The following is a 72,089-nucleotide window of genomic DNA, read 5'->3' as shown; positions in this document are numbered from 1 at the left end:
AGACTCATCAAGAAAAAAAGGGAGAACACTCAAATCAATAGAATTTGAAATGAAAAAGGAGAAGTAACAACTGACACTGCAGAAATACAAAGGATCATGAGCGATTACTACAAGCAACACTATGCCAATAAAATGGACAACCTGGAAGAAAAGGACAAATTCTTACAAATGCACAACCTTCCAAGACTGAATCAGGAAGAAATAGAAAATATGAACAGACCAATCACAAGCACTGCAATTAAAAGTGTGATTTAAAATCTTCCAACAAACAAAAGCCCAGGACCAGATGGCTTCACAGGCGAATTCTATCAAACATTTAGAGAAGAGCTAACACCTATCCTTCTCAAACTCTTCCAAAATATAGCAGAGGGAGGAACAGTCCCAAACTCATTCTATGATGTCACCATCACCCTGATACCAAAACCAGACAAAATTGTCACAAAGAAAGAAAACTACAGGCCACTATCACTGATGAACATAGATGCAAAAATCCTCAACAAAATACGAGTGAACAGAATCCAACAGCACATTAAAAGGATCATACACCATGATCAAGTGGGGTTTATCCCAGGAATGCAAGGATTCTTCAATATACACAAATCAATCACTGTGATAAACCATATTAACCAATTGAAGGAGAAAAAGCACATGATCATCTCAATAGATGCAGAAAAAGCTTTCGACAAAATTCAACACCCATTTATGATAAAAAAAACACCCTCCAGAAAGTAGACATAGAGGGAACTTACCTCAACATAATAAACGCCATGTATGACAAACCCACAGCCGACATCTTTCTCAATGCTGAAAAACTGAAAGCATTTCCTCTAAGAACAGGAACAAGATAAGGTTGTCCACTCTCACCACTATTAGTCAACATTGTTTTGGAAGTTTTAGCCACAGTAATCACAGAAGAAAAAGAAATAAAACGAATCCAAATTGGAAAAGAAGAAGTAAAGCTGTCACTGTTTGCAGATGACATGATACTATACAGAGAGAATCCTAAAGATGCTACCAGAAACCTACTAGAGCTAATCAACGAATTTGGTAAAGTAGCAGGATACAAAATTAATGCACAGAAATCTCTTGTATTCCTATACACTAATGATGAAAAATCTGAAAGAGAAATTAAGGAAACACTCCCATTTACCATTGCAACATAAAGAATAAAATATCTAGGAATAAACCTACCTAAGGAGACAAAAGACATTTATGCAGAAAATTATAAGACATTGATGAAAGAAATTAAAGATGATACAAACAGATGGAGAGATATATCCTTGGATTGGAAGAATCAACATTTTGAAAATGACTATACTACCCAAAGCAATCTACAGATTCAATGCAATCCCGATGAAACTACCACTGGCATTTTTCACAGAACTAGAACAAAAAATTTCACAGTTTGTATGGAAACACAAAAGACCCCGAATATCCAAAGTAATCTTCAGAGAGAAAAATGGAGCTGGAGGAATCAGGCTCCCTGTCTTCAGACTATATTACAAAGCTACAGTAAACAAGACAGTATGGCACTGGCACAAAAACAGAAATATAGATCAATGGAACAGGATAGAAAGCCCAGAGATAAACTCACACACATATGGTCACCTTATCTTTGATAAAGGAAGCAAGAATATACAGTGGAGAAAAGACAGCCTCTTCAATATGTGGTGCTGGGAAAACTGGACGGCTACATGTAAAAGAATGAAATTATAACACTCCCTAACACCATACACAAAAATAGACTCAAAATGGATTAAAGACCTAAATGTAAGGCCAGACACTATAAAACTCTTAGAGGAAAACATAGGCAGAACACTCCATGATATAAATCACAGCAAGATCCTTTTTGACCCACCTTCTAGAGAAATAAAACAAAAATAAACAATGGGACCTAATGAAACTTTAAAGCTTTTGCACAGAAAAGGAAACCATAAACAAGACAAAAAGACAACCCTCAGAATGGGAGAAAATATTTGCAAGTGAAGCAACTGATAAAGGATTAATCTCCAAAATTTACAAGCAGCTCATGCAGCTCAATATCAAAAAAAAACAAACAACCCAATCCAAAAATGGGCAAAAGACCTAAATAGACATTTCTCCAAAGATGATATACAGATTGGCAACAAACACATGAAAGAATGCTCAATATCATTAATCATTAGAGAAATGCAAATCAAAACCACAATGAGGTATCACCTCACACCAGTCAGAATGGCCATCATCAAAAATTCTACAAACAATAAATGCTGGAGAGGGTGTGGAGAAAAGGGAACCCTCTTGCACTGTTCCTGGGAATGTAAATTGATACAGCCACTATGGAGAACAGTATGGAGGTTCCTTAAAAATCTAAAAATAGAACTACCATACGACCCAGCAATCCACTACTCAGCATATACCCTGAGAAAACCATAATTCAAAAAGAGTCATGTACCAAAATGTTCATTTCAGCTCTATTTACAATAGCCAGGACATGGAAGCAACCTAAGTGTCCATCAACAGATGAATGGATAAAGAAGATGTGGCACATATATACAATGGAATATTATTCAGCCACAAAAAGAAATGAAATTGAGTTATTTGTAGTGAGATGGATGGACCTAGATAGAGTCTGTCATACAGAGCGAAATAAGTCAGAAAGAGAAAAACAAATACCATATGCTAACATATATATATGGAATCTTAAAAAAAAAAAATGGTCCTGAAGAACCTAGGGGCATGATGGGAATAAAGACACAGACCTACTAGAGAATGGACTTGAGGATATGGGGAGGGGGAAGGGTAAACTGGGACAAAGTGAGAGAGTGGCATGGACATATATACACTACCAAATGTAAAATAGATAGCTAGTGGGAAGCAGCCGCATAGCACAGGGAGATCAGCTCCATGCTTTTTGACCACCTAGAGGGGTGGGATAGGGAGGGTGAGAGGGAGGGAGACACAAGAGGGAAGAGATATGGGTACATATGTATATGTATAACTGATGAACTTTGTTATAAAGCAGAAAGTAACACACGATTGTAAAGCAATTATACTCCAATAAAGGTGTTTTAAAAAAAAGAAATTAATGATTCTGGAAATCCAGAGGACAGAGCTTAATTTTTGTTGTCGTTGTTGTTGTTTTTACATGTTTGCTTTTGTATTAAATTCTAACATTTTTACATTTAAAAAAAAAGATAAGTCAATATGTTTCTCTCCACAGAATATTTGAGCTCCAAGCCTTATATCATTATGCAAGAAAAAGTGGTATTCCTTCTTCAAGAAGTTTAATCGTCTGCAAATAGATATCCTGCAAGTCAGCAGGAAAACTTCCAGGAGACTTCAGCTTACATCATAAAGGTGGCCAGCCTATATGCATGGTGAACTTGTGACAAAGTCCAGGTTGGATGCAAATTGGAGGAAAATAGTTCAGGGAGTTGCTTTGAGCCTCAATAATTTTAATGACTTTACATCAGTTTTCTATTTCCACTGTAACAAATAACCCCAAACTATGTGCTTAAAACACATAGTGCTATGTGCTTAAAAAACATAAAGTCAAGATATCATCTGGGCAGTTTCCACTAGATGCTAGGGGAGAATCTACTCCTTGCACTCTCCAGATTCTAGAGATTGCCCACATTGCTTGGCTGATGACTGCCTCACTTCAACCTCTACTTCTACCCTCACATCTCCTTCTCTGAGTGACTCCTCTGCTTCCTTCCCTTTTACTCTTACCAGGACCCTTGTGATTAAATTTGGTCTGTTTGGATAATCTAAAATAATCTCCCAGGGATTTCCCTGATGGTGCAGTGGTTAAGAATCTGCCTGCCAATGCAGGGGACACGGGTTTGAACCTTGGTCTGGGAAGATCTCACATGCCATGGAGCAGCTAAGCCCGCGTGCCATAACTACCAAGCCTGCACACTGCAGCTGCTGAAGCCTGCTCGCCTAGAGTCCATGCTCCACAACAAGAGAAGCCACTGCAATGGAAGTCCACACACAGCAACGAAGAATAGCCCCCACTTGCAGCAACTAGAGAAAGCCCATGCGTAACAACGAAGACCCAACACAGCCAAAAATAAATAAATAAATTTATTTAAAAAATAAGATAATCTCCCCATCTCAAGGTCCTTAATTTTGTCACATCTACAAAGTCCCTTTTGTCATGTACACTAACATTCACAGATTCTAGGGATTAAGATATGGACATTTTGGGGGGTCACTATTTTTCTTACTATTTACTTAAAGATCCAAATATAGGACAATCAAGGACAGAAAAGAAGGATGGAAAATGTTAGTTAGGACACTTTCAAATGATGGTGACAGAAAGTCAATTAAAATTAGCTTAAGCCACAGAGGGTAATTTGTGGGCACACATAAGCAAACCTCCAAAAGAGAGGGAGGAAAATTAGCCTCCAGATTAACTGGATATAGGATTCCAATACTAACAACTCACTGTCTCTTGTCTTTTTTCTCATTTTTCTGCATCTTGTTTTTGGGCAGCTGCTCCTCAATGTTGGACCATCAACAAAAGCAAATCAAAATCAAAGTTTGCACCCTTCAGCTTCATGAACAGGGTTAAATATAGTCCTTCCCCACTAGTTCCATAAAGGAAAATTCTCAGGAGGTTTTCTCAATGGCAAGGATTGGATCGTATGCCCATCACTGAGCCAATCAATGAAATTATGGCAATGAAATATTATGATTGACCCAGCTCAGGTCTTCTGACACCCTATGGTCATTGTAACTGACAGCTCCACAGATCTCACCAGAACTAGTGTTAGGGACAAGAGTTCCTCACATGAAAAAAGGACTTCGGTTCAAGGCAGACAAAACAGTAAATGTCCACTTAAAAAAAAAAAAAGGATAGTGGGTGTTGTTCACATTTCTACAGAGTTAATCCCTGTCAAATGGGGAATGAAATCAAAATTAGTAAGAAAAAGGGATAATCTGAAACTTCTGGGAACTTTTGCTACAGATAAAAGAATTTAAGATGAAATATGTATACACTGAAAACTACAAAACAGTGATGAAATGAATTAAAGAAGACACAAATAAATGGCAAGGTATCATATGTTCATGCATTGGAAGAGTGAATATTGTTCAAATGTCCATACAACCCAAAGCAATCTACTAATTCAGTGTAATCCCTATCAAAACTCCAATGGTATTTTTCACAGAAATACCATTGGAAAAATTATTTTTCAAAGAAAAACAATGCTAAAATTTATATGGAACCACAAAATGTCTCAAATAGCCAAAACAATCTTGTGCAAGAAGAGCGAAGCTGGAGACCTCACACTTCCTGATTTCAAATTATATTACAAAGGTATAGTAATCAAAGCAGTATGATACTGGCATAAAGACAGACACATAGACCAATGAAACAGAATCAAGAGCCCAGAAATAATCTACAATCAACTAGTCTTCAACAAGGTTGCCAAGAACACACAATGAGGAAAGGATGGGGTCTGCAATAAATGACAGTGGGGATATGTGATATCCACATGCAAAAGAACGAAATTGGACCCTAATCCTACACCAGACACAAAAGTCAACTCACAGTAGATTAAAGACTTAAAGGTAAAACCTGAAATCATAAAACTCCTAGAAGAAAACACAGGGGACAAGTTTATGGGCATTTAGTCTTGGCTATGGTTTTTTGAATATGACACCACGAGCACAGGCAACAAAAGCAAAAATAAACAAGTGGAATAACATCAAACTAAAAAGCTTCTGCAAAGGAAACAATCACAGAATGAAAAGGCAACCTACAGAATGGAAGAAATATTTTCAAACTATATATCTGATAAAGGGTTAATAGCCAAAGTATGTAAGGAACTCGTGCAACTTAATAACAACAAAAACAACAAAATCTGCTTGAAAAATGGGCAAAGGACTTGAATAGACTTTTCTCCAAGGAAGACATAAAATGGCCAACAGGTATATGAAAATGTGCTCAATATCACTAATCACTGGGGAAATACAAATCAAAACCACAATGAGATATCACTTCACACCTGCTAAAATAATTATTATTTTAAAAACAAAAGATTAGCGTTGGCAAGAATGAGCAGAAAAGGGAACCCTTGTACACTGTTGGTGGGAATGTAAATTGGTACAGATGTTACTGAAAACAGCATGGAGATTCCTCAAGAAGTTAAAAATAGAACTACCATATGATCAAGCAATCCAACTTCTGGGTATATATATGAAAGAATTGAAATCAGAATCTTAAAGACATATGTGCAACCCCATGTTCATTGCAGCATCATTCACAATAGCCAAGATATGGAAACAACCTAAATGCCCATTTACAAATGAATGGATAAAGAAAATGTGGTATATGGATATAATGGAATATTACTCCATCTTAAAAAAAACAAAAAAAAGGAAATTCTGCCATTTGTGACAATGTGGATGAACCTAGAGGACACGTATAACTGATTCACTTTGCTGTACACCTGAAACTAACACAACGTTGTAAATCAACTATATTCCAATAAAAAAAGTAAAATTAGATTAAAAATTAAAAATAAAATAAGGGACTTCCCTGGTGGTCCAGTGGGTTAGACTCTGCGCTCCCAATTCAGGGGGCCCAGGTTCGATCCCTGGTTGGGGAACTAGATACCCCATGCACGTCACAATAAGAGTTCACATGCCACAGCTAAAAAAAGTCCGCGTGCCCCAATGAAGATCCTGCGTGCCTCAACTAAGATCCGGTGCAGCCAAAAATAAATAAATAAATATTTTAAAAAATAAAAATAAAATAAAATAGAAAGCATCACTAAAATGGGATAGATAAATAGATAAATAAATAAATAAATAAATAAACAATAAACAAGCCAGACAGAGAAAGACAAATACTGTAAGATCTTGTTTACATGTGGAATCTAAAATAGTCAAACTCAAAGAAGCAGAGTAGAATGGTAGTTACCAAGTTTGGGCAGAGAGGAAAATGAGGAGGAAATGTTAAATGGTACAAAGTTTCATTTATGCAAAATAAATAGGAACCGGAGATCTACTATATAGTGTAGTACCTATGGCTGACAATACTATATTGTACTTAAAATTTGCTAAGAGAGTAGATCTTATGTTAAGTTTTCTTTCCACACATTATCCTCCTCATCATCATCATAAGGGAGGGAAGAAATTTGGGGAGGTGATGGATATGCTTATGATGTTGATGGTGCTGATGAGTTCATGGGTATATACTTATCCCCAAACTCATCAAGTTGTTTACATTAGGGACTTCCCTGGTGGTCTAGTGGTAAAGAATCCACCTTCCAATGCAGGGGACAGGGGTTCAATCCCTGGTGGGGGAAATAAGATCCCACGTGCCGCGGGGCAACTAAGCCTGCTTGTCACAACTTCTGAACTTGTGCCTCAATGAGAGAGCCCACGTGCCACAAACTACAGAGCCCATGCGCTCTGGAACCTGTGTGCCACAACTAGAGAAGACAAAACCCGCACACCACAACTAGAGAAAATCCCGCGTGCCTCAACTAGAGAGAAGCCCATGCCCTGCAACTAGAGAGAAACCCGAACAGACCACTCACCATAACGAAAAGATCCAGCATGCCTCAACAAAGATTTATGTTAAGGAAAATAAATAAATAAAATAAATATTTTTCAAAAAGGTTGTTTACATTAAATATGTAAAGCTTTTTACATGTCAATCATAACTCAATAAAGTAGTTTAATACAAAACATTTAAGTATAGTGTTGCCGTTCTAGTCAACTTCTTTGTACTCTGGGGGAACTAAAGGAATTATTACATGACTTTTCCCACATAGCTCTAACCCGAGTCCTGTTTTCCTGATAGCTACTTTACTCTGCCCAAGAATTAGTAGACACTCTGCTAAATTTTTTCAGTCAACAATCTTTCAATTTCTCTGGATTTCCCATTTGTGAAATGAGGGCATTGGATTGGGTGATCTTGGCAGCTCCTCTCAGTTCATAAGTCCATGATACAGTGATTCCTGACTATCCAGTTGGCTGTACATTTTAGATGCATGTTCTTAGATCTTAGGCGATCATTTGTTGTGTTGTTGTTTAGTTCTTTAAAATTAATAACAAATGAATTGCTTGATTTTTCTTTTTATATCCTGTATATGAAGTTGCCAGGAATTTCTCAGAGTTTTCACCTTCTAGCAGAGCAGGGAATGCTGTGACCAGAGTGATTAAGTCATAAAGAACCTTAAGATAAATTCCCAGTTTTTAATTTCCAATGAAATACTGAAGCCAGTATTTTATGACTGTTTTGTAAATATTAGGCAAGCAGCTCCCAAATCGACCTCTTGAGGCATTTTCTCAGTGAACAGCATAAAACATGACTCTTCACTTCTGTATTACTGAGAGCTGCTCTTTGACCCACATATTTATAACAGCTACTGGTCTATTTCCCATCTACATGAACTTTAAAATGTAAAGAAAATTAAAGTACCTAATTTTTAAACCCACCTTGCAAATTAGTCATTTTTCAGATGGCAACAATGGCGTACACTGATGTGAAGTTAAGCCTGGAGGGAAGGAATTCTTTTCTTCCCATCTTTAGCTTTCCTTTGGGACAAAATAGCAGCTAAAACCTTTGCCAATATTAAATCCTAAAAGTTATTTGCCAAGAAGTTCAATCTAGAAAGGAGAGGACATTTTGATCCTATGTCTCCTGAAGTACTTCTGCATGGTTTTCTTTTTACTTATGCATGTCTTGGTCCATCAATTGGCAGGAACTGCATTATGCACTCCTTTTTGTAATGTGTGTTTTTCTTTTTTTTTTTTTTTTTTAACATCTTTATTGAAGTTTAATTGCCTTACAATAGTGTGTTAGCTTCTGCTTTATAACAAAGTGAATCAGTTATACATATACAATATGTTCCCATTTCTCTCCCCTCTTGCATCTCCCTCCCTCCCACCCTCCCCATCCCACCCCTCTAGGTGGTCACAAAGCACCGAGCTGATCTCCCTGTGCTGTGCGGCTGCTTCCCACTAGTTATCTATTTTACATTTGGTAGTGTATATATGTCCATGACACTCTCTCACCCTGTCACATCTCACCCCACCCCCTCCCCATATCCTCAAGTCCATTCTCTAGTAGGTCTGTGTCTTTATTCCCGTCTTGCCACTAGGTTCTTCATGGCCTTTTTTTTTTTTTTTTCCCTTAGATTCCATATATATGTGTTAGCATACTGTATTTGTTTTTCTCTTTCTGACTTACTTCACTCTGTATGACAGGCTCTAACTCCATCCACCTCATTACAAATACCTCCATTTCATTTCTTTTTATGGCTGAGTAATATTCCATTGTATATATGTGCCACATCTTCTTCATCCATTCATCTGTCGATGGACATTTAGGTTGCTTCCATGTCCTGGCTATTGTAAATAGAGCTGCAATGAACATTTTGGTACATGACTCTTTTTGACCTATGGTTTTCTCAGGGTATATGCCCAGTAGTGGGATTGCTGGGTCGTATGGTAGTTCTATTTGTAGTTTTTTAAGGAACCTCCATACTGTTCTCCATAGTGGCTGTATCAATTTACATTCCCACCAACAGTGCAAGAGTGTTCCCTTTCCTCCACACCCTCTCCAGCATTTATTGTTTCTAGATTTTTTGATGATGGCCATTCTGACCGGTGTGAGATGATATCTCATTGTAGTTTTGATTTGCATTTCTCTAATGATTAATGATGTTGAGCATTCTTTCATGTGTCTGTAGGCCATCTGTATATCTTCTTTGGAGAAATGTCTATTTAGATCTTCTGCCCATTTTTGGATTGGGTTGTTCGTTTTTTTGTTATTGAGCTGCATGAGCTGCTTGTAAATCTTGGAGATTAATCCTTTGTCAGTTGCTTCATTTGCAAATATTTTCTCCCATTCTGAGGGTTGTCTTTTGGTCTTGTTTATGGTTTCCTTTGCTGTGCAAAAGCTTTTCAGTTTCATTAGGTCCCATTTGTTTATTTGTGTTCTTATTTCCATTTCTCTGGGAGCTGGGTCAAAAAGAATCTTGCTGTGATGTATGTCATAGAGTGTTCTGCCTAGGTTTTCCTCTAAGAGTTTGATAGTGTCTGCCCTTACACTTAGGTCTTTAATCCATTTTGAGTTTATTTTTGAGCATGGTGTCAGGGAGTGTTCTAATTTCATACTTTTACATGTTCCTGTCCAATTTTCCCAGCACCACTTATTGAAGAGGCTGTCTTTTCTCCACTGTATATGCTTGCCTCCTTTATCAAAGATAAGTTGACCATATGTGTGTGGGTTTATCTCTGGGCTTTCTATCCTGTTCCATTGATCTATATTTCTGTTTTTGTGCCAGTACCAAACTGTCTTGATTACTGAAGCTTTGTAATATAGTCTGAAGTCAGGGAGCCTGATTCCCCCAGCTCCATTTTTCGTTCTCAAGATGGCTTTGGCTATTCGGGGTCTTTTGTGTTTCCATACAAATTGTGAAATTTTTTGTTCTAGTTCTGTGAAAAATGCCAGTGGTAGTTTGATAGGGATTGCATTGAATCTGTAGATTGCTTTGGGAAGTAGAGTCATTTTCACAATGTTGATTCTTCCAATCCAGGAACATGGTATATCTCTCCATCTATTTGTATCATCTTTAATTTCTTTCATCAGTGTCTTATAATTTTCTGCATACAGGTCTTTTGTCTCCTTAGGTAGCTTTATTCCTAGATATTTTATTCTTTTTGTTGCAATGGTAAATGGGAGTGTTTTCTTAATTTCACTTTCAGATTTTTCGTCATTAGTGTATAGAAATGCAAGAGATTTCTGTGCATTAATTTTGTATCCTGCTACTTTACCAAATTCATTGATTAGCTCTAGTAGTTTTCTGGTAGCATCTTTAGGATTCTCTATGTATAGTATCATGTCATCTGCAAATAGTGACAGCTTTACTTCTTCTTTTCCGATTTGGATTCCTTTTATTTCTTTGCCTTCTCTGATTGCTGTGGCTAGGACTTCCAGAACTATGTTGAATAATAGTGGTGAGAGTGGGCAACCTTGTCTTGTTCCTGATCTTAGTGGAAATGGTTTCAGTTTTTCACCATTGAGGACAATGTTGGCTGTGGGTTTGTCATATATGGCCTTTATTATGTTGAGGAAAGTTCCCTCTATGCCTACTTTCTGCAGGGCTTGTATCATAAATGGGTGTTGAATTTTGTCGAAAGCTTTCTCTGCATCTATTGAGATGATCATATGGTTTTTCTCCTTCAATTTGTTAATATGGTGTATCACATTGATTGATTTGCGTATATTGAAGAATCCTTGCATTCCTGGGATAAACCCCATTTGATCATGGTGTATGATCCTTTTAATGTGCTGTTGGATTCTGTTTGCTAGTATTTTGTTGAGGATTTTTGCATCTATGTTCATCAGTGATATTGGCCTGTAGTTTTCTTTCTTTGTGACATCTTTGTCTGGTTTTGGTATCAGGGTGATGGTGGCCTCGTAGAATGAGTTTGGGAGTGTTCCTCCCTCTGCAATATTTTGGAAGAGTTTGAGAAGGATAGGTGTTAGCTCTTCTCTAAATGTTTGATAGAATTCACCTGTGAAGCCATCTGGTCGTGGGCTTTTGTTTGTTGGAAGGTTTTTAATCACAGTTTCAATTTCAGTGCTTGTGATTGGTCTGTTCATATTTTCTATTTCTTCCTGGTTCAGTCTTGGCAGTTTGTGCATTTCTAAGAATCTGTCCATTTCTTCCAGGTTGTCCATTTTATTGGCATAGAGTTGCTTGTAGTAATCTCTCATGATCTTTTGTATTTCTGCAGTGTCAGTGGTTACTTCTCCTTTTTCATTTCTAATTCTATTGATCTGGGTCTTCTCCCTTTTTTTCTTGATGAGTCTGGCTAATGGTTTATCAATTTTGTTTATCTTCTCAAAGAACCAGCTTTTAGTTTCATTGATTTTTGCTATTGTTTCCTTCATTTCTTTTTCATTTATTTCTGACCTGATCTTTATAATTTCTTTCCTTCTGCTGGCTTTGGGGTTTTTTTGTTCTTCTTTCTCTAATTGCTTTAGGTGCAAGGTTAGGTTGTTTATTCGAGATATTTCCTGTTTCTTGAGGTAGGCTTGTATTGCTATAAACTTCCCTCTTAGCACTGCTTTTGCTGTGTCCCATAGGTTTTGGGTCGTCGTGTCTCCGTTGTCATTTGTTTCTAGGTATTTTTTGATTTCCCCTTTGATTTCTTCAGTAATCACTTCGTTATTAAGTAATGTATTGTGTAGCCTCCATGTGTTTGTATTTTTTACAGATCTTTTCCTGTAATTGATATCTAGTCTCATAGCGTTGTGGTCGGAAAAGATACTTGATACGATTTCAATTTTCTTAAATTTACCAAGGCTTGATTTGTGACCCAAGATATGATCTATCCTGGAGAATGTTCCATGAGCACTTGAGAAAAATGTGTATTCTGTTGTTTTTGGGTGGAATGTCCTATAAATATCAATTAAGTCCATATTGTTTAATGTATCATTTAAAGCTTGTGTTTCCTTATTTATTTTCATTTTGGATGATCTGTCCATTGGTGAAAGTGGGGTGTTAAAGTCCCCTACTATGATTGTGTTGCTGTCAATTTCCCCTTTTATGGCTGTTAGTATTTGCCTTATGTATTGAGGTGCTCCTATGTTGTGTGCATAAATATTTACAATTGTTATACCTTCCTCTTGGATCGATCCCTTGATCATTATATAGTGTCCTTCTTTGTCTCTTGTAATAGTCTTTATTTTAAAGTCTATTTTGTCTGATATGAGAATTGCTACTCCAGCTTTCTTTTGATTTCCATTTGCATGGAATATCTTTTTCCATCCCCTCACTTTCAATCTGTATGTGTCTCTAGGTCTGAAGTGGGTCTCTTGTAGACAGCATATATATGGGTCTTGTTTTTGTATCCATTCAGCCAGCCTGTGTCTTTTGGTGGGAGCATTTAATCCATTTACATTCAAGGTAATTATCGATATGTATGTTCCTATTCCCATTTTCTTAAATGTATTGGGTTTGTTATTGTAGGTGTTTTCCTTCTCTTGTGTTTCTTGCCCAGAGAAGTTCCTTTAGCATTTGTTGTAAAGCTGGTTTGGTGGTGCTGAACTCTCTCAGCTTTTGCTTGTCTGTAAAGGTTTTAATTTCTCCATCGAATCTGAATGAGATCCTTGCTGGGTAGAGTAATCTTGGTTGTAGGTTTTTCTCCTTCATGACTTTAAGTATATCCTGCCACTCCCTTCTGGCTTGCAGAGTTTCTGCTGAGAGATCAGATGTTAACCTTATGGGGATTCCCTTGTGTGTTATTTGTTTTTTTTCCCTTGCTGCCTTTAATATGTTTTCCTTATATTTAATTTTTGACAGTTTGATTAATATGTGTCTTGGCGTGTTCCTCCTTGGGTTTATCCTGTATGGGACTCTCTGTGCTTCCAGGACTTGATTAACTATTTCCTTTCCCATATTAGGGAAGTTTTCAACTATAATCTCTTCAAAAATTTTCTCAGTCCCTTTCTTTTTCTCTTCTTCTTCTGGTACCCCTATAATTCGAATGTTGGCACGTTTAATGTTGTCCCAGAGGTCCCTGAGACTGTCCTCAGTTCTTTTCATTCTTTTTTCTTTATCCTGCTCTGTAGTAGTTATTTCCACCATTTTATCTTCCAGGTCACTTATCCTTTCTTCTGCCTCAGTTATTCTACTATTGATCCCATCTAGAGTATTTTTAATTTCATTTATTGTGTTCTTCATCATTGCTTGGTTCCTCTTTAGTTCTTCTACATCCTTGTTAAATGTTTCTTGCATTTTGTCTATTCTATTTCCAAGATTTTGGATCATCCTTACTATCATTATTCTGAATTCTTTTTCAGGTAGACTACCTATTTCCTCTTCATTTGTTTAGTCCAGTGTGTTTTGAGCCTGCTCCTTCATCTGCTGTGTGTTTTTCTGTCGTCTCATTTTGCCTATCTTACTGTGTTTGGGGTCTCCTTTTCACAGGCTGCAGGTTCGTAGTTCCCGTTGTTTTTGGTATCTGTCCCCAGTGGCTAAGGTTGGTTCAGTGGGTTGTGTAGGCTTCCTGGTGGAGGGAACTAGTGCCTGAGTTCTGGTGGATGAGGCTAGATCTTGTCTTTCTGGTGGGCACGTCCACGTCTGGTGGTGTATTTTGTGGTGTCTGTGGCCTTATTATGATTTTAGGCAGCCTCTCTGCCAATGGATGGGGTTGTGTTCCTGTCTAGCTAGTTGTTTGGCATAGGATGTCCAGCACTGTAGCTTGCTGGTCGTTGAGTGAAGCTGGGTCTTGATGTTGAGATGGAGATCTCTGGGAGATTTTTGCCGTTTGGTATTACGTGGAGCTGGGAGGTCTCTTGTGGACCAGTGTTCTGAAGTTGGCTCTCCCACCTCAGAGGCACGGCCCTGATGCCTGGCTGGAGCACCAAGAGCCTTTCGTCCACACGGCTCAGAGTAAAAGGGAGAAAAAATAGAAAGAAAGAAAGAGGCTATAATATAGTGAAGTAAAATAAAGCTATTGTAAAGCAAAGCTATACAGACAAAATCTCACCCAGACGCATATACATATACACTCACAAAAAAAAGGAAAAGGGGAAAAATTAATATCTCCTGCTCCCAGAGTCCACCTCCTGGATTTGGGCTGATTCGTTGTCTATTCAGGTATTCAACAGATGCAGGCACATCAAGTTGTTTGTGGAGCTTTAATCCGCTGCTCCTGAGGCTGCTGGGAGAGATTTCCCCTTCTCTTCCCTGTTCGCACAGCTCCTGGGGTTCAGCTTTGGATTTGGACCCGCCTCTGCGTGTAGGTCGCCTGAGGGCGTCTGTTCCCCGCCCAGACAGGACGGGGTTAAAGGAGCAGCTGCTTCGGGGGCTCTGGCTCACCCAGGCCGCGGGGAGGGAGCGGTACGGAGGAGGCGAGGCGAGCCTGCGGCGGCAGAGGCCGGCGTGACGTTGCACCAGCTCGAGGCGCGCAGTGCGTTCTCCCGGGGATGTTGTCCCCGGATCCCGGGACCCTGGCAGTGGCGGGCTGCACAGGCTACCGGGAGGGGCGGTGTGGAGAGTGACCTGTGCTCACACACAGGCTTTTTGGAGGCGGCAGCAGCAGCCCCAGCGTCTCACGCCCGTCTCTGGGGTCCGCGCTGATCGCCGTGGCTTGCGCCCTTCTCTGGAGTTCGTTTAGGCGGCGCTCTGAATCCCCTCTCCTTGCGCGCAGCGAAACAAAGAGGCAAGAAAAAGTCTCTTGCCTCTAGAGCAGCTGCAGACCTTTTCCCGGTCTCCCTCCCGGCTAGCTGTGGTGCGCCAACCCCTTCAGGCTGTGTTCTCGCCGCCAGCCCCGGTCCTCTCCCTGCGATCCGACCGCAGCCCGAGCCTCAGCTCCCAGCCCTGCCCGCCCCAGCGGGGGAGCAGACAAGCCTCTCGGGCTGGTGAGCGCCGCTCGGCGCCGAGCCTCTGTGCGGGAGTCTCTCCGATTTTCCCTCTGCGCCCCTGTTGCTGTGGGATCCGCGCTGATAGCCGCGGCTCGCGCCCTTCTCTGGAGTTCGTTTAGGCGGCGCTCTGAATCCCCTCTCCTTGCCCGCCGCGAATCAAAGAGGCAAGAAAAAGTCTCTTGCCTCTTCGGCAGCTGTAGACTTTTTCCCGGACTTCTTCCGGGCTAGCTGTGGTGCACTAAACCCTTCAGGCTGTGTTCACGCCGCCAGCCCCAGTCCTCTCCCTGCGATCCGATCGCAGCCCGAGCCTCAGCTCCCAGCCCCGCCCGCCCCAGCGGCTAAGCAGACAAGCCTCTCGGGCTGGTGAGTGCTGCTCGGCGCCGAGCCTCTGTGCGGGAATCTCTCCGCTTTGCCCTCCGCACCTCTGTGGCTGCGCTCTCCTCCGTGGCTCTAAAGCTTCCCCCCTCCGCCCCCCGCAGTCTCCGCCCGCGAAGGGGCTCCTAGTGCGTGGAAACCTTTCCTCCTTCACGGCTCCCTCCCACTGGTGCAGGTGCCGTCCCTATTCTTTTGTCTCTGTTATTTCTTTTTTCTTTTGCCCTACCCAAGTACGGGGGGAGTTTCTTGCCTTTTTGGAGGTCGGACGTTTTCTGCCAGCGTTCAGTGGGTGTTCTGTAGGAGCAGTTCCACGTGTAGGTGTATTTCTACTGTATCTGTGGGAAGGAATGTGATCTCTGCGTGTTACTCTTCCGCCATCTTCTCTCCCCCCCCTCTTTTTTCTTTTGCTCTACCCAAGTACGGGGGGAGTTTCTTGCCTTTTTGGAGGTCGGACGTTTTCTGCCAGCGTTCAGTGGGTGTTCTGTAGGAGCTGTTCCACGTGTAGATGTATTTCTACTGTATCTGTGGGAAGGAAGGTGATCTCCGCGTCTTACTCTTCCGCCATCTTCTCCCTCCGCCCGTAATGTGTGTTTTTCAAGGCCACACCAAAGGGAAGGGAAAGGAAGGGGGTTAAAAAAAAAAGTGAGGTTGCATTCACAAAAGAAAGCAAAAACAAAAACCAGCATTTCTCTGCTTCTGCCTTTCTCCCATTTGGAAGAAACAAAACTTTCTTCCAAATAATTCTGGGACTCCTGGAGGATGTCTTGCTTGAGCTCTCACCATGTGTCCATCTGTGTCCATCACATTTCTCCTCTCCTTCTCTGCCTATGAGGCCCTACAAGTGAGCTGTCATCTCCTGCATATTTCTGTCTCTCCATTCTCTCTCTCTCTCTCTCTCTCTGTCTCTCCATTCTCTCTCTCTCTCCAGCCTTTGGCTTCTCTGGCTTCCTGTCTAGGTCAATATCTCTACTCAACATCAACATGTATTTTAGCAGTGTCACTCCAAGTAGTACAATTACATTCTTACCACTACTAGGGTCTCTTTTAGCTAGAAAATGACTCTGAAAGTCTCACATAGATTCCACTAAACTATCTCTAATTACTTACCCCATAATTATTATAGCCCTTTCTCCCAGGACTTTCCCCCAGTCAGCTCATGAGGACTGGGTCAGGCAATTCTCAGAATAATAAGCATTATATTGGGTGGGCCAAAATGTTCATTAGTCTTTTCTGTAAGATGGCTCTAATAGCACTTAGTTGTCTTTAACTTCGTTTGAAACAATTTTGTTAGATTGTATGTGACAGCTGTCATATCAGTGTGCATTTAAAAGAAGACTTATCAAAATTGGTGAATTTTTGTGTAGCCATTTTAATATTGAAGACGGAAGAAAAAAGCAACACTTTCAGCATATTATGCTTTATTATTTCAAGAAAGGTAAAAATGCAACTGAAACACACAAAAAGATTTGAGCAGTTTATGGATAAGGTGCTGTGACTGGTCGAACATGCCAGAAGTGGTTTGCAAAGTTTCGTGCTGGAGATTTCTTGCTGGATGAAGCTCCACAGTCGGGTAGACCAGTTAAAGTTGACAGCGATCAAATCAAGACATTAACTAAGAACAGTCAATGTTATACCACGAAGGAGATAGCCAAAATACTCAAAATATCCAAATCAAGCACTGAAAATCATTTGCACTGACCTGGTTATGTGAATCCCTTTGATGTTTTGGTTCCACATAAGTTAAGCAAAAAAAACCTTCACCATATTTCCGCATGTGATTCTCTACTGAAACGTAATGAAAACTTTCCGTTTTGAAAACAAATTGTGATGGGCGATGAAAAGTGGATACTGTACAACAATGTGGAACAGAAGAGATCATGGGGCAAGAGAAATTAACCACCACCAACCACACCAAAGGCCGGTCTTCATCCAAAGAAGGTGATGTTGTGTATATGGTGGGATTGGAAGGGAGTCCTCTATTATGAGCTCCTTCTGGAAAACCAATGATTAATTCCAACAAGTATGGCTCCCAATTAGACCAACTGAAAGTGGCACTTGAGGAAAAGAGTTCAGAATTAGTCAACAGAAAGCATATAATCTTCCATCAGGATAACGCAAGACCACATGTTTCTTTGATGACCAGGCAAAAACTGTTACAGCTTGGCTGGGAAGTTTTGATTCATCCGCCACATTCACCAGACATTGCACTTTTGGATTTCCATTTATTTCGGTCTTTACAAAATTCTCTTAATGGAAAAAATTTCAATTCCCTGGAAGACTGTAAACAGCACCTGGAACAGTTCTTTGCTCAAAAAGTAAAAAGTTTTGGGAAGATGGACTTATGAAGTTGCCTGAAAAATGGCAGAAGGTAGTGGAACGAAAAGGTGAATATGTTGTTCAATAAAGTTCTTGGTGAAAATGAAAAATGTGTCTTTTATTTTTACTTAAAAAACAGAGGGCACATTTTGGCCCAACCAATACCACACTCAAAATCACTCTTCCCCTCTGACTTGCCCAGTTTTCCTCAAAATAAATTTGTAATTCTTCTTTGAAATACCTAGTGTCTTTTCCAGGAATACCTAGTGTCTGTTTATCTGGTATTCTAAACATACCCAGGTAGGTCTGAATCTTAGGGAGAACACAGCAAACACAGGCTGAGAAATCAATACTCCTGGTGCATGACTATTTCTCAAAATTCCTGGAATTTGTTGTTTCATAAAGAACATAAAAATCCCCAGTATTTAGGGGATTTTTATGTATAGAAATCACCCTCTATACAATATATAGAAAGGACCTTTGAGGTGCCAGATACTGAACAAGACAATAAACCATGACTTCACTAAACAAATTACAGTCTATTAGAAGAGACAGACCAGATTTATAAACAATTAATTGTAGTGTAGGAGGGTTCCTTTTTCTCCACACCCTCTCCAGCATTTATTATTTGTAGAGTTCTTGATGGTGACCATTCTGACTAGTGTGAGGTGATACCTCATTGTAGTTTTCATCTGCATTTATCTAATAATTAGTGATGTTGAGCATCTTTTCATGTACATTTTGGCCATCTGTATGTCTTCTTTGGAGAAATGTCTATTTACATCTTCTGGCCATTTTCTGATTGGGTTGTTTGTTTGTTTGATATTGAGCTGTATGAGCTGTTTGTATATTTTGGAGATTAATTCCTTGTTGGTTGCATTGATTGCAAATATTTTCTCCCATTCTATAGGTTGTCTTTTTGTTTTGTTTATGGTTCCCTTTGCTGTGCAAAAGCTTTTAAGTTTACTTAGGTCCCATTTGTGTATTTTTGTTTTTATTTCCATTATTGCAAAAAAAATTGCTGTGATTTATGTCAAAGAGCGTTCTATGTTTTCCTCTAAGAGTTTATAGTATCCGGTTTTGGTGGGAATGTAAATTGGTACAACCATTACAAAAAACGGTATGGAGGTTCCTTAAAAAACTAAAAATAGAGCTACCATATGATCCTTCAATCCCACTCCTGGACATGTATCCAGAGAAAACCATAATTTGAAAAGATACTTGCATTCCAATGTTCCCAGCAGTACTTTTTACAATAGCTAAGACATGGAATCAACCTAGGTGTCCATCGATGGATGAATGGATAAAGAAGATGTGGTATATATACACAATGTAATATTACTCAGCTATAAAGAAGAATGAAATAATGCCATTTGCAGCAACATGGATGGACCTAGAGATTATCATACTAAGTGAAGTAAATCAGACAGGGAAAGACAAATATCATGGTATCACTTGATATGTGGAATCTAAAAAAAATGGTACAGGGACTTCCCTGGTGGCACAGTGGTTAAGAATCCACCTGCCAATGCAGGGGACGGGTTTCAAGCCCTGGTGCAGGAAGATCCCACATGCCGCGGAGCAACTAAGCCTGTGTGCCACAACTGCTGAGCCTGCACTCTAGAGCCTGTGAGCCACAACTATTGAGCCTGTGTGCCACAACTACTGAAGCCTGCATGCCTAGATCCCATGCTCTGCAACAAGAGAAGCCAATGCAATGAGAACCCCACACACCACAAAGAAGAGTAGCCCTCGCTTGCCACAACTAGAGAAAGCCAGTGTGCAGCAACAAAGACCCAACACAGCCTAAATAAATAAATAAATAAATTTTTAAAAATAAATGAATAAATGGTACAAATGAACTTATTTATGAAACAGAAATAGACCCACAGACATAGAAAACAAATCTATGGTTACCAAAGTGGAATTGTGGAGGAGGGATAAATTAGGAGTTTTGGATTAAAATATACACACTACTATAAATTTAAAAAGTAGATAAACAAGACAACTCCAAACATTTACACAACATTGTAAATCAACTACATTTCAACATTTTTTTAAAAAATATTAAGCAATTACTGATAATGAAAAAGCAATAATTGCAAAGTATAATCAATTATATACAAATTTATGTTCTAGATACAACAGTAGCCCCAAGCCTGGAGAGCAACTGTGCTTGGGGGTAGAGAATCAGAAGGAAAATTGTGAAGAACTTCAAATGTAGTCTGCAGAATCACTAGGTAGTCAGGAGATATGAGTGGAGTAAATGCCATCGGCAAAATCAAGCAGGCAAAGCCCAACAAAGGTTGTTCAGGGGTAGGTATGAACTTATACCTCAAGTATGGGGCATGAAAATTATGGAGTTGAAGACCAATCTAAAGAGGTAGGCAGAGGGCACTCAGCCTGAGGAGTTGAGCTTCATCTTTTCAGCAATGAAGAACCATTGAAATGGTTCTGTCCTCCATTTAAGAAGCACAGAAGTGATGTGGCTGATGGGCTGGAGGCTAGCTTTCATAGAAGGTTCCATGGAGGCAAGAGTATGATAGGCAAGTTGGGCTGTAACTAAGATTGATGTAAACATGTGGCAGTGTCCAAAAACAAATCCTTAAGTCCATGTGCTAAATTGTACACAACTTATTCTCCAGTACTGCATCCCATCACTTTGGGTTCCACACTAGCTCTGTCCTTAAAGATCCTTCGCTTGGTTATTTTGTGACACGTATAAAACTGACCCTCAGAGAGAAGAGTTTTGCCAGGGCCCTTTATAAAATGACCGGTTACTATGGGCCTCTGCCCTGTGCTTGCCTGGCACCAACATGGAAAAGTCGATGTGGAGCAATGCTTGTATTATATCACTTATTTTGTCTTCATCATTATATTTTTCCCTCACTGCTGACCTCCGCCCACATGAAGAAGAAAGAAAATTGGTGCCAGATGGTGTTGTTATATACATGGTTCTCAGTGTCCCAGGAAGGATTCCAGAATTCTTTTTTCAGCTTATTTGTAGGTCTTTGGTAACCCACGCACCAGGTCACTCACAGCTCTACCTGCCAACACCAGCAGGTAGCAACTGAAAGGCAACCACACTTACTGCAGCAATCTTTCAACACTCGGTAAAACTCACCCAATATCTACAAGATACTGAAGGACCAGACCTTAAAAAGTGATCCAACATATAGGGTGGCAGTCAAAGCTTATCAGTCTTCTGAGATTGCAGTTGCTTTTCACGTGAAACATAAAATCTCAGAGTTGAATTTCTAGCTTAAATTTTGTCTAGTCCACTGGGTCTAAAACATGGCTGTCCTAGAATCACAATGTGAAAAATATATAGATTCTTTGCCTCTACCTTCAGATGCTCTGATTTGGCCGGTCTTGGGGTAGAACCCAGATATTTGTATTTTCAACAGCTCAATAGATGATTTTGATGTGCAGTCAAGTTTGGGAGCTTCTGGTCACCCTCACAGTGTTTGAATTCCACCCCAAATATCCCTTCCAATTTGATGAGCAACGTCCCCTAAAACACTTCCAGCACCAAAGATTTCACTTCCTCCCTCTGTGGTCCACTTCTTATTTAAACAACTTAAACCATTAGGAAGTGCTTTTTCATGTAACCAGAGTATGGCAGGGTCCAATTTCTGTCCCTCGGTGAGGAGGAGGTTATCAGGAGAATCCAGGAAATCCACCCTACAGTCTGCAGTGCCCAGAAAGACATGATGATCAGTGGTCTTCTCCATACAGGTGACTCCAAGAGGAAGGTCTGTGCTCCCCCTTCCACTTGCCATGCCTCTCCCAGAGCACATGGTTCCACATGCTGTCTGGAAGAGCTTCATTTGTGAATAATCCCACACCCTCCTCCTTGAAGAAAGAACTCTAAAAGAAGTGTAAGAAGTTCTTCTACTAATGATTTGCGCAAGCACCCAGGCCATAGAGACAGGAGGTGATGACTTTGTCGGAATCATTCATACTTTTCAAGGAGGTGTCGAAGAGCTCACAGTAGGGAAATTTGTTGGTTCTTCATGTAAATGTGCTCTTGCTCCTCATCTCCCTTCTCAGTGACCCTCTTACTGCTCCCTGTTCTTGTCCTCCTCCTGCAGTCACACCTCAAGAATCCCTGTATGGAGGTGTCGCCACCACATTCCTGTGTGAAACTCTGACCCTCTTTATTTAAGAAAGGAATTCAAGCCTCCTAGGGCTTTCCTCATATGCCAGTGGAGGCTTCCTTCTGCCCAGGCTTCACAAGCTCACAGGCAGAGGGGAAGGCGTGGACCCTGAGATTGGTTTAAAGAAGATGGGAACTCCTATTCCATTTCATTCTCTCTTCTAGTAAGGGTTGTAGCCAGTGTGAAGTGGAATTTGCTAAGAGCAAACACGCCTCTCCTTAGCAACTATTCATTTTCTTCCTAAAACAACATGTTCTAGTTACATAAGTCTCGTATTAACAGAATTTTGACTAAACCCCTTGTAAAATATAACATTGTGGGCATTATTGAACCAAGGAGCATTTTAGCATCTTTCCTGCATCTGTTTACATAACAAGAGCTGCCACATTGGCTAAGATCTGAGTGGCCTATAGGGGATACGCAGCAACATTCCCAAAGTTTTTTTGTTTTTTTGTTTTTTCTGTTGTCCGAATTGTTCTCCTGATAGAAAGCAGTGGTATTAGCTCATTCACACCTGTGTTAACTTGAAATATCTCTCCCGGTGTTTTCTGTTTTTTGTTTAGTCAGGAGATCAATAAAGCACCATCCACCATAGAGATACAAATAATTTATCAAAGGCATGCTCCTTTGAGGAAATAGTGTAATAATGGTCAACTTCTATACCCTCCTTTGGCACAACTACCATTCTTAGAGACAGAATACAAAACTGTATAGACAACTATTTTCAATGCAAAAATTTTTCATATGCTACCCTCCCCTAAATAGCCCTAGGCTTTATTTTTTAGATCCATGTTTTTGAGACTTTTTCCATTACACCAAGAGCTTCTTGAGAGCAGGAATACTCTCTTTTTTATAACAGTATGCCCTGGGTCATAGAGAGGCCAGCACATATGAGGGGCTCATGGGATATTTACTGGGAGGGAATGGATGGAAGTAAGCAGAAATATAGATGAATGAATGGATGGGTGGATGGATGGGTGGATACCATGAACCAAATGGGGCTCCAGCATTGCAAATATCCCATACACTTATTCTGCAGCTTTGAAATTGTGCTTTCCCAGCAAAGATTAGAAGTGAAGAGTGGGCCCTTGTTCTTACCTTAGGAGATGTGATTGCCGTGTGCTGTCGATTTTAGCTATTTCCCAAGCCAAGCAAAAGCAGATCCTGCTCATAAACATGATTATGCCAGATGGGAAACTGATTAAACAGGACGACTGACAATATCTGTTCATCTTAATTAGGGCATAGCTTGAAGATGACTGCCTGAAATTCAACCTGATCACAACCAGAAACAATGGAAATTGCCAAATGTACTGTTTCCTCCCTAAGAACGTGAGTCTGGGATGACTGTAATTTCTTCAAAAAAAAAAAAAACATTTCAGAGGAAAATTGATCTCATTTGTTAAGGCATCATTTAAGGGAGGTCCAAATTACAGGAGATAAATATGGAAAATGACAAAATCTATCAAAAGTTGATGATAAATATAAAAACTAGAGTCCACCCTTCATTTCTACAGAATTTTTTAAAAGAGAAATGAGAGCCTACATAACTATTATGTTTTATTTCTTCCCCCAGGATGCCAAAATCCATGATTTTCTAAAATAAACAGTAGATTTTTACGTGGTCCTGAACAAACTCTGCTACTTATTAACTGAGTGTGACCTAGGGCAGAACAATTAATCACTTTGAAACTCAATTTTTCGATGTACATAAAAAATAAAATTTAAACAGCACAGCCTATCTAACCTATGTGCACATTAAAGAGGTATGCAAACCATCGGTGCCTGGTGCTGTTCTAAGTCATCTGCATATAGTAATTTCTCTAACATGCTTGGAGTGGATGCTATTATGCAAGAGGACATGGCAGCATTAAGAAGTTAAATCACCTCATCAAGATCACACAGCTAGAAACAGAACATCTGTGATTGAAAATTAGGGAGACTCACCCCAGAGCCCTCTGCTTCACATTATTGGTTTCCAAGAAGTGTTGTTGATGAATAGATGAGAAGGAGAAAGGGAGAGAGGAAAGGGCAGAAGGCCTAACTGAGGACATCTCTTAAAGTCAGTTCAGTAATTCCCTACTTTTTCTGATTCAAGCTTACCAACAACCTTAAAGTTATAATTTGACTTTCTCAGTAGATCAGACGATGAGGGGAAAACTTATGTAATTAGGCCAATCCATATGGTAAATTCCACCTGAAGTAAGAATGCTCATGACAAATTAGCAAATTCTGATCAATGTTAATTCATCGGTCTCTAAACTTGGTAATGTGAGTCAGTCCATGAGAGATAGTCCACATCCTTAGGGTGATCAGCCAGCTTTAAGAGCCTGAAGGTCAGACTGTGGACCACGGAGAAGCTACCTAGGAAATGTCAACCTGGGGATCCTCTGCAGAGATGGCCAGTCAGCCTCAGGCAAGAAAGACAACCTGAGGGCAGACAAGATTTCTTCCCACTCTCTCTAGGACCAGTGGCCTATTTCTGTATTTCCCAACCTCTGCTGCAATGAACACTAGTCTTGTGAGATTCTCTGTGAAGAGATATATAGCCAAATCATGCACATTAAATAATCAAAAGTTTTTTTTAATCCTATTTTTAAAAAAACTTAGTCTCCAGTTTTCCCTCCAGGGAGGACCTTATTAAGGTCCTGTTAGCTAGCAGCTTCATGTCCATTTACACAGGACTGAAATCAATGGAATACAAAGGGCAGAAGTGGGTGGACGGAGGCTTCACCAACAGCCTGCCCATCCAGCCTGTAGGCCGGATGGTGAGCGTCTCACCATTCAGTGGACAGTTGGACATCTCTCCATAAGATAAAGGGCAGCTGGATCTGTATGTTAACATCGCCAACCAGGGCATACTGTTGTTCATGGCAAACTTGAGGTTTAACCAAGCCCTTTCCCACCAAGCAAGAGGATAATGGAATCACTATATCATCGTGGCTTGATGACTCCATCAAGGAAGTTGGTTTGAATAGAATGCTTAAAACTTTATAATGCAAAACACATTTCAGACAGTTCTTGATGGATGTTTCTAATTAAATCCTTATTTTAAAGCCTTAAAAAATGTATTTAGATACAACTTGATGTTTCCCAATCTTCTTGTCAATGGAGTCCATTATTTTCCCACATAGATCTCATTAATTTTCTAGAATAGTAACTCCACTGGTCTAATTCCATTCAGTAAGCAAACAAAAGTTGAGACTATACTTCATACCAGGGACTGTTCTATGTTCTGGGGAAGTCTCAAGGATAAATCTGGGAAAAGGGAATTACCATTTTGAACGCCCAATGTTTGTCATTTACTTTGGTCTTATAGAATGTAATCCTCACCAAAAAGTCTCTGAAGGATACATTATTAGCCTTATTTTACAATAAGGAAACTGAGATTCAGAGAACTCAAGTCCTTTACTTACTGCCACCCAGATATTAACTGGCATTGTCTGAGTTTGAAGCCATGTTCCTCTCACTGCAGACTTGATACTCTTACAGTTCTATAACATGGATATTTTCTTAAGTAACTTACAATTGTGCAGAATAGGCATGTATGCGGCTGTATAATAAACGAGAGAAAGCTCAGTGTCCTCAGAGAGGGACAGAAAGTGTCCTATTGGGCATTCAAAGGAACTTGATACTATTTTCATCAAGGAAGATTCAAGGGAGGTTTTGTTTTTGATGTGGAATTTGAGTAGAACATAAATGGGAAGAAGTCATTACATATGGTGGAAATAGGGAAACAAATTTGGAAAATCTGGACCTGAATAGAGAGAATTATCAATAACCTATATAAGGGCAAATGTTCTCTTCTTTAAAAAGCAATTAAATCTTTGAGGACCTAATATGTGCAGGGCATGATGAAGATATTAAGGTGGACAAAACGTCCCTGACTTCATGGCAGTTTGATGCATAGTAGGGCAACCTTCCCTGAATACAACCATTGGAAACACAAGTGCTGTGGGAAAGCAGAGGAAGTCTAGATTGGTTTCAAGTGAAGAGTTTTCTGGAAGAGCTAGAATTTAGTTTGGAGATATATTTGAACAAGAAGTGCTAGAGAAGAAAGGCATGCCAAGAAAAAATATCCAATTGAGCAAGAAGACAGTAAAATGTAATAAGAAAGATGACACATTTAGAATGTCCAGAGTAGTCTGGGGTTTAGAAGAGCTGCCTCTGTGGCCAAGGCACAAAGAATATAAGGCAGCCAAGCTCTGCTTCCCCCACCATTTCTTTCTTTTTAATTTTTAAATATTATTTTATTTATTTTTTTATACAACAGTTCCTTATTAGTCATCAATTTTATACTCATCACTGTATACATGTCAATCGCAATCGCCCAATTCATCACACCACCACCCCTACCGCCTGCCACTTTCCCCCCTTGGTGTCCATACGTTTGTTCTCTAAATCTGTGTCTCAATTTCTGCTCTGCAAACCGGTTCATCTGTACCATTTTTCTAGGTTCCACATATATGTGTTAATATACGATATTTCTTTTTCTCTTTCTGGCTTACTTCACTATGTATGACACTCTCTAGAACCATCCACGTCTCAACAAATGACCCAATTTTGTTCCTTTTTATGGCTGAGTAATATTCCATGGTATATATGTACCACATCTTCTTTATCCATTCATCTGTCGATGGGCATTTAGGTTGCTTCCATGACCTGGCTATTGTAAATAAAGCTGCAATGAATATTGGGGTGCATGTGTCTTTTTGAATTATGGTTTTATCTGGGTATATGCTCAGTAGTGGGATTGCTGGGTCATATGGCAATTCTATTTTTAGTTTTTTAAGGAACCTACATACTGTTCTCCATAGTGGCTGTATCAATTTACATTCCCACCAACAGTGCAAGAGGGTTCCCTTTTCTCCACACCCTCTCCAGCATTTGTTGTTTGTAGATTTTCTGATGATGCCCATTCTAACTGGTGTGAGGTGATACCTCATTGTAGTTTTGATTTGCATTTCTCTAATAATTAGTGATGTTGAGCATCTTTTCATGTGCTTCTTGGCCATCTGTATGTCTTCTTTGGAGAAATGTCTTTTTAGGTCTTCTGCCCATTTTTGGATTGGGTTGTTTGTTTCTTTAATATTGAGCTGAATGAGCTGTTTATATATTTTGGAGATTAATCCTATGTCTGTTGATTCGTTTGCAAATAATTTCTCCCATTCTGAGGGTTGTCTTTTCGTCTTGTTTATGGTTTCCTTTGTTGTGCAAAAGCTTTGAAGTTTCATTAGGTCCCATTTCTTTATTTTTGTTTTTATTTCCATTACTCTAGGAGGTGGATCAAAAAAGATTTTGCTGTGATTTATGTCATCGAGTGTTCTTCCTATGTTTTCCACTAAGAGTTTTATAGTGTCCAGTCTTACATTTAGGTCTCGAATCCATTTTGAGTTTATTTTTGTGTATGGTGTAAGGGACTGTTCTAATTTCATTCTTTTACATGTAGCTGTCCAGTTGTCCTAGCACCACTTATTGAAGAGACTGTCTTTTCTCCATTGTATATCTTTGCTTCCTTTGTCATAGATTAGTTGACCATAGGTGCGTGGGTTTATCTCTGGGCTTTCTATCCTGTTCCACTGATCTATGTTTCTGTTTTTGTGCCAGTACCATATTGTCTTGATTACTGTAGCTTTGTAGTATAGTCTGAAGTCAGGGAGTCTGATTCCTCCAGCTCCGTTTTTTTCCCTCAAGACTGCTTTGGCTATTCAGGGTCTTTCGTGTCTCCATACCAATTTTAAGATTTTTTGTTCCAGTTCCATAAAAAATGCCATCGGTAATTTGCTAGGGATTGCATTGAATCTGTAGATTGCTTTGGGTAGTAGACTCATTTTAACAATATTGATTCTTCTAATCCAAGAACATGGTATATCTCTCCACATGTTGGTATCGTCTTTAATTTCTTTCATCAATGTCTTATACTTTTCTGCATACAAGTCTTTTGTCTCCCAAGGTAGGTTTATTCCTAGGTATTTTATTCTTTTTGTTGCAATGGTAAATGGGAGTGTTTCCATAATTTCTCTTTCAGATTTTTCATCATTGGTATATAGGAATGCAAGAGATTTCTGTGCATTAATTTTGTATCCTGCAAATTTACCAAATTCATTTATTAGCTCTGGTAGTTTTCTGGTGGCATTTTTAGGATTCTCTATGTATAGTATCATGTCATCTGCAAACAGTGACAGTTTTACTTCTTCTTTTCCAATTTGTATTCCTTTTATTTCTTTTCCTTCTCTGATTGCCATGGCTAGGACTTCCAAATCTATGTTGAATAATAGTGGTGAGAGTGGACATCCTTGTCTCGTTCCTGATCTTAGAGGAAATGCTTCCAGTTTTTCACCATTGAGAATGATGTTTGCTGTGGGTTTGTCGTATATGGCCTTTATTATGTTGAGGAAAGATCCCTCTATGCCCACTTTCTGGAGAGTTTTTATCATAAATGGGTGTTGAATTTTGTCAAAAGCTTTTTCTGCATCTACTGAGATGATCATATGGTTTTTATTCTTCAATTTGTTAATATGGTGTATCACATTGATTGATTTGTGTATATTGAAGAATCCTTGCATCCCTGGGATAAATCCCACTTGATCATGGTGTATAATCCTTTTAATGTATTGTTGGATTCTTTTTGCCAGTATTTTGTTGAGGATTTTTGCATCTATATTCATCAATGATATTGGTCTGTAATTTTCTTTTTTTGTAGTATCTTTGTCTGGTTTTGGTATCAGGGTGATGGTGGCCTCGTAGAATGAGTTTGGGAGTGTTCCTTCCTCTGCAATTTTTTGGAAGAGTTTGTGAAGGATGAGTGTTAGCTCTTCTCTAAATGTTTGATAGAATTCACTTGTGAAGCCATCTGGTCCTGGACTTTTGTTTGTTGGAAGATTTTTAATCACAGTTTCAATTTCATTACTTGTGATTGGTCTGTTTATATTTTCTGTTTCTTCCTGGTTCAGTCTTGGAAGGTTATACCTTTCTAAGAATTTGTCCATTTCTTCCAGGTTGTCTATTTTATTGGCATAGAGTTGCTTGAAGTAGTCTCTTAGGATGCTTTGTATTTCTGCGGTGTCTGTTGTAACTTCTCCCTTTTCATTTCTAATTTTATTGATTTGAGTCCTCTCCCTCTTTTTCTTGATGAGTCTGGCTAATGGCTTATCAATTTTGTTTATCTTCTCAAAGAACCAGGTTTTAGTTTTATTGATCTTTGCTATTGTTTTCTTTGTTTCTATTTCATTTATTTCCACTCTGATCTTTATGATTTCTTTCCTTCTGCTAACTTTGGGTTTTGTTTGTTCTTGTTTCTCTAGTTCCTTTAGGTGTAAGGTTAGGTTGTTTACTTGAGATTTTTCTTGTTTCTTTAGGTATGCTTGTATAGCTATAAACTTCCCTCTTAGAACTGCTTTTGCTGCATCCCATAGGTTTTGGATCATCGTGTGTTCATTGTCATTTGCCTCTAGGTATTTTTTGATTTCCTCTTTGATTTCTTCAGTGATCTCTTGGTTATTTAGTAATGTATTGTTTAGCGTCCATGTGTTTGTGTTTTTTACGTTTTTTTCCCGGTAATTGATTTCTAATCTCATAGCGTTGTGGTCAGAAAAGATGCTTGATATGATTTCAATTTTCTTCAATTTACTGAGGCTTGATTTGTGACCCAAGATGTGATCTATCCTGGAGAATGTTCCATGCGCACTTGAGAAGAAAGTGTAATCTGCTGGTTTTGGATGGAATGTCCTATAAAAATCAATTAAATCTATCTGGTCTACTGTGCCATTTAAAGCTTCTGTTTCCTTATTTATTTTCATTTGGATGATCTGTCCATTGGTGTAAGTGAGGTGTTAAAGTCACCCACTATTACTGTATTACTGTCGATTTCCTCTTTTATAGCTGTTAGCAGTTGCCTTATGTATTGAGGTGCTCCTATGTTGGGTGTATATATATTTATAATTGTCATATCTTCTTCTTGGATTGATCTTTTGATCATTATGTAGTGTCCTTCCTTGTCTCTTGTAACATTCTTTATTTAAAGTCTATTTTATCTGTTATGAGTATTGCTGCTCCAGCTTTCTTTTGATTTCCATTTGCATGGAATATCTTTTTCCATCCATCACTTTCAATCTGTATGTTTCCCTAGATCTGAAGTGGGTCTCTTGTAGACAGCATATAGATGGGTCTTGTTTTTGTATCCATTCAGCAAGCCTGTGTCTTTTGGTTGGAGCATTTAATCCATTCACTTTTAAGGTAATTATTGATATGTATGTTCCTATTACCATTTTCTTAATTGTTCTGGGTTTGTTTTTGTAGGTCCTTTTCTTCTCTTCCCACTTAAGGAAGTTCCTTTAACATTTTTTGTATAGCTGTTTTGGTGGTGCTGAATTCTCTTAGCTTTTCCTTGTCTGTAAAGCTTTGATTTCTCCATCGAATCTGAATGAGATCCTGCCGGGTAGAGTAATCTTGGTTGTAGGTTCTTCCCTTTCATCACTTTAAGTATATCATGCCACTCCCTTCTGGCTTGTAGAGTTTCCACTGAGAAATCAGCTTTTTACCTTATGGGAGTTCCCTTGTATGTAATTTGTTGTTTTTTCCTTGCTGCTTTCAATAGTTTTTCTTTGTCTTTAATTTTTGCCAATTTGATTACTATGTGTCTTGGTGTGTTTTTCCTTGGGTTTATCCTGTATGGGACTCTCTGCGCTTCCTGGACTTGGGTGGCTATTTCCTTTCCCATGTTAGGGAAGTTTTCACCTATAATCTCTTCAAATATTTTCTCGGGTCCTTTCTCTCTCTCTTCTCCTTCTGGGACCCCTATAATTCAAATGTTGTTGCGTTTAATGTTGTCCCAGAGGTCTCTTAGGATCTTTTCATTTCTTTCCATTCTTTTTTCTTTATTCTGTTCTGCAGCAGTGAATTCCACCATTCTGTCTTCCAGGTCACTTATCCGTTCTTCTGCCTCATTTATTCTGCTATTGATTCCTTCTATTGTAGTTTTCTTTTCAGTTATTGTATTTTTCATCTCTGTTTGTTTGTTAATTCTTCTAGGTCTTTGTTAATCACTTCTTGCATCTTCTCGATATTTGCCTCCATTCTTTTTCTGAGGTCCTGGATCATCTTCACTATCATTATTCTGAATTCTCTTTCTGGAAGGTTGCCTGTCTCCACTTCATTTAGTTGTTTTTCTGGGGTTTTATCTTGTCCCTTCATCCGCTACGTAACCCTCTGCCATTTCATCTTGTCAATCTTTCTGTGAATGTGGTTTTTGTTCCACAGGCTGCAGGATTATAGTTCTTCTTGCTTCTGCTGTCTGCCCTCTGGTGGATGAGGCTATCTAAGTGGCTTGTGCAAGTTTCCCAATGGGAGGGACTGGTGGTGGGTAGAGCTGACTGTTGCTCTGGTGGGCAGAGCTCAGTAAAACTTTAATCTGCTTGACTGCTGATGGGTGGGGCTGTGTTCCCTCCCTGTTGGTTTGGCTTGAGGCAACTCAACACTGGAGCCTACCTGTGCTCTTTGGTGGGGCTAATGGCGGACTCTGGGAGGGCTCACACCAAGGAGTACTTCCTAGAATTTCTGCTGCCAGTGTCCTTGTCCCCACGGTGAGCCACAGCCACCCCCTGTCTCTGCAGGAGACCTGCCAACACTAGCATGTAGGTGTGGTTCAGACTCCCCTGTTGTCACTGCTCCTTCCCCTGGGTCCTGATGCACACACTACTTTGTGTGTGCCCTCCAAGAGTGGAGTCTCTGTTTCCCCCAGTCCTGTCGAAGTCCTGCAATCAATTCCCACTAGCCTTCAAAGGCTGATTCTTTAGGAATTCCTCCTCCCATTGCCAGACCCCCAAGTTGGGAAGCCTGATGTGGGGCTCAGAACTTTCACTCCAGTGGGTGGACTTCTGTGGTATAAGTGTTCTCCAGTCTGTGAATCACCCACCCACCCGTTTTGGGATTTGATTTTACTCTGATTGCACCCCTCCTATCATCTCATTGTGACTTCTCCTTTGTCTTTGGATGTGGGGTATCTTTTTTAGTGAGTTCCAGTGTCTTCCTGTCGATGAATGTCCAGCAGCTAGTTGTGATTCTGGTGTTCTCTCAAGAGGGAGTGAGAGCACGTCCTTCTACTCTGCCATCTTGGTTCCTAATCTAATACCCCCCACCATTTCTAACCAGACAGTTCTGCCTTTATCTGTGCCCTATCTTACAGCTCTACATAATGTTTTGTTTTACTTAAAAGGATTGCTTTGCTTAACAAATGAACAACTTGAAGCTGGGGCAGATAGGGGTTGGGTGTAATGGTAGACAAGATTGGAAAAGAAGAACAGGATTAGTTGTCCAATGGATTAATTCCGTTCCATGAATTCTAAGTTAATTTAGTAGGTGGTTGGTAGTATTTTTTTAATGAGAATGTAAAATTGAGAAAAATTCCTCACAGTTGGCCATATCCCATACTCTACTCCTGGAGAGTATTCTAATGGTTCTGAGTTATAGAATCACTCTGTTACTATCTTCACTTGTCACTGCCATGATAGTTGAGTGGCAGCAACATAAGAATGAAGTCAGGCCAGAGTATTCCACCTGTCCTTCCACTGTCAGATAACAGACACTCTCAAAAGAAGGTCACTTCACAGCCATTATTGCTCCAGCAAAGAAATAGGGGACCAATGTTACAAGTTAGGAAGAATATCTGGTTAACCTGCGATCATCTCAAGAATATATTATGATTAAAAAATTACCCTCTTAATGTCTCTCTTTTGTCTTTGATTCCTTGGGTTGAAGTGGAGAACTGGTGTCTTTAAAAAGAAAATAAGATATATAACCTAAGTTGAATGTTTCTCTCAGAGAAAAGTGTTTGCTGGGGACTAAGAGAAAATCTCTCTGTTTGGGTCAAATATTAGTGTAGGAGCTCCTCATTAATAGGAATTTTATCTTGTCTGTTCTAGTAACCCCAATACCTAATTCAGGGTGTTTGATAAATGACCATTATTGAAAGGGCAACAGCAATGGAAAAATCCAATGTTATTTGGCCCTAGTCACATTTTAAGAATTGTTACCAAATAACTGAGATATTGCAAGTAGGAATATAAATTGCCATTTCAGTTTCAAGCATGTTCTTTGCAGCATGAGAAAATGCCATAATGAGTAGCAGCAGAAGATCCCAGCAGGGATCCAGAATGCTAAGATTTCAACCAGTGTGCACCAATGCCAATATTCAAAAACTCACCAATATGGAACATTTCTCCGCTCGTTTGAAAGATCACATTCAAAGTTTAACAAAGAGCTGAATTAGAGGACAAATGAACCAGATTTCAGAACTCAGAAATATAAATTTTCAAGTAAAGTGAATTAGATTCACTCAAACATGAATTTTCAAGTGAGGTAAATAAGATGAACTCAATAGGATAGCTTTTCTATTAAACATACACATTTTACAGACAGGCAGCATGGGGCAGCCTTGTCATACCACTTTCCCACTATATGGGTGTCCTGGATGTCTGCCTGTCATCTATCCAACCCATACCCACCCTTCTCCATTCCTTTCTGCAGGGCTGGGAGTCTGCAGGCTCCACTTCCCAGACTCCCTCACCTGCTGATTTTCTGTTCAGTTCTTCTTGCAGCAGACACTGGCAAGAGATCAGAAGGCAAGAAGATGAGAAAGGTCTGCTCTGACTCCAACAGAGTTGCAGTTGCTGGAGATGGCTAAGTGTTTTCAGCTGGATTATTCCAGAATCTGGCAGCTCTAGCTGATTACAGACCTAGTTGCAGTGGCACCTCTTCAGTGGATTCAGAACTGACTTCTGTAGCGTTTTCAGCAGCTCAGCTCAAGTTAAGGGGCTAATGCAAGTTCTCATTTGAGTATCACCTCTTTTTTCTTTTTGCTCTTCTGATGACCCCTGACTGATTCAGTTGCTATCCAACCTCTCTGAGTTTTAATTTCCTCACTTCTAAACTTGAGCTAATAATATCTGCTGGAGCAGAGGGTGTGAAATTAAGACTTTTAGAAATCCTAGGCTCTAAAAAGGTAATAGTGACCCCGTTTGTGTAATTCAAACTTTTTAAATAATAATAAACAAATAATTGTAAATAAATTCACAAATTCTTATTTCTAGCATAGGACTTTAATAATATTTTTTAAATAATATTTTTAATATAAAAATATGGGTGCCTCTGCATTTCTGGTATCCTAATTACAAACCTTGTCCACTATGGTGTATCTAGCACTTATAATTCCCTCCTTTTAGGGTTGTTTTGATGATCAGCAATAAGGTATGTGAAACACCTAGCACAGTGCCTGGCCTGTACTAGGTACTACATGGCAGCTATGATTTTTTGCATTGCAACCATTTTAATAGCAGCCATATTTTCTTAATACTTCCTGTATTTTCTAATATCATTACTACTATGATATCTCAAATTATATCCTCACTATGCCTCCCCACAGCTAAGACTGATTATCTCAGGAAGCCTCAAGTAGAGACTGTGCAGAAAATAAAAACTGAAATCTCTGTTGATTCTTCTGAATGTGTTACAAGCCATAAACAGGAAAGTTGACACTGTTCCCAATAAAATATATTTACATAATCTACTTAATCCTAAAGGGAAATAAACTAACATTTATTGTTGCCTATTATACATCAGGCAATTTGTTAGGTACATTTATCTTGATTCTCTCATGTAGTCTGGTTTAACTAGTTAGAAGATGATTTACTTTATTAATTGGTTGACAGACAAAGACAATGGATACCCTCTATCTTAATTAACAAGTGAGTACATATTATGTATGTTAGGAAGAGACTCATTCATGTAACCAAGATTTATTGCACACTTGCTGAGTGCCAGGAACTGTACTAGAAACTAAGGAAACAGAAATTAAAATAAAAAGACACACTGGAAATGACCCCCAGCCCCAGCTACTTGAGTAGTGGCTGCCAAGGGCACACAGGTGGCCTCAGTCAAAAGGAGCAGCCTCTGGAATTCCCTGGTGGTCCAGTGGTTAGGATGCTACCCTCTCACTGATGAGGGCCTGGGTTCAATCACTGTCCAGGGAAATAAAATCCCACAAGCCACGAGGCTCAGCCAAAAAAAGAAAAAGAAAGAAAAGAAAAAAAAGAGGAGCAGCCTCATCCAGAAAAGCCGGAAAGGATCTGCCTCTCCCCAGGGCAGCCTCTGCCAATGACTGATATGCAGGTACAAGAAGCCCAGCGCCTTGCCCTATGGTAGAACAACTCTGTGATGCTAGTCACACTCCAGAGCTCCCCACAGACAAGCGTGAGGCTAGAATCCAGTGCAGCCACATCATCTTTGCTTAGCTTCTACCTGTCCTGCATCCCTCCCAGTCTCTCAGGTTTTTTCCGGGAGCGTTCCTTCAATAACTCCCTTGAATAGAATCCCCATCCCAGGCTTTGTTTCCAGGGAGCCTTCTCTCATCCTGTCCTCAGGGAGCTTTTTGCCTAGTAGAGAAACATACCTATAAACATGCAAACCAAAAATAAATCATAACATACAATCATGAATGCAAATGTACCAAAGACTGTGGGTGCACAAAGATAAATAAGCATGGCAGAATCCATGCTTATCTTCATTCAGATGGTATTTGGGTGAAAGCAAGATAAAATCCACCCAGAATTCAAGTACAGTAAGGCATATGCTCTAGAGCAGGATCAGCAAACTTTTTCTTAAAGAACCAGATAGGAAATATTGTAAGCTTTTTTGAACCAAGAGGAGAAGTTGTGTATATTATATAGGCACTTATATAACCATGTAAAATGTGATCATGGGCAGCTGACTAGATTTGGTCTGAAGGCATGTCTAGAACAGAGCTTTTCAAACGTTAATGTGCATGGTAACTACCAGAGGCTCTTGTGAGAACACAGATTCTGATCCAGTAGGTCTAAGGGTGGTGCCTGAGAATCTTCATTACTAAGTTGCTTCTAGGTGATGTTGATGCTGCTGGTCCACAGATCACTTTGATTAACAGTATTCTAGAGAGACAAGGAGGGTAAAAGGAAAAAATTTGTTTAACTCTGTAGCAGTTAGGTACAGAGGAAGAAATGGAGGGGGCTCCAGGCTCAGGTCAGAGGGAGTACAGATAATTTAATTAACAGATATTTATTGTCAACTCATTGCAAATCACTGCTCTAAGCACTGTGAAGGAAGAGGTCAAGCTTTTGCAATCATCACCATACATTGTCAAAGAATCAGCTGAAAGATAATGCAGCAGAGAAAGAAGACCTGTGTAAAACTCTTAGAGGAAAATATAGGCAGAACACTCTATGACGTAAATCACAGCAAGATCCTTTTTGACCCACCTCCTAGAGAAATGGAAATAAAAATTAAAAAATGGGACCTAATGAAACTTCAAAGCTTTGTACAGCAAAGGAAACCATAAAAAAGACGAAAAGACAACCCTTAGAATGGGAGAAAGTATTTGCAAATGATGCAACTGACAAAGGATTAATCTCCAAAATTTACAAACAGCTCATGCAGCTCAATATCAAAAAAAAAAAAAAACCCAATCCAAAAATGAGCAGAAGACCTAAATAGACATTTCTCCAAATACGATATACAGATTGCCAACAAACAAATGAAAGAATGCTCAACATCATTAATCATTAGAGAAATGCAAGTCAAAACTACAATGAGATATCATCTCACACCAGTCAGAATGGCCATCATCAAAAAATCTACAAACAATAAATGCTGGAGAGTGTGTGGAGAAAAGGGAACTCTCTTGCACTGTTGGTGGGAATGTAAATTGATACAGCCACTATGGAGAACAGTATGGAGGTTCCTTAAAAAACTAAAAATAGAACTACTATACGACCCAGCAATCCCACTACTGGGCATATACCCTGAGAAAACCATAATTCAAAAAGAGTCACGTACCTCAGTGTTCATTTCAGCTCTATTTACAATAGGCAGGACATAGAAGCAACCTAAGTGTCCATCGAAAGATGAATGGATAAAGAAGATGTGGCACATATATACAATGGAATATTACTCAGCCATAGAAAGAAATGGAATTGAGTTATTTGTAGTGAGGTGGATGGACCTAGAGTCTGTCATACAGAGTGAAGTAAGTCAGAAAGAGAAAAACAAATACCGTATGCTAACACATATATATGGAATTTTAAAAAAAATGGTCATGAATAACCTAGGGGCAGGACAGGAATAAAGATGCAGACCTACTAGAGAATGGACTTGAGATCATGGGGAGGGGGAAGGGTAAGCTGTGACAAAGTGAGAGAATGGCATGGACATATATACACTACCAAATGTAAAACCGATAGCTAGTGGGAAGCAGCCACATAGCACAGGGAGATCAGCTCGGTGCTTTGTGACCACCTAAATGGGTGGGATAGGGAAGGTGGGAAGGAGGGAGATGCAAGAGGGAAGAGATATGGGGATATATGTATATGTATAGCTGATTCACTTTGTTATAAAGGAGAAACTAACACACCATTGTAAAACAATTATACTCCAAAAAAAAAAAAAAGAAGAAGAACTGTGTAGTCAGTTGTGGCAGAAAGAGTCAACAGTCTGACAGAAGTGTAGTAGATCAAAAGTTGGCATAAACAAGGCCACAGAAGCTCAAAAGTAGATGTTTCAGAGGCAAGCCAACCGACACAGGGCTTTAAACTCCAGCTGAATCCTTTACTAGCTCTGTGGTCTAATATGTGCCATCTAACTACTCTGAGCCTCAGATTTTCGACCTGAACATGCAGTCATTGTGAGGATTAAATGAGACAGTGTATATGGAGGCACCTGGCACAGAGCCGTTGAGTGAGGATTAACTGCCCTTTTCTTCCCCTGGTAAAGATGTTGGCATGCTCACCTGTTTGTGAAATGTGCAAAGATGGAACGAGTGATTTTAAGAAAGGATTGCAAGTCATGCATATTTTTGTTTATGAATACATAAACTCTCTCTAGAAGAATCTCCAGTAAGTTGATAACTGATGGCATCTGGGATGGGGACAAGGGTGAGGGACAAGGATGAGAGGTAAATTTTTGTACATATGGACTCTGTTCCATGTAAGTGTATTTCTCATTTAAAAATGGAATCTCTTTTAATAGGTGAAACACAGGGAATTTTTAGGACAATAAAAATATTCTGTATGGTACTTTAATGGTAGATACATGTCATTATACATTTTTCAAAACCCATACACACAGTGATGTCAATTATAGACTTCGAGTGATAATAACATGTCAATGCCGGTTAATTGATTGTAACAAATGTACTGCTGTGGTGCACAATGGTGATGGTGGTAAGGTTAGGGGTGGGGAGCACAGGGGTGTATGGGGACTCTGTACATTCTGCTCACTTTTACTGTGAACCTAAAAACGCTCTAAAAAGATAAAAGTTTTAATTTTTTAAGTCAAATAAATAAAGAAATAAAATGGAATCTCTCTCTCTCTCTCTCTTTCTCTCTCTCTCTCTCTCTCTCTCTCTCTCTCACACACACACACACACACACACACACACACACACTGATTTGCTGAGTGAATCAGTGATACATATTTGCGAATGAAGTCTATTGGCAACAGGTATGAGTGAGGACAGGCTTCAGTGTGTGATCGAATTTCTGTCCAGGAAACCAGAAGACTGTACTGGGGAGCCTACTTTACCTTTTATTTCTAAGCATTATTATAACCAAGAAAATTCATTAAGATTTTTCTGGAATGCTATGGAAGATACAGTTCATTGGTTCACTCAGCACTCATTCCTACCCTATTCTTCCTTATTTTTTTTTTGCTTAAAAGAATTAATTTTCCAGCCTTTCTTATAGCTAGAGGAGGCCATGCAACAGAGTTCTGGCCAATGAGACATAAGTAGAAAGCTGTTGATGTTGCCTCTTCCTTTTCAGCCTTCTCCTGTCTGTTATGCTGGCTTGATGCCTAGAGATCCTGCAGTCATTTTATAACCACAGGGATGAGAGCCACATGCTAAGGACAATGCAGCAGAAAGACAGGAAGGGCCTGGGCTTCAATGGTATTGGTGAGCTGCCACCTGAGCAGTACCTTTGTATCAATACTTCTTCCATAAGAAAACTAATTCTCTACTTGTTTGTGCTATTTTGTATTAGTTACAGCTAAAATCAATTCTTAATAATATAAAGAAGAGCCAAGTTCAAAGAACTGTTGTTTCAGAGAAGAAAGTGGTCCATGAGAAATGTGGAAGATAAGGTAAGATAAGATATATATCCATAGTATATCTCCCTCTTATTTCTGTGACATGTGAACACAGCCCTCTAAACAAATATATGCATTTTCATCAGCCTTCTCAGTTCAACTTAAAGATTAGACTCCCTGCCCTACTTTTTCCTATTTTTTAATAATTTCAAGCAAAGGATGTATTGCAAAGGTTTAGGAGTGATCATAGAATAAAGGAAGAACTGAATGATTGTTTTGTGAAGACGAAAAAAAAGAAGTTCCAGGACCTCCAGCAGCTAGACATTGAAGACATGCTTTCTACAGCATTGCTAAGCATTATGCAACTCTAACCTCCTTCTTTTTTCATGTGTCTCAATTCAGGTTTTCAAATTGTTAGGAGAGCAAATCTAATTGACCCAACTTGAGTCAGGTATCTCTATTCTTGGAACAAATAGCCATGCCCAGGGGACAGAATATATCTTGCAGGCATGGCATTGGGGAAATCATTAGGAGCTGGGCAACCATCCCAGTTTGTGTCTCTGACATTCTGGCATCCCTGGCTGCCTGGGATGTGTGTGTGTGTGTGTATGCACCTACATATACACATCCCTACACCCAACACACAAGTCCTTTTTTCCACATATCTATATCCTCCATATAACTAGAAGTAATTATTCCATATGTAATAACTAACACTCACTCTCTTCTCCAATGGGAAACATCCCAAATTTATATCCAGCTACTAAGCAAGGGACAATGTCATGACGCCACATTTTACTGATTCCAGATTCTCCAGGTGATATCCATTTGTTATGATTTATAATAATTCTATCTTTATATTCCGCAAATACACAGCCTGTGAAAGGAAAGAAAGCTCATGGTTATTATATATTAAAGGTTAACATAGAAATAGACATATTGTAAACAAAGAAATGCAAGTAGAGGCTTTTTCCTTTGTTGCTGAAGCTGACATTCTAGCTGGCATTTCTGACTTTCTTGCAGACTCTTGACTCCTCTTGACTCTTGCCTTTAGCCAGGAATTCAACTAATCAGGATTCTTTGCCCAGGAAGTTGTCCATTATTTTATTCTTGAATGGTCTAGGCCCTTAGTGTTTCACCTTTCATGGTGTTGCAAGAACTTCTATTAACCTTTGCTATGGAGCATGGCAGCTAAGATGGTTTTTTCTCTCTAGAAGATTGTCATCTGTATAACTCAGCTCTACTAGCCTTGATCTTCCCTCACAGGTTTTGAATGCTTGTGAAAAATAATATTTTTTTTTTTTTTTTTTTTTTAAATTGAGGATCTTGAATCAGATGCGTATGTTTGATTGATTGATTGATTGATTGATTTTGGCTGTGTTGGGTCTTCGTTTCTGTGCGAGGGCTTTCTCCAGTTGTGGCAAGCGGGGGCCACTCTTCATCGCGATGCGCGGGCCTCTCACCGTCGCGGCCTCTCTCGTTGCGGAGCACAGGCTCCAGACGCGCAGGCTCAGCAGTTGTGGCTCACGGGCCCAGCCGCTCTGCGGCATGTGGGATCTTCCCAGGCCAGGGCTCGAACCCGTGTCCCCTGCATTAGCAGGCAGATTCTCAACCACTGCGCCACCTGGGAAGCCCAAAAATAATATTTTGAGGTTAGGTATCTTTATTCATTGCATCAATTGTCCATGGCCAGAGGCCTAGGATAAAGTGGACATTCACCTCAGGAATGGTTGTGAAATGGGTCACCACCCCAGATTTTCCTAAGCAAATAAATTCTTTCGTTATCAGTAGCTATTTCCAAGATTGTACATGAAGAATGTGAGCATTTTTTTATACAATGAAATTTTGTCAGCATTAATATTATTCTCACATACATTTTTAAAAACATTTACAGAATATTCTGATTGTTGGTCATGTGTCAGCTATTTTAACTTAACGTTTTTTCCTCTAAGTATTTCTAAATGACATATTCCTACTCGTTTGATTAGATTGTCTGACAGATAAATCTAATAGGTGGTGAAAGAGCCCAAACAAATAGGGTAATTCTTTCTGTGATCAACTTTGTAACAAAACTGAAAGAGCAGAAGTTTGGGACTTAGTTGATGTGGGTTTTATGTCTGGTACTTACTTGCAATCTGACCTTGGGCAATTTATTAATTGCTTTCAGTCTCATTTTCTTCATCTATAAAATGATCACCATAATATCGAATTCATATGCAGATTGAAAAATGTAATTAAATGACTTATATAAAGTTTCCAGCACAGTTTCTGGAAAATAATAGACATCCAGCCAGTGATAACCAAAATAATCAGACCTTATTCTTCACACTGGCTGGGATAAAATTTAGTAGGAAATACAACATGGAGAAGTATACAAATAGAAATTCACAGACATCCCAGTTACTTTATACCCAGCTGAAAATTTTCCCGTTATTATGTCATCCATTGTCTGCAACACAATCTTTCCCAAATTCCTCCTCAGGCTTCTCCCAAGGTAAGGTACATTGGATCATAAATGACTCTGCCTCCTCTGGCTATTTTTGCCAGATTTTTCTCATTTGAGGATCTTTAGCAGAAGGTGGGACTGTTATCAAGGTAAAGAGGACTGGTGCCCTCTTAGTTCAGTTTCAGCTGGAACTTCTGCTCAATCTGGTCAAACTCCAGCTGTGCTTTTGGCTTTCTTCATTCTTGTCTTTCCAAGAATGTAAACATTCCACCATTTCCTCCTCCTTATTTTGCCTTTCTCCACAAGGTCTCATTGAACTATACATTTTTCCTTAAATCTTCTCAACTCTATTTCTTCTAAATAACCTTGTTCCCTTTTCCTTCTTTAAGGCAATAGAATTTTCTCATCAATACTGCCCACTAAACAATGTGTGGGATGGAGAGGTGGCCAGGATGGCAGAGTAGAAAGACGCTGAGCTCACCTCCTCCTATGGGCACACCAAAGTTACAACTATCTATGAGAATGACCTGAAGACTAGCAGAAAAGATTTTCCACAACTAAAGACATAAAGAAGGAACCACAACAAGACAGGTGAGATGGGGGGTATAGATAAGAAATCTGGAGTCTCTTCTCTGCCTGCTGGTTCAGTGACATGCGAAGCCAAAAATACTGTATGTAGGTGAAATTTTCAACTTCCAATGTAATGGAACCAATATATTCCTTTCTGATAGAAGCATCTCTCCTTTGGGAATTAGGACCTCTGAACCACAGTTGCTGATACAGGAAGAAAAAATGTTCTAAATGGGCTATTAAATGTAATACTGAGAAGTACTCCCATTTTCACCCTTAATTCCCAGATCCATGTGTTTTGCCTCAAGCAAAAAGAACACTGTAGTTCTATTACTGTTCAAAGCACATCCCTTATCCTGGAGGCAGTGGGGTGATGTAGTAAGACACTGAAATCTATGCTGAGCCTGAGGGCAACTACTCTCACTACAAAATGAATTCCTTGGTCAGGAAACGATTAAATGGGATACAATGATGGTGATTATGGCATTTTATAGAAACTCTGGAGGCAGGGAAGACAAAGCAATTTCCAGGAAAAACCCACTTCATTTGAAAGGAGTTCAGCTTAATCAACTCGATATCATATTGCACAGCCCTGACCCTACAGCTGCAGCTTGGGCACTCAGCAGTGACAGAGCCAGATTAGCCTTGGTGAAGGGAAGTCCATCTAGTTGAGCTTATGAATGACCTTTATTACTGCTGCTATGGCCACTTTGTACATGAGACCATTGAGCAATCTTAGAGGTAGTTTGGGAAGAGGCCAAATTATGTCCACAGAATGGGTTACCTTGTTCTCCTAGTTATTGAGGGCCTCCACTTCCATGGGTACCCTTGGGGACCATATTCGTGAAATGAGTATATTCACACTCTGTGCCCTTTCCATGAAGTCCAACCACATTCCTCTTCTCCAGACTTCTTTGTCACGAATCTTCCATTCTGATTCATCCCCACTCCCTGACTAACCAGTCTATGCCACTATCATGAATCAATGTAGAAACATACTTGTGGCCATATCTCCTTCCTTGCAAAGTAGGTAACCAGATATATTGTCAGAGGTTCTACACACTCAGAGGATTTCCTTCATCACTCCTAAATGGAGCTGTAAAGCCGAAGCAGTCCACTTTCAACTGTTGTCAGCCTATCATGCAGACCCATCAATTCATAACGTCCAAGTTTTTCTTCCTCCATCAACTAGCCATAGGACACACTCCATTAGGAATAGCTTGGAGTAACGATGGCAAAGCTGCAGAAGCAGATGCCTGTGGATCTGAGTTACTTGCTCATATACTATACTTTTGTCTTCTTTAAGTTCTAGAGCCTGATCTCACGTTTACCATTTACACTTGATGATGTAGTGTTGTTGCACATGGGCAAGCTTCTAGCTTGGTAGGTCAGATAGCATCCAGTTCACAATTGACCAGTCAAGCCACATGGTCATTTGATTTTCAAGGATTAAACAACTTGTGTTTACTTGTTACTATATCTCAGAGTAAAAATAATTATGTAAGAGAGCTGTAAAACCCTAAGGTTCTAAGTGTTATTCCCCTATTGAGTCTTGCCAGAGACTCCATGCAACATTTAATAATGAGAACTGGTAATAAAGGTGTTAAAAGATAACAGCAAAAAGCAAACAAAAGACAATGAGCAAGAAAATTCTATCCCTAGGTATGGAGAGAAAAAGTGGTGTCACCAGAGGCCAGAAGACTGAGCCACTTTGTGGGAAGTGAAACCACAGTGGGGCTGCCTGTGGGAGCTGGGACCATGGGGTCATGGTTTTTAGTAGATCTGAAACCAGTGAGGAGACACAGTCACTGTTGGAGATACCACCTAAAGTCCAGAGATGAGGGTAGGAGGGATGGATGAGAAACAGGCTTCTCCACTCCTCCCACTATTGATTTCCTCCCATTGTTGAAACCTAACCAGGAACCAGTTGGCAAAGGAGCCTGAGAAATGCTGTTTGCAGCAGAGCAGGGGAAGGTCAGAGAATGGGTCAGGGCTGCACACTTCTTCACTGTCGTTTTCCAAATTCCAGGACAGTGTCTGGGATATCATGGACCCTCAGTAAAATTTTATTGAGTGACTGATGATCCATTCATTCTCATCAGGTTCTACTATGGACCCAAATGGCAGCAGCCGATAAATAGTGGAGTTTTTGCCTTGAGCAAATTTTGTCTTACTGTTAGCAGTTTCAAAGCAATAAAGGAGTTTAGAGATGAGTCCTATTTTATGCTTTTGAGCTCTGTTGCCCACTGCATGGACAAGCTGAGGGTGCTGCTTGTGAGAGAGCTTCCTAGCAGGGCTTGGAGGGAGAGCAGTGTCAGCCACAAACCAGAGCACCCATGTCCTAACCCTCCCTAGGCTCAATCATTCCTTGCTCTGCAGTTGGACATACTCCAAGGGTATTATTTCAGACCTAAGTATTTCAAGAGCCTATTTTCTATTGGAGAGCTGTTACTGAGATTATGTGAAAAGCTTGCATGTTTAGTTTTAGAATTTTTTCTTTCTTCAAAATACAGAATAATGTCACATGTCTAATGATAAAACAGGCAGTTTAGGAGGGAAGGTAATTAAGATAGTAATATTAATGTAACTTTAATAATAATATAGCTTTTAAGAACAAATAAATGAATCTCATACTCAAATAAGTAATTCCTTTTCAAACCAGGTAGACCAGAAATGTGTCCCAGGGAGGCTGTTTTTATCAAAAATATTCTCAGAGATGGTTTTAGAGTAGATTATAAAACACAAAGGAAAATGAGTTTCTTGGTTACAGCAGAAACCCCTGAATGCCCCCCAAAATCAATTCTCCCCTCTTCCATAAAAAGAGAGTTTTTAACTGGACACATCACCTCCTCCTGGCTTGGTGTGGCCATGTGACTAAATTCTGGCCAATGGAATGGTAAGGGGAAAGTCATGTGGCAGTTTCTGGGACCTTTCCTTGAGGTACATTTGGGACATGCCCTGGACTCTCACCTTATTCATCTCTTCCTTCTTGTTACAAATGAAGAAACTGCTGAAAAATGCAGGTTACATTTAGAAAGAGTAGAGTGGTGAGCTACACAAGTCTGGGCCTCTGAGGACTTGGGCACAAATCTGTCAAACAGTGGGCTGCTTATTACCAGGCTTTGTCTACACCTGAAAGAAAATACAGTTCTATGTGGTGTGAATCCACTCATGTCACATTTGTATGTTACTTTCAGCCAAATCAGTTGTTCCACAGAAATGAGGTAGAGAGAACAGCATCCTGGAATTGGTAGACCCTCCTTGAGGTTCTGGAACAGACTAAAAGAGTGGATTTGGAGGATAGACTTGTCAGGGTAGGGGTTTAAGATGAGTTCATGTTTGATCAACTCAACTCTTTCTGTCAAGTAGATGGTGAAATCATTTCTAGGAGAAACTGGGCTGTTGGGGGTGGAAGAGAGGTTGGGAGGTGGACAGGAATATATCCTACCATTAAGAAACAAAAGACAAAGGGCAATAAATTTGGTCCTTGGATGAAATCAAGACCACGTCCCTTTCATAGAAATTGCACATTATGTCCTAAACAGCTGAACAATAGCTTTTACTATTACCGGCCTAATGACTAAGATAAAACAACCTAGTGTAAAAATAATTACTTATTTTCTGATTGTTAAGTCTGGGAAATCAAGACAAAGTCTTGCTAACAAACTGCCTTCTTTGGGAGAAATCAAGAAATTAGGGAAGTATATTCTTCCCTTTCTTCCAGATCCTTCTCTGTCCTAGTTGCTGTTTGCTCCCAAGACAGTTGAGTCACTGGGGTGATAAGTACTATGTAAATATATTGAGGAAAAGAAAAAAACTTGTAAATTATCTCATTTAAGGTCTAATACTGTAAGTTAATTATACTTCAAATAAAAATAATAAAAATAAAATTTTAAAAAATTTTAAGATTCTGAATTGACTTTATAACTTTACAATGTAAGAAGCACACCAGCCATAGGGACACCCACCCATCTCCTCTCACCACTGATGTCACAACCAAAGCTCTCAAACTTTAGGAGAACCAGCATTTTCTGTTTTCCACAGAATTTCAGCATCCCTAATGGTGTCAACAAATGTCCAATGACCAAATATACTTGGGAATGGAGAAAAAGGACAAATTATTATTAGTATTGTCAGAAATATTTTTAAATGCTGGAAAACTTATTACCACATGGTTCCTCACCCATAGCATATTCTGGTGGGGAAAAAAAGCCAAAAATAACTTAGAAATAACTGGGCTTTTACTGAAAGTCAGCCTTTGTCAAGAGTGAAAGGAATTTCTAAATTAAATTAAATTTAAAAATGAACAAAAAAAGGAAAAAAAAACCTCCTCACTAATCAAATCAAATGCAAGGTACATTCAACTTTTGAGATTGAACTCATAGGGTTTTACTCTAATATGAAGCTAGGAAGCTCTGCACATAATAAAGAGAATTTAAGTTGCCTAGAGAGAAAATGGAGAAGTTCTGGAACAGGGAGATGTAGAGTTTTGAGGAGAGAAGAGAAGGGTAAGCACATGAGCAGATTTATTGATCTAGTTCACTGGCTACAACAAAATCCCAGAGGAGGCTGTGTTGATAACAACCAAGTAAGTTGGTAGCTTCCAGAGTATAGAGTGAGACACAGACTGGAAGATTTTGTCTTCACTTGGAAGACTGGCATTCAGCTGGTCACCAGAGCAACATGGCACCTCAAGAACAAGTTAGACCTAGCAAGGGAGATGACTAGAGGTGAGACCAAAGCTATGTTCCAGAAGAGTAGCACAGGGATGCAAAAATCTCCACATGCCATAAGGAGGAAAAGGAGAGGTGCCAACAGGGGTAGTGATCAGCTGAGTCTTCGGCCAGGACAAAGAGATCACTCTGTAAGGACGTCAAAACCAGAGACAAATGACCAGAACTTCAGTAGTGGACAATGGCACCTCATGCCCAAAAGTACCAGATGAGGCTTATCACTCCCCACTGGACACTAGTCCAGGTTGAACAAAACCTGACCCACCCACCCTTCTAAAGCAGAGACCAGTGCAGACCAGAATACACCACACAAATCCAAAGTCTATTGTCCCCCAGTGTCAAAGATCTGCAAAGTGGGGAAGGGGAAGAATCTAAAAGACTAAGCATTGCCCCAAAAGAGGGTGAGTTGTCCAAAATAACCTCTCCAAACTGGAATAAGTGGAGATACTGTTAATCAGCAAGATCTATGTTTGCTATACTCCCTTCACCCCACCCCATGAATCTCATATACAGAAAGTTTCAAAAAGCATTACACATGTACACCCTCTGTGAAGAAAATTAAAGACACATACTGGATAATAACTAATCATAAGCTATAACCATAAAATGGGGTATTCACAGAAAAAACTTCAAGTGGGTTGGGTGGTGAGGGGGTTCTGCAAAGCTTGTTCTTGCAGAGACTACAAATGTAATTTTTCTTCTAGGTCTACTCTTTTCCCACTACCAGGAATATTTTTCTTGAGGCTTATCCTTTATCCCACTTTCATATGGAATCTCCTGTAACTTCTGATGAAGTGATGATTTGTCTTTGAAAAATAAATGGTTCTTTACTTTTAATCATGCTTGGTAAAAATAGAGGAACCATTCATGAGTCTGGGAAACTGCTGAAAATATTACTGTTTCAAACATCTTTTTTTTTTTCTATCAAAACTGAGTCCTTGCCCAGATGGGTTCACTGGTGAATTCTAAGAAATATTTAAGGTAGAAATTATACCAATTCTCTACAATCTCTTCCAGAAGATAGAAGCAGAGGGAATACTTCCCAAATCATTCTATGAAGCCAGCATTATTCTAATACCAAAACCAGACAAAGACATTACAAGAAAAGAAAATCACAGATCAGTGTCCTTCATGAATACAGATGCAAACATTCTCAACAAAATATTAGCAAATTGAATGCAACAATATATTAAAAGAATTGTAGACCACAACCAAGCACGATTTGTCCCAACTATCCACAAGACTGGTTTAACATTCAAAAATTAATTAATGTAATCCATCACATCAACAAGCTAAAAAAGAAAAACACATGATCATATCAATAGATGCAGAAAAGGACTTGATAAAATCCAACACCCATTCATGCTAAAAACTCTCAGCAACCTAGGAATAGAGAGTAACTTCCTCAACTTGATAAAGAACATCCACAAAAAAACTAAAGCTAACATCACTCTTAATGGTGAGAAACTAGAAGCTTTCCGGATAATATCAGGAACCAGGCAGGGATGTGCTCTTTCACCACTCCTTTTTCACATCAATTAATTTGCAATCCAAATCAAAATCTCAGCAAGTTATTCTGTGGATATTGAATATTTTGTGGAAGTCCTAGATGATGTAATAAGACAAGGAAAAGAAATAAAAGGTATACATATTGGGGAGGAGCAATAAAACTGACGTGGTTCACAGACGACATGATTGTCTATGTAGAAAATGAAAAAGAATCAACAACAACAAAAAACTCTCCTGGAATAATAAGCTATTATATTAAGGTTGCAGGATACAACCTTCCTAGATACCAGTAATGAACATGTATAATTTGAAATTAAAAACACAGTGCCATTTACATTTGCACCAAAAATAAAATAAAATATTTAAGTATGACTCTAACAAAATATGCACAAGATCTTCATTAGGAAAACTACAAAACTCTGTGCAAGAAATCAAAGGAGAACTAAATAAATGGAGAACTATTCATTGTTCATGGATAGGAAGACTCAATATTGTTGAGACGTCAGTTCTTCCTAAATTGATTTATAGATTCAATGCAATCCAAATTAAAAACTCAGCAATTTATTTTGTAGATATTGGCAAACTGATTCTAAACTTTACATGGAGAGGCAAAAGACCCAGAATATCCAAAACAATATTGAAGGAAAAGAGCAAAGTTTGATGAGTGATGCTACTCAACTTCAAGACTTACTGTAAAGCTACAGTGATCAAAATAATGTGATATGGTGATAGAATAGACAAATAGATCAGTGGAACAGAATAGAGATCCCAGAAAAATATCCTACACAAATACAGTCAACTAAACTTTGACAAAGGATCAAAGACAATACAATGGAGAAAAGACAGCCTCTTCAACAAATGGTGCTGGAACAACTGAACATCCACTTGCAAAAAAGAAAAAGAAAAAGAATGTAGGCACAGAACTTACATTCTTTATAAAAATTAACTCAGAATGGATCACAGACTTAAATATAAAATCCCAAACTATAGAACTCCTAGAAGATGACAGGACAAAATTTAGATGACCATGGATATGGTTATGAATTTTTAAATACAACACTAAAGGCAGGATCCTTGAAAGAAATAATTGATAAGATGGCTTCATTATAAACTTCTGCCCTGTGAAAGACACTGTCAAGAGAATGAGAAAACAAGCTACAGACTAGAAAAAAATCATTTGCAAAGGAGTGTCATCCAAAATATACCAAGGACTCTTAAAAATCAGCAATATGAAAATGAACAGTCTGACTTAAAAGTTGGCAAAAAATTTGAATAGACACCCCACTAAAGAAGATATATAGACATCAAATAAAAACATGAAAAGGTGCTCAACATCTTATGTCATTAGGGAATTACAAATTAAAATGACAATGAGTTACCACTACCCACCTAACAGAATGGCTAAAATCCAAAACACTGACAACACCAAATGCTGGTGAGGATGTGAAACAGGAACTCTCATTCTTTGCTGGTGAGGATGTAAAATAATACAGCTACTTTGGAGAAAAAAATTGGTAGTTTCCTAGAAATCTAAACATAGTCTTTACCATCCAGAAGTCACCCTCCTTGGTATTCATCTAAAAGAGTTGGAAATGTATATGTTCACACAAAAATCTGTACATGAATGTAGAAGTTTTATTCATAATTGACAAAACTTGAAAACAACTAAGATGTCCTTCAGTAGCTAAGTAGTTAAATAATTGTGGTACATCCAGACAATGGAATATTATTCAGCACTAAAAAGAAATAAGCTATCAAGCCATTGAAAAGACATGGAGGAAACTTAAATCCACATTACTAGTTTAAAAAACCAATCTGAAAAGGCTACATACTATATGATTCCAACTATATGACATTCTGGATAAGGCAAAACCTTATGGAGACAGTAAAAGACCTGTGGTTCCCAAGGGTTGGGGGAGGGGGTCAGGATAAATAGGCAGAGCAGAGAATGTTTAGGGTAGTGAAACTACTCTATATGATTTTATGATGATGGATATATGTCATTATACTTTTGTCCAAATTCATAAAATGTATAACCCCACCAGTGAAATTTAAGGTAAACTATGAGTTATTATGATATATCAATGTAGGTTCGTCAATTGTAATAAATGTACCACTCTAGTGAGGGACATTGGTAATGGGGAGATTTTACATGTGTGGGTACAGGGGGCATATGGGAAATCTCTGTACCTTCCTTTTAGTTTTTCTGTGAACCTAAAACTTCTATAAAATATAAAGTCTATTTTTTCAAACTGCTCTGTTGATAGAAGCACAATGTCTATTTTCATGCCTAGGAATTTGTCTTCAAAACCCATATTGAATAACCCATGTCTTTGGCAGCCATCTCTCTAATTGAAAAAGGCTAATATACTACTCTCTGGCCAAAAAATAACTTCACTGAATTCTTCTCTAATTCACTTTTCTGGTAGACGTTCATTTACTATACTTAAAAATCAGAATATGTAGTAGTATCTCAATACTCTAAAAATACAATAGAAAAAATGTTAAGGAAATTATTTCTGCATGGTGGGATTATGAGATGTTTTCCACAACTCCTTTACAGTTTTCAATATTTTTCAACTTCTCTGTGATGGATAGGTATATTATTATAACCAACAATAAACAGATACTATTTTAAAGATACATATTAATGGATTGCATATAAGCATATATACACATTCATATACACATCATGTCATCACTGTTATGGATTGGAGGAAGGAGAGTAAAAATAGTAATTGCATCAGAGTGAAATATACCAAAATGAGAGCAGTGATTTAATGTGGCTAGCTTTGTGTTATAAGACTAAAAGAATATTTTTAAATCTACTTTTCTGTGTTTTCCAGATGTTTTATAATGAATCTCTATTTTTATGTGGAAAAATAAACTTGGATGTATTAAATAAAAATTCAGTAACACTATATTTAGAGAAACACTTCTTAAATAAACTTGAGCATGAAGAAATTGTTATGACTGTTGTAGTGAGTGTTCTGAAAGATTAACAGAAGCAGGGATAATGTGACATTTAACGGATCTTTCAAGAGAAGCTGGACAAATAACACTTTTTTTAAAAAAAAGAAAATAGTAACTAGCGATGAAACATGGTGTTTCTCGTATGATTCAGAAGTGAGGTGTTACATTCTTCTGTGGAAATTTTCAACACTACCAAATCCCAAGAAAGCACATACTTCAAAAACAAGAATGAAAAATATCTTGATTCATTTGTTTAACACTGCTTCAGACTTTATCCCAAAAAGCCTGTTTTGGAAAGATTCTGTCTCATGTCACCTAATGCTTTGCAGTGAACTGGCCGAGTAAGAGTACCTAATAGAAGTTGAATGCCTAGCATGCTCGGAGCATGTTGCATACATCATCTCTAATCCTTACAACAACAGTGCAAGGAAAGTATTCTTAGCCCCACTTGATAGATAGGAAAACTGAGTCTCAAAGAAGTAAAGTATCTTCTCTGACATCACACAGCTAATTCACCGTAAAGGTGGGCTCCAACTGTCTGTTTGACTCTAAAGTCTGCATTCTTTCCACCCCTCTGCCCCAACCCAACACTTGGAGTCTTTACCGTAACAACCCATTCGTTCACAATGTTCTTTACATGAAGTTTTTCACTCAAACATTACCACATAGCAAGATGCCTCAGGTAATTTGCAAAATGTGACTGCAAAAAGAAAAGATTGTCATTACCAAAGCAAAAATGCAGCCACAAAGGAGGAAGTAACCTAGGCACTAAGGACACTTTCAGAAATGTCTGGAACCAGAAGAATCAATGTATCACTTGTTAAGAACTATATTTATTTGGAAGTAAAATTCTTTTTGTGCTCATTTAAAATAATAGTCTTGTTATTTTAAGCCCTAATACACAGGTAAGAAGTATGAATTATATATTTGTTTTTTATTCCCTTTGCCTACTTGCTCCAAGGATGGATTCCCTTCCAAACTTTAATTGTAATTGCAACTTATAAAAGTATAACTGGGTTTAATTCTTTAAGGGTAAAACAACACATAGGTAGGTTTATATGGATTATTCAAAATAATACCCTGAAGAAGTGAGCTCCTAGAAGGCAGCTTGAACCTTGCTTATCTCTACAGCCCAGTTGTGTGAAGCACATTAACTATGTACTACAAATTAATTAATTATGCATTCAAGAATCATAGAACAGGAAGTTAAAAAAGAAGTAGCTTTTGGACCCAGCACTACCTTAAGAAGCTTGTGTGCCTTTTGATAGCTTGCCCTTTGGAATCACAAAAAGCATCCCATAGTCTTATTCTGGGCTATAAAGACTACTCCTTGAGTCCTGGGTTTTTATTCCGACACTGCCACTAATGGGTTAAATAAGAAATCCTTCACTTCCTTCAGCTTCCGTTCATGATTTTTCAACTAAGCACAATGGGAAGCTGAGGAGAAGAGAAGGAAAGGGCAGGTAAGGGAAGGGGAGGGGAGGTGTAGGGAAGAGATGGGAGGGGAGGGGAGGAGTTAGAGAGCTCTCCTGTCTGTCTCTACAATACCATGATCTGGACAAACACCAGGGTTTGGCCAACCACAGCCAATGGGCCAAATCCAGCCTAAGGCCTAAGAATGCTTTTTACATTTTTAAAAGGTTGGAAAAATTCAAAAGAATAATAATATTTCATGGCATGTAAAAATTAAATACAATTGTATTTTCAGTGTCCATAAATAAAATTATATTGGAACTCAGCCACACTCATTCATGTATGTACTTCAATGGCTGCTTTCACACTGCAACAGTGCAGTTGAATAGTTGCAACAGAGACCATATGGACAACCAAGCCTTAAATATTAACTATCTGGCTCTTTACAGAAAAATGTTTGCCGACTCCTGACATAATCAACCAAGAAATCATCAGAAAACTGAAATATTAGTCTAGGGTAAGTGGGGGCTGTATAAATTAGGGGACAATCCTCCCAAGTACTTTAAGAAAATTCACTATTAGAAGAGCAGGTTATGTGGCCTGGCAGCACCATTTTTACTCTTTGTCTGAATCTCCCCTCACCTGTGCCCTTTAAGTGGACAACATTTCACAGGCGTCCATGGAGAAGGAGGAAGCATTTTGATGCCTTGCCTTACATCTTCCTTTCCTCCCACTTCTTCACATTCTATTTTCTGAGTGGTTGTCAGAGGAATGCTGGATCCTGCTGTTGTTTTTCAGACCCCAGGAGCAGTTTCTGACAGTCTTGGCACCGTGAAGCATTCCAAGTTCCTATCTCGACTCTGCAGCTGCCTGCACCCCATTCAGTCAGAATGCACTTCCCACAATGCATTTGTTCATTTCTCTCTCTCTCGCTCTCTCTTTTCTCTCTTCCTCTCCTTTCTCTCTCTCTCTCATACACACACACACACACACACACACACACAGACTCCAATTGGAGAGAAAAACCTCTCAGCTTCTTGGAAAAACCTCTAAGATGAATAGAAAATCCCTTTTATAAACAGAACTGCCTTTGTCATTTGTAAAAGTGTAGCTGCCCCTGCTTCTGGAGAGTGATGGTATTATTTTTCTGCATGACCTCCTCTGGCCCAATGTCTGTGTGTGTGTGTGTGTGTGTGTGTGTGTGTGTGTGTGTGTGTGAAGCAGTGAGGGAAGGAATGAAGGAGAGGGTGATAGGGAGAGAACACCACAGAGTAACCAGACAGAACATATAATGTTGACACTGTAAAATTAATTTAAGAGGTTCCCAAGTTTCCAGCTGGAGAAGAGGACAGCATAGGAGAGAGGGGGCAGTCCTTTCTGACAACTTAGTCATCATCTAAGACAATTTCATGCTCAAAAATGTTTTCTAAAAAGGGGTCTAGGGGAGGACCTTCAAGATGGCTGAGGAGTAAAACGTGGAGATCACCTTCCTCTCCACAAATACACCAAAAATACATCTACATGAGGAACAACTCCTAAAAAACACCTACTGAAAGCTGGCAGAAGACCTCAGACTTCCCAAAAGGCAAAAAACTCCCCATGTACCTGGCTGTGTGGCTGACAGGGTCTTGGTGGTCCAGCCGGGTGTCAGGCCTGAGCTTCTGAGGTAGGAGAGCCGAGTTGAGGAAATTGGCTACCAGAGACCTCCTGGCCCCTTGTAATATCAAACAGTGAGAGATCTCCCAGAGATCTCCTTCTCAAGGCTAAGGTCCAATGTCACTCAATGACCAGCAAGCTACAGTGCTGGAAACCCCATGACAAAGAACTAGCAAGAGAGGAACATAAACACACCCATTAGCAGAGAGGCTGCCTAAAATAATAATAAGTTCACAGACACCCCAAAACACACCACCAGATGTGGTCCTGCCCACCAAAAGACAAGATCCAGCCTCATCCATCAGAACACAGGCACCACTCCCTTCCACCAGGAAGTCTACACAAGCTAATGAATGAAGTTTACCCACTGGGGGCAGACCCTAAAAACAACGGGAAATACGAACCTGCAGCCTGTGAAAAGAGGACCCTAAACACAGTAAGTTAAGCAAAATGAGAAGACAGAGAAATACACAGCAGATGAAGGAGAAAGGTAAAAACCCAACAGACCAAACAAATGAATAAAAACAAAAATAAAGAAATTGGACCTAATGAAACTTAAATGCTTTGCACAACAAAGGAAACCATAAATAAGACGAAAAGACAACCCTCAGAATGGGAGAAAATATTTGCAAACAAAGCAACTGACAAAGAATTGGTCTCCAAAATATACAAGCAGCTCATGCAGCTCAATATCAAGAAAAACAAACAACCCAATCCAAAAATGAGCAGAAGACCTACATAGACATTTCTCCAAAGAAGATATACAGATTGCCAACAAACACATGATAGGATGCTCAACAACACTAATCATTAGAGAAATGCAAATCAAAACTACAATGAGGTATCACCTCACACTGGTCAGAATGGCCATCATCAAGAAATCTACAAACAATAAATGCTGCAGAGGGTGTGGAGAAAAGGGAACCCTCCTGCACTGTTGGTGGTAACGTAAATTGATACAGCCACTGTGGAGAACAGTATGGAAGTTCCTTAAAAAATAAAAATAGAACTACTATACAACCCAGCAATCCCACTACTGGGCATATACCCTGAGAAAACCATTATTCAAAAAGAGTCATGTACCACAATGTTAATCGCAGCTCTATTTACAATAGCCAGGACATGGAAGCAACCTAAGTGTCCATCGACAGCTGAATGGATAAAGAAGATGTGGCACATATATGCAATGGAATATTACTCAGCCATAAAAAGAAACGAAATTGAGTTATTTGTAGTGAGGTGGATGGACCTAGAGTCTGTCATACAGAGTGAAGTAAGTCAGAAAGAGAAAAACAAATACTGTATGCTAACACATATATATGGAATCTAAAAAAAAAAAAAAATGGTCATGAAAACCTAGGGGCAAGACGGGGATAAAGACACAGACCTACTAGAGAATGGACTTGAGGACATGGGGAGGGGGGAAGGGTAAGCTGGGACGAAGTGAGAGAGTGTCATGGACATATATACACTACCATGTGTAAAATAGATAGCTAATGGGGAGCAGCCACATAGCATAGGGAGATCAGCTCTGTGCTTTGTGACCACCTAGAGGTGTAGGACAGGGAGGGTGGAAGGGAAGCGCAAGAGGGAGGGGATATGGGGATATATGTATACGTATAGCTGATTTACTTTGTGATACAGCAGAAACTAACACACCATTGTAAAGCAATTATACTCCAATAAAGAAGTTAAAAAAAAAAGGGCCTAGGAAAAAACGTTTAGGAAGAGAACATAGCAAGATGTTAACAATGGTTGTTTGGGGGTGGGAGGAAAAGGAGACAGGTTATGGATGATCTGTTCCTTTTATTTCAACTGCTCTCCATCTCCATTTTCTCTTTTTGAAGTTAAGTTGAAGAAAAAGTACAGTAATATAAAGGACAACTCATTGATGCAGAGAAAATCACTACAAACCCTTACTTAGCCAGAGATGCATGGGCTACCCTCCATGCCCAATTTTTTGTGAGTTAATCAGAAACTCTTTTTGAAAATGTGTTTTACAATATTTATTCTTTCAGCTGAAGGGTTATAAACTGAACACAAATGTATCTTCCGCATTGCCCTAGGAATGATTTGGGATCATTTTCTGAACATCACTTTTTTTAAACAGGAAACAGGGCTAAATCCATATTGATTCCAAAAACAGACCAGTGGGTTTTTTTATTACAATATCATGTTTTCCTTCCTTCTTCTCTGTCTCTCTCTGTCTCTTTCTCTCACTCTCTTTCTCCTTCATCAAAGCAGAATGCATATGTAAAATACTAATTAATTGAAACATGGAATGATTAAGACTTTTACCCTAAGAGAAATATATAGACTTTGGCTAAGAGAGGAAATTGAATAAATGCACATGCCTCCATTCCTTCTTTACATTACATTAAAGTCATGGTGAGAGGATCTTAAAAAAAAAATAAACCCTCAAGGATAAGAAGAAGAGAAAAGACAATACCTACAGCACTTAGGAAGTTGGGAAGCAGAAAGTATAAGTGGTACCTGACATAGCAGACCCAGGAATGCTGAACCCGAAGCCAGCAATGGGAAAGCAACCAGAATCCCCTAAAAGCTCAAGAGGTGAAAGTAAGGAAGAAAATAGGGTTGAATTCTATTTAAGTAGCAGCAGAGACCAGAACTTCCAGCAGCTCTGCCCCTCCCTTAAGGTGGCATCACCTGGAAGTTTCTTTCCTACAGGGTCTCTCAGCAGGAGCTCTCCATACACAAAGTGCTGAAAACAATAGAAATAAGTGATCATTTATATAGTGAATACTAATATCCTCCAGCTTTCCCTCCTAACTGGTTGCAAAGAGGATAGCAGACACTCAGGCAGGAAATAAGAAGATTCTTCTCTGGAGAGAATCTTACCTGCCCAACTGAAGATATCTAAAGATGCTGGTATTGGGGTACATTTCCCAAACACTGGCCCAGCCTGACTACCTTCCAAGGAAACCCACAAACACAGAGTTCTAACAGCTTTAGGAGCTCCATTTTTTAACAGAAACAGACAGCTAAGGGTCACCAGATATCTGAGGACACATAAAAGGCAGAAACCACAGCAAAAAGACAAATAAAAACCACCTGGATGAAAAAGGACTGTGTAAAGAGATAAAATCTTCAAAAGCCCAACACGAATATTCTCAAAGAGATAAAAACAAATCTTATTTTCACAAAACAAGAACTCAGTCCACAGAATGAGGAAGTTCTTTAAAATTAAGAATATGAAAGCAGAGTATTTTAAAATTCTCATTAAAATAGGGAGACAAAATTGAGTAAAAGCTTTTTATTTTCCCCAGAAATAAAGCTAAAAGAAAAAGTTGAAAATAGGAGAAAAAAAGCAAGAAAATTAGAAGGGATTCAACACCCATAAGATCAGAATTCCAGTAAGAGAGAGAAAAAGAGACAGAGACATAAAACAGAGAGAAAATGAACAAGACACCCAAAAACATAAAGAAAATTTCCTGAAGTCAAAAGACATCATTTCCCAGATTGAAACACGTGGAAAAACCCACACCAAGGTACACCATCTCAAAACATTGGAAGATAGAGCAAAGAGAAGATCCTGTCAGTTTCCAGAAAGAAAAAAACAAAAACAAAAACATATTATTTACAAAGGATCAAGAATCACAATGGTTTCAAGTTTCTTAATAGCAATGCCAGAAGCTAAAAAATAATGGAGTAATTAATATCTTCCAAATTTGAAGGGGAAATACTGAACTAATCATTAAAGTATAAGAAAGAATAAAGTCATTTTTCAGAAGAAATTTGCTTCAATGTATCTCTTATCAGGAAGCTATTGGAAGACATGTTCCACCAAAATGAGGGAGTAAAGAAAGGAACTAAGAAATATATGGGATCTAAGAAATAGGGGTCCAACCCAATATAAAAGGCAAAGCAATTCCCATGTTGATGGTAAAGGGAGACTCCAGGTTGACAACAGTGCCGGTAACTAGCAAGCAATCATTCCATACTGGAACAAGAAAAAAGCTCTAGGAGAGATGACTCCAAGCATATAAAATTCATGGAATACTTGGTGTGCTTTAAAGTAACTGGAAGAGAATCAAGCAACAGGGAGAGGTTGAGAATGATTTAACTACACAGAAAACTAAACATTACAGGAAGTAATTATTAACTTCAGAGAAAGAAAATATTATGCCAGAAAGGAAAATTTATCATAGCATATATGGCTCTGCTATGAATAGCATATATGTGTGTGTGTGTGTGTGTGTGTGTGTGTGTGTGTATACATACATATATATATATGTATATATATATATGGCCATAAAAATGTAAATGCTGAGCATTGATCTAACCAAAATGATAGAGCTATTTGAGGAGGATGGGCTGGAGGGGAGGATAAGAAATGTGCCTGTATACAGAACAGTAGTGAAAAGAGAAATTAGAGAATGCTTAAATCCTCCAAAATAAAGCAGTAACAGAATAGCATATTATTTAGAGATATGAAAGCAAATACCAAAAGAAGAAGCTACAAGAATTGAAAGTGATTACCTTGAAGAGCACAGAATGGGGACACTGGAGGCAGGAGAACGCTAGAGGTCATGATAAGCCTTATGGAATTACTTGACCCTTTAAACAATATGCATGTTAAAAGTTAAAAGACAACTTTTTGTCTCCACATACGCACAAATATACACAGATATATGACATATCCAACACAGAAAAGCAGTCCTATATCTAGAAAAAGAGGAAGGTGGAAGAAGGACTTTGGTTGGAACCAAAAGGAGAAGGTATCAGGGAGAGATGAGAGAGATTGACATCACAAATAAGAAGGAGAGGTCAACACATAATTTTTATCCTTCCAACGTTGCCTAGGGCTCTCCACTTTGGAAGAGCATATATGGACTCCTTGTTGACGGCCCCCTCACCCCGCCCCATCAGTAGTCATTAGAATACTGTTTCCCAATCATTTTCATTACACATATTATTTAAATAGGTGTTTACACTGCATAGTTGATTAAAGATATGGAAGGAGCACAGTCAGGGCAGTGCGAAGGGAGAGGAAGGGAGAGCATTAATATATTGTACAATCCATGCCCATCAGGGAATCCACAGAGGCCAACTGATTGACAGGTGCAGGCCATGTAACTGGGAGTGGCTGACTGCCATGGATAAAGGAACCTCCCCAGTCCTGCCCCTCCCTCTATTACACCGACAGTGAGGGTGGGATAGATTTGGAACGGTGGGATTTCCCTCTCTTGTAGGCCCTTGTCTGTGCAGAGGTCTGTTTGAGAATGTCCCAAAAGTTCCCTCAGAGCCCCAGCAAATGCCTTCTTATACCAAAAACTCCAAAACTGGATTTCTCTCCCCAGTTAACAAACCTGTTATAAGACAATTTTAAATCAATTCTGCTCACCAAAATGAAAGGTTTCAACACTGATGAAGGTATTTCAAACAAAATGTTGTGGCCTTCCCTAGGGCAGAGTGGTGCAAACCAACAGAGTGGATTTATACCCATATTTTTTCCAGAAAAAGAAGAGATTTTTGTATTTTTATTTTTCTAGGCTTGTGCAATGATTTTTTAATTAAGGTAAAATTGACAATTGATAATATTGTGTAGGTTTAAGGTGTACTACATGTTGATTTGATACACATATATTGTAATATGATTACTTCCCTAGCGTTAGTTAACATTTCTATCAGTTATATAATTACTGTTTCTTTTTTGTGGAGAACATTTAAGATCTAGTCTCTTAGCAACTTTGAAGCATATAATACAGTACTGTTGCCTATAGACAATATGCTGTGCATTAGATCTCCAGAACATATTCGTCTCCTAACTGCAAGTTTGTACCGTTTGACCAACATGTCTCCAATTCTCCCACCACCACCACCCCCATGCCAGGGTCAGGGTGCACTGGGAGAAGTCCCTTCCAATACCTTCCAGGGCTTACAGCTCTCTTTCCCATATTCATCTGTTCCACTGCTGCCCATGAATTCTGATCACATATTTCTTTGGTAGAAGCATTTCTATTACTGATTAGATATAGTCAAGTGGCTCTTCTTAGGGCTGCAGGAGGCAATCTATTGCTTACCGTTAAATGTCAATTTGATTAGTTTAACTGTAAGGTCAAAGCTATTGCCTTTGTCTCCGTGTTCTTGGGGGAAGGTCTCATGGATTGCCTGAAGAAGTTGGCCTTTCTACCTCTGACTTGTGATCCTGGGCAAGTTATTTAATGTTTCATCTGTAAAAGGAAAATATAGTATTAAGGCCATCATGAGTCTGAAACAAAGTAATGAACATAAAGTTCTTAGCCTACACTCAAGGAATGTTGAATAAAATAGTTCCTTCCCCTCTGAGATCACACCATATGGAGGACCCTCAAACAATCACAGCCCTGGCCAGTGGGACAAACAAAAGGATCCAGACCACACTGTTAAGGCTTTTGCCCAATGGCAGCTCTGACTTGGGGTTACTCACTGCCACCTGAGTTTACCAATTACCACCCCTCATAGCAGGTGCTTCAAATGCAGTTTCTGCCCCACCCTTCAGAAGAAGGACAAGAAGCAAAGACACGCTCCCTGAAATACAGATGATAAAAGCATTCCTGCATTTAATGGAGGCAGAGTTCCTGATGAGCCCAAGCACAGTTTTTCAACTGGTAATCAAGAGGTCCCATCACTCTGCCCCTCCAGTCTGTCAGACAAACGGCGCCTTTTCCCTGCAACCCTAGCTCAGAGTCACTTGGTCTTTTGCCAGCTGACTCATAAAGCCAGATGAAGCCCTTCAGGCCAATCCCTCTTTTAAAGAAGCAATTGCTCAAATGATGGGGGGTGCAACCAGTTTCAGGTGACCTCAAAGTCCTATTAGGGTTCTCAGGGAATGGTGCTCTGCTCTTGGCCACTCACAGTTCAAAGGCTCAACGTGTGGAGCAGTGGAGTATAGGCTTAGAAATAGGAGGAAAATTGCTGCCTTAATTCTTATCGCCCTGTCAGAGGGGAGGATGTAAAAAGCTGATTTCTGAGCTGTGAACCAGAAATTAGTTAATCGCTCCTGTTACTTGTTGTGTTTTCCCAGGCAAACACATCACATCTCTGAGTCTCCTCTGTGAAGAGAAGGAGTAGGATTAGATATCCTGTAAGACCCTTTTCCACCATTAAGGTTCTGACTCCTACTTCCAAAGTATTTTTCTGCAAACATCTGTATCTCATAAATATTCTGCTATACATGAGACAGTGAAGAGAAACAGATTAGCTATTGTTACAGGATAATGGATACTTGCTATCTTCTCCAAGCTTTGCATTAGAGCCAAAGTTTAAGAACCAAACAATAGTTGTCAAGAAACCTCTCATTTAAAGTCAGGCTCTAAACCTTCTATGCAAGACTTGCAAAGGGCAGAGTTAAAAACCAGTTACACCAGTATAGACTATTATCCACCTCCAAGCTTTATAAGAAAAGACTAAAATTTCACTGGGGGCTTGGAATGAGGACTTCATTAAAAGGGTTGTGTGTGTACCCCCTCCTTACACCTTTCCCATAGGTGGGAAAATGCTCCCCTGACATTTTAAGGTAAGTGAACTGCATGAAGAGGAACCTCAAAACAACCACTCAGATTAAGTGTTCGAAAGTTTGAAGAACTCAAGAGCTGCTTTTCACAACTGAATAAAGTCCAAAGACAAGACATTGGATTGGATGAAGGGAGCAGAGAGGAGAGAAAGACTTGAATTGGGAGTAACCCATACTTCAAGTTATGCTGGACAAAAGTGTATGTTTTCCATGGGCCAAATATGGACTCCACAATAGGGAACCAACTGTAGATCTTGAAAAAGACTGCCACAAAAAAGCTTCCCTCCAGGAAAGAGGCAACCTCAGCAGAAAAAGCCTGCACTGTGCCATCAAAGGTAGATGGTAGGTGGGTTATAAGTGACCACCCAGAAAACTTATTGTGTAAGTTAGTGAACTGCAGTCAGAGATCCTTACCGAGGGAATCTCTGAGGAAGCCACACATAGGTCCCATAAGAAAGGGATGCAAATACACATCTGCACCCAGAAGAGGAGGCCAAAATACAACCAACCTATTCATAAGATATCTGTTCCTTTGTCTCTCCTGCCTACTCCCATCTTAGCCAGCCCTAGGATGGCCAGAAACCACCACTAAGAAGAGGTAGGGAGTGGACAAACAGCAGTTGTACACACGGCCCTCCTCTCCCTTCCCCACTGCAAATTTCTCAGGCTGAAGCTGTCACAAAGAGGGGAAGGGGTGAAGAGGAGTTTTCACCAATATTTTTATTATGAAGATTTTCAGACATACAGCAAAAGTTGAAAAAATTTTACAGTGAACACCTGTATACCCACCATCTAGATTCTTGTTTTATCACATATCTATTCAGCTCTCTATCCATCCATTAGTCCATCTTAGTTTGTATGCATTTCAAAGTAAATTGGAGACATCACTATTTATCCCCTGAATCTCTCAGCATGCATTATTAGAGTTCAGCACAGTTTTTATGTAAAATTTACATACAATGAAATATATAAATCTTTATATATTTGCTGAGTTTTGACAAATGCATATATATGTGTAACCTAAAACTCTATCAAATAAAGAACATTACCATAATCCCAAAAAGTCCCTTCATGTCCCCTCTCAATCAATCTCCACTCCTATACTCTTTGATTATCTTCCAGTCTAGATTAGGGTTGCCAAATTTTAGAATTCTATGTAAATGGAATCATATAGCAATCATTCTTTGGTATGTCTTCTTTCAGCCAACAAAATGCTTTTGACATTCATCCATATTATTGCAAATATCAATGGTTCTTTTATTTTTATTGCTGAGTAATATTCCATGATATAAATGACTATAGTTTGGTTATCCATTCTTCTGTTTATGGACACCAGGACTGTTACAGGCTTTTGGCTATTGTGAATAAAACTGTTATGTTCTTCTACAAGCCTCTTTTTTTAAATATACATTTTCATTAGTCTTGAGCAAATACCTCACAGTGAAATTATTGAATTTTTAAGGTAGGTATATAGTTAGTTTTTTAAGAAAATTCCAGAAATTTTCCAAAGTGGTTGTACTATTTTATATTCTCACCAACAATATAGCAGAGTTCCAGTTGCTCCACGTTCTTACCAATACTGGTATTTAGTCTTTCCAAACAGCCGTTTTGGTGGGTGTGTACTGGTGTCTTATTGTGGTTTTAATTTGTATTTCCTTGATGACTAAGGATATTGAGCACTTTTCCTATTTGTATATCATCTTTGTGAAGTGTCTCTTGAAATCATTTCCCCTTCTGGAGGATTTTTTTTTTATCTTTTATTGTCTGGTTATAAAAATTCTTTATATATCCTGGAAACCAGTTCTTTGTCAGCAAATGGATTTATACATATTTCCTCCCAGATTGTGGTTTGCATATTTATTTTCTTAATGTATCTTTTGATTAGCAGAAGTTTTTAATTTATCAATTTTTTTCTGCTAGATCCTGTGTCGGTTTTTGTAAGTTGTATTTTTCAAAGAATTTGTTCATTTCATCCAAGTTGTTGAATTTGTTACCATAAAATTGTTGATAATAATCTCTTATCATCCTTTCATGTCTGTAGGATCTGTAGTGATAACTCCTCTTCACTTCTGATATTGAGAATTCATGTTTTCTCTTTCTTTCATGATCAGAGTAGCTAGTGGTTTATTAATTTCGATCTTTTCATAGAGCCAACTTTTGCTTGGTTTTCTCTATGTTCTTTTTTGATTTGGCTGGTGTCTGAACTTTTATCTTTATAATTCCCTTCATGCTGCTTCCTGGGGGTTTTCGTTGCTTTTTCTTTTTTCCCCCTATCTTTTTCAGGCCATTGATTTTAGGCCTTTCATTTTTTTCTAATATAAACATGTATAGCTATAAATTTCCCTCTAATCACCACTATAGCTGTATTCTACAAATGTTGATGTGTTTTATTTTCATTACCATTCAGATTGCAATGTTTTCTATTTTCTCTTATGATTTTTTCTTTGACTCATGGATTATATTTAATCTCCAAATATTTGAGACTTTCCTAGATATCTTATTGTTGATATCTATTTTGATTTTATTATGGTCAGGGAATAAACTCTGTATGATTTCAATTTGATTTAATCTATTGAGTCTTTTTTATGACCCAGACAGTGATCTATCCTGGTGAATAACATACACACTTGAAAAAAAAGTGGTTGTTGGGTGTAGTCTTCTATAAGTTAATTCAAGATGGTTAATGGTGTCCTGATCATCTGTCTTTACTAATATTTTGTCTAGTTGATCTATCAATTGCTTGAGAGATGAGTGTTAAAATCACCAATGAAAATTACAGATTGTCTATTTATCCCTTTAATTCTATCTATTTCTGCTTCATGTAGATTGAAGCTTGGTTATTAGGTACTTTTTAAAAATTTTTTACATCTTCTCAGTGAATTGACCCTTTTACTATCATGAAACATTCCTCTTTATCTCTTTGACTTGAAGCATATTTTATCTGATATGAATACTGCTACTCCTAACTTTTATCACTTTCTGTCATAGTATGCTTTTTAAAATGTATTTACTTTAAACTATCTACATTTAAAGTGAGTCCCTTATAGACAGTATATAATTGAGTCTTGGGGGATTTTTTAATCAGTTCTGGCAATCTCTAAATTTTTTAGAGTGTGTAGTTTGTTAACACTTAAGTTACTAAATATTGCTTTATTGGTAATTCAACAATGTGATTAGATTTGGGTCCACCATTTTATTATTTTCCTCCTTGCATTTTATCCTCCCTGCTTTTGTCCCTGTTCCTTTTTTCCCTGACTTCTTTTGGATTATTTCAACTTTTTATGATTCCATTTAAAAATTACCAATCAAATTTTTAGATATACCTCCTTCCATTATTTCTCATTGATTATTCTCTGTATTAAAATATGTGAGGAAAAATAAAGTGTTTTGAATTTTGAAATTAGATGAGATTTTTGAATTTTGAAATTAAACTGGAAAGAATTCTTTAAACCTAAAATTGCTCAGGAAAATATGGGATGCCAAAGACTTCATCCAGTGGATCTGTAATAAGTCCACAGGGCAAATTTTAAGGATAGAGGGGGAAAATAAACCATTTCTGATTGCTTCTTACTAGATCCAGCACATTCAATAAAGTTTTTATAGTGCTATGTTATTGTTTTTTCCTTGTTATTACAATTATTACAATTATTCCCAGATGGAAAAAATAAGAGCAGTGGGAAGCTGATAATGAGAAATCAAGAATGATTAAGCACTGCCTTTATGCCTCACTTTACCATTTGAGAAATATAATCAACGTGATGGCTTTTCACACAGAGGGTAGAAGCATTTTTCCATCTGTTATGTTTCCTGTTATATTCTGGATAGAAAATAGATTTCTTCTCTCCCTGGGAGCCTGTTAAAGATATTTGAGAAGAATGCCAGCTCTAGACAAAGTCTGATACAAATGGGAATGTGTTTTATTTCCCTGTTTTTCACCCTTTCCCTTTGCTAGGAGCTGAGGTAAAAGGAGAAGGAGGTGAAAGAACAAACACTGATTGAATACCTACTGTGGTCCAAACTCTATGTATGGTCTATCTACACATTATCTCTTTTAATCCCCAAATCTACCCTGCCAGGTAGTTACTATTATTTCTGCCATATTATACAGAACATAAAGCTCAAAGAATCTAGGTACCATGTCCAAAACCTACTTAGAAGTCACCAATTCCACAGGAACTTAAAAAATTAGGATGTAAATAGCACTTTTAGGAATTTCTCACAAGGCAATTCTCACACTGATATCCAAAGACATTTACAAGAATGTTTTCAACAACATTGTTGACAATAATGGATAACTGGAAGCAACCTAAATGCCATCATTAGAAGAGTTAGGTTAGTTATGACACTTTCATATTACAGAATACTGTGCAGATGTTGACAAATAACATTAAGTTAAAAAAGCACATTCAACTTCTACTCATGGGCCCAAGGAGACATGTTCAAGAATATTCATTGCATTTGTACATATACACAAATATGAAGGAACGAGTAGAGGTTATCTACAAGCCGTTCTTTACTGGGGAAGAAGGAGAATTAAGGGGGGCTTGTACTTTTTTTAATAAATTTTTATTGGAGTATAGTTGCTTTACAATGTTGTGTTAGTTTCTGCTGTACAGCAAAGTGAATCAGCAATACATATACATATAACCCCTCTTTTTTGGATTTCCTTCCCATTTAGGTCACCACCGAGCATTGAGTAGAGTTCCCTGTGCTATACAGTAGGTTCTCATTCATTATCTGTTTTATACATAGTAGTGTATAAACGTCAATCGCAATCTCCCAATTCATCCCGCCAGCCCCCTTCCAAGGGGGGCTTGTACTTTTAATATGCTTTGGCGTTGTATGTTTTCATGTATAACTTGTGTAATTTTTATAAATATAGTATTTTAATATCTACATGATTACTAGGTAAGAAGACCATAAAGTTGCTTTGATAGAATCCTCCTTATTACTGCAGTTGATTTCTATAGCCAGGACCTTCCCAGTCCCTGAGGAAGAACACTAGAACTGGAAGGCAGGAATATTAATGCTGGTGGTGTAGAGCTGGAGAAGGTGGATCTGGGCAGCCAGATCCATCCGCAGCCCTGAGTAGCAACCTCGGGAAACCTTGCATTTGATATGTTGATGTATGAGTTGATATTCAACTCATATGATTTGAATTGAAAACAAAATGCCAGTTGTGACTTAGAAATAAAGGTTACATTTATCATCAATAACAAGGTATTTGTAACATTAAATTAAATATACCATTTTACACTCTTAAGCTTGGCAAAAATTTTAAAGCTTAACAATACCAAGTGTAGCTAAAAACAAAACAAGCTATCCAATGTCACTTGTGGGAATACAAATTGTTATAACCACTTTAGACAATTAGTCAATTCGTGGTAAAGTTGCAGACAAGCCTACCCTACATGTTAGCAATTCCACATACATAAGAGAGATTCTTCTCAAGAGATCTACACAAGAATGCACATGGCAAGATTGTAGTACTTACACATTGTGGTGTGTCCATGTGGTAGATTATTCAGCAGGGAAATTGAATAGACTAGAGCTATACATTTCAATAACCTTGACAAGATAAAACTGAACATAGGGAACTTCAGCTGTATCTATAATGTTTTGTTTTGACAAAAATGGGGAGGAGGAGGGGCATTGGACAACAGAAAAATTAAAAGATTCTGAAGTATATGGAGAAAAATATCCATATTTAAAAATTTTTGATGATAGGTACATCAATGTTTGTTATAGTATTCTCTGTCTTTTCTGCATTTTTGAAATATTCAATAAGAAGGAAAAAGAGAAAAGACATGGGAAAGAATATTCTGAGAATAGACACCTAAATTTTAATGGCAATTATCTCTAAAAGGTAAGATTCTAAATGACTTTAATTTTCCTTTTTATAGTTTTCTATATGTTATATTTGTACACATAAAACATGTGTTTTATTTATAACAATAAAAATGCATTAAAGTTACAATATACAACCTTTATGACATATGATGAAACTATATGAAATATAGACACAGCATGAAGATGTAGTACTACAATAAGATATTAAGAGTTGTTAACCCGGGCTTCCCTGGTGGCGCAGTGGTTGAGAATCTGCCTGCCAATGCAGGGGACACGGGTTCGAGCCCTGGTCTGGGAAGATCCTACATGCCGCGGAGCAACTAGACCCGTGAGCCACAACTACTGAGCCTGCGCGTCTGGAGCCTGTGCTCCGCAACAAGAGAGGCCGCGATAGTGAGAGGCCCGCACACCGCGATGAAAAGTGGCCCCCGCTTGCCACAACTAGAGAAAGCCCTCGCACAGAAATGAAGACCCAACACAGCCATAAATAAATAAATTTTAAAACAAACAAACAAACAAAAAAACACAACTTGACCTTTAAAAAAAAAAAAAGAGTTGTTAACCCTTGGAGTTGGGATTATAGGTGCCTTTGTTTCTTCATATTTTTCTCTAAATACTAATTATTCCATAGTGGGATAATAATATGTTTGGAAAAGTTGGGCTAAATAAAAAGCTCTAGGTTTTAAATGAAAAGAAATTCAAATTTTTTTCAGCATTGTAAAACATTCATGTTCCTAGAGATGAACTAAGTTACCAAAAAAAAATCTGTTTTTAAAGAAAAGTTGAATTAGAGTCAAATAATTTTTAAATGAAGTTAGTTATGATATTGCAATTTATATTGATATTCTGTGAATGCTCATTCTGCTAATCAAAATATTGAGTTAAATAGCATGAGCTATTGCCTAAGTAAATTCTACGGTGGGGAGGTGGTTATTAGGAAAGGGGAAACATAAGTTTCTTTTTTTTTAATTAATTAATTTATTTACTTATTTATGAATTTTTGAATTTTATTTATTTTTTTATTCAGCAGGTTCTTATTAGTTATCCATTTCATACATATTAGTGTATATATGTCAATTCCAATCTCCTAATTCATCAAGGAAAGGGGGAACATAAGTTTCTAAGTGGCCTGGTGACCTGAGTTGTTTCCACTAAGAAGGAAGCATCAGAGCCATTTAATCAATGCAGTGTCTTTTATAAATCTTCAGGAACTCTCCTAGGAAGCCTTCAAGAGATGGATTCCTTATTACTGTGATATATGTTCTAATTAAACTTTTAGTAATGCTCTCCTGGCACTTCCCAGACTGAAGGAGGGACAATGTGATCCTAGCCTCCTGACTCCCCACCCTGGACAAGATTCTTGCACGTTAAGGAGGCCGTGAGCAGCCTGTTGACTACAATCTATAAGGTAAAATGATGGCACTGCTCCAGCAATGCTGAAGTTCTGCTCTAGAATCAATGCAAAGCTCTGACAACCTTAGAATTTCTGTATACACATGCAGGTAGGTGTCTTCAATTATAAGAGCAATGTTATTTTTTGAAGGAAAAAAAGAGTCTAGGAAAATTCTACAACCCTCTCCTCTGCCACTGCTCTCCACTCCATCCCATTAGTACCAGCCTAACCCCAGGAAGCAACTGCCCTCAGTCACCTGAACTTGCCCACAGTGTATGTTGGGTGATGAGTTTTATAAAGCACATAAGCAATCCATTGTCTTAGGAGGTCTGAACAGCGAGGACTCAAGCCAGAAAAATCAAGGATTATTGCCCCAAAGTGTACAAATCAAAAAAATGAGGCTTAGAGAATTTAAGCAATTTGCCAAGGTTGACCTTGTAGCTAGCTGATAAGCCAGGGTGTCCTTACACAAGAGGGAAAAAAGTGAGAGTGAAAGTTGGAAGGCTTCAAAGGCAGATAAGCAAATTAAATAATGAATTTTAAAATTTTTATCTCTTTTAACCCTTTGTCTTTTGCACTTTTCTTGGGTTAATGAGACCCTACAAACACATTTCAGTCCACAATTTCATCTTCATTGCTTTAGGGATTTGCATCTGATAACCATAGGAAATGCAGCTGACCCCTTCCCTAGTTATTTAATGACCTCCTATGTGCTCCTCTTCTCATTTTGCTTTCTCAATACCCATTTAAGACCCATTTAAGGATTTTGCTGCCCCCAAGATTTTGCATCTTTCTGCTCAACTAATTATCCCCAACAGAAAAATGACTGCTCCACATACTTGGAGATATATGGTAATCAAGCCACTAAATTCTCCTTTTGCTAATGACATGTTTTTTCAATATGTTCAAATGAGAGGCTCATTGGAAATTATTCACTTTCTTCTAAGTTGCAAAGAAAATAAAAGGCAAATTATGGCTGTGTAAGCACGTGTTTGCTCAGATTCTATTCCACTGAATTAATTTGCCATCCACAGAGCTATTGACAGCTAGCTCTTTCCTTGAGCCTTTTCACTTACCAGGTGGAAATGATTAAAAATTTAATTTGCTTGAAGGGTCATTTAGGTTGGAGACTGCCCCTTTGTAATACAGAAGCCTCAAAGTCCACTAGAAAGAATAAGAGAACAATGGCTTCCATAAATGTTTCAACAGTGGGGGGAGAGAGTGTGAGAGTTGAAAGGAATTCAGACCATCACTGATTTTTCAGATGAGGAAACCAAAGCCCAGAAAGGTTAACAGGGTTGATCAAAATCAGTTTTGTTAGTTTGTAGCAGAGCTGAAACCAGGAACCAAAAGTTTTAACACTTGTCCTCTCTCTCCCTCCCTTCCATCCTGCTGTCAGTGTCAGTGGTAAATAAAAGCAAATTCAAGAAAATGTAGCTTGGGGAGAAGTACTAGGACAGAACAATAATGCACACTTGCAATTTTCTACAAATTCCTTAATTACACAGCTTCATTCATTCACAGAACTTGTGCCACTCACACATAGCCCAATGCACACACAGTCCAAGGGAGATAACTCATCCTTATCTTACAGCACTCAAGGTGGCCAGTTCCAGTCAGAATGAAGAAGAGAGCAAGGGTCAAGGGCAGTACAGATGGAGCTGCTCTCCTTCACTCTCCAACTCCCACCCCTCCCATCAGCCCAGGTCGATCCATTTTCATTACATTTCTCTTTAATACAAAATCCAGACACTTTGTTCAGGAAACTCTGCTTACCAAGTCTGCTCTTAATAATCCTTTTTTTTTTAATCAAACTTTATCTGATGGAACCAAAATATGTTTGATCTTAGCATAAAGTACGCTTATCAGTCCCACTGCTAAAATGACACTGCCTGAAAGTGAATGATGTTAAGGGCAAAGTCTTTAGAGCCTTAGAGCCAGAAAGAAGTGAGTTTAAATCCAAAATCCATCACTTCTAGCTGCAATGCCTTGCCCAAGTCATTCATTTGCTCAACAATATGTTACTGAGCACACTAGGCTCTAGTAATGAAAACAGATACTATCCCTGCCTTTTATCTTTACACTTCAGAGGCAGAGCCAGACACTAACACACCTGTCATTGAAGTTAATGCAAAGGGTTAACTGTTACAAGCGCTGCCAAGAAAAGTCTCGAACTATGAGAGCACCCAGTAGGAGGGTTTGCCCTAGTTACAAAGATCAGAAAAGACTTCCCCTAGGAAGGGCGGCTGGAGCTGAGATCAGAAGGATAAGTGGACAATAGGTCAGTGAAGTGAGGAGGAGCCTTCATCCCAGGCAAGGTGCTGTGCTGAGAGGGACCACATCCTGTCTGGGAGATTGAGTCTGTGCAGTGTGAGCTGAGAGGTAGGGCACATGCTGAGGTCAGAGAAATGGACAGGGGCCTGTGGCCATGGTAAGGAGGTTTGTCCTCATTCTAGGTGGCATGGGGGATGTGGGGCATGATCTGTTCTCCAAGCAGGGAGAACAGACTGGGGGATAGCATGGACAAAGGTGTACAGGTGGGAAGCCAGTGCAGTAATCTATACAAGAGCTAGTAATGCTGTAGCTGGAAAGAGTAAACAGAATCTAGGGGATTTTTCAGAGCTAAAAATCAATAAGCCTTAATAATAAATTGGATATGGGAAATGAGAGAAATGGGTATAT

This window comes from Balaenoptera acutorostrata, chromosome 3, assembly GCF_949987535.1.
Source record: "Balaenoptera acutorostrata chromosome 3, mBalAcu1.1, whole genome shotgun sequence".
NCBI classification, from domain to species: Eukaryota; Metazoa; Chordata; class Mammalia; order Artiodactyla; family Balaenopteridae; genus Balaenoptera; species Balaenoptera acutorostrata.
The sequence above is the reverse complement of the archived record's forward strand: the minus strand, read 5'-3'. Positions refer to the sequence as shown.